This window comes from Durio zibethinus, chromosome 10, assembly GCF_047325235.1.
Source record: "Durio zibethinus cultivar Kanyao isolate XHJ-2024 chromosome 10, ASM4732523v1, whole genome shotgun sequence".
NCBI classification, from domain to species: domain Eukaryota; kingdom Viridiplantae; phylum Streptophyta; class Magnoliopsida; order Malvales; family Malvaceae; genus Durio; species Durio zibethinus.
In genome coordinates, this window is record NC_143171.1 from 15,868,830 (window position 1) to 15,940,918 (window position 72,089).

A 72,089-nucleotide genomic window follows, 5' to 3' on the forward strand; every position below is an offset into this window, starting at 1 on the left:
GAGAACATTGATTAACCATAAAAAGGCTTATCAATAATCATGACAAAGATCTTGAATTGCATCACTTCACTTTTTAATAATCGAAATTCTTCACCAAATTTATTTTCTTTTATTCAGTAGTCTCAATGAATCAACAATCCCAATTTATCAATCACATCATCATGAATGATATTTTCAAAATCGAATCTTGAATTATTGTCATGACTGTCTAAACATTCATTATTTGGAATCAAAGAATGGATATGGGAAAAAGATGTGCGAAAGGATATAAAGGTGACTCACACAAAAAAAAATGTGATGAAAATGCAGCAAATCATCACTTTTATTAAAATGATGAAAAATAAAATAAAATTCTAGTATATAAAAGCAATCATTATTCTAAAGAAATCATACGATGATAAACAGTTCCAATCAGCCTTTTCAAAATTATACCCTTTGATGATCAAGCAAAGGGCTTTTATGGACACTTAACTCCATTGATTTGTTGAAACTTACCAAGCCTGTTCGGATTAAACTTTGCACCTTGTGCTTAAAAGTAGGGTAAATTTCTATAGAGTGATCCACATTCCCATTATGGTAATCATATATGGCGTTAACATTGTGCCATTTAGGATAGTGTGGCTTCAATAACTCTAAAAGAACTAGAGACACTAGGTCACTCTTGACCAATTCAGGGAATAGCTTAGTATAAGTTATGGGGATAAGATTAATGTGAGTTTTCTCTTGATTGCCTTTGGATCTTCCCAAACCATTCACTCAACTGCTAGGCCTTGAAATTGGTTTACTGAAAAAACTATACCTATATGCCAGTGCTTGAAAAATTGATTGATAAGGGCTTGGATACATGTTATTCATGGTTAGGTAATAAGGTTGGTAAAGGAGTTGTGCAATATTATCGATCACCGAGTAGTAAGTAGGATGAGCCTATGGTAGATATTGAGCATAACTTCTGAATTGTTGCCCTTTAAAACTCTTCACTTAGGTTACAACTTTTTTCTTCTTAGGCATCCCACCTTTTTTGGCATTACTGACTTCTTCTTCCTCAAACTTGTGACTCTTGATAGCATTTTCAATAATCTCTCATGAGATCATCATATCAGCAAAGTTTCTTATTGCATTTCTTACTAGCTTATCATAATATAGGCCTCTTAATGTGTAATAAACATCACTATAGCATTTTTTAGTTAGTGGCAGTTGAACCTGAGTTACTATATCTCTCTAACGATATGCGTACTCTCAAAAAGTATCTATCAACTTCTTTTTCATGTTTTACAAAGATAGCCTGCCCAGAGTAATGTCCATGACATGCTTATATTAAATAAACCAAGATTTGGTTAAGTCCTTCCATGTATGAATCTGATTTTAATCTAACTGGACATACCATATTACTACTAATCCGATCAAACTGTATTGAAAATAGTGTATCAAAAGCTTGTCAATGTGAGTATGGCTTGCCATCTTATGATAAAACATCGTACTGTGAGTAGAATGACACTTAGTTCCCTTAAACTTTTCAAAGTCGAGAACCTTGAATTTTATAGGTATGACCAAATCTAGCACCAAACTAAGCTCATTTGCATCCATATTCCCAAAGATGTCATTCCCTTCGATGACTCTTAATCTTTCTTCCAACAAATCGTATTTATTTTTCATCTCACCATTCACCACTGGCACAGACATGCCACATAGTTTCTCTTGTTCAATTGGATCATCTAAATTTGGTACAATGATAGGATCAATAGGACCTGATCCTGGATTGACATTTACATTTACCTAAGGTTGATTAACAGATGGTCTAGTACAAGTTAAAAGCTAGGATTAACTAACAAAAGGTCCAACAAAAATGAAAGGCTGTGTAACTAGTGGCTATGCATGAATTCTTTGAGTAGTATGAACTTGAGCTAGAATAAATCCTGAAGACTATGTTGATTCCTATAAATTAATCCCATCTCTGAACCCTTGTGTGCTAGCAACTTCTTTCCTTTTTAGGGAGCTACTTAATGGTGGCTTTAACTCAGACATCTATGCCTCGATATTGAGTTATATTTCCATTACTCTCTCTTTTATCTCTTCTTATACCTTTTCAACCCCCGTAAACCTAGCTGAATTCTTTTTTTCCATAACTCGAGAATTACAGCATGAGACTACTTGATTAGACTTTTTTGGCTTCACTATCACTGAACGTCGTTTATTAATCATAAATTAAAACACATGGTATAATCATTGTTGTCACTATTATCATTATTGTTATTATTATTAATTATTATAATTTTTTTTACATATATGCAATAAATGTAATGAAATGCAAAAGAGGTTTTGTCTTGGATCAATCTAAGCAAAGAAATATCCATTAACCATAGAAATATTTATACATCAACCAATCATTCTTGCATTAAAATCATAAAAACATCTAATTTGAGCATATTGCTTCGTAGCTTCACTTAAGAAATTTAACAATTGTTGATTGTAATGCTAAGTCAGTATGAGCTCATACTCAAGTTCTTCAGCACTCCCCACATCTCGCTAGATTTTTACACCGTCTTGTAGATTTGTGAAGTCAAGTGCTCTATGTACTACTGTTTTCCTCAGTTTTTCGCTCTTCACACTTACCGAGCATCCACTTCCATGTTGTAAGTATGAGCCCAATAATCTTCTTTCTCTTACTGTTCGATCAAAATCTTATCTATGTGATTCTGATTATTGACCAATTGAATTTTCAAGCTCATTATCTCTTGTTCCAAAGCTTTTTTTCTCCTTTTGCAAATTAAAATTACTATTTTGTTCTTCTTTTCATCCAGCCCTTAGCTTTTCATTTTCCTCCTGGCACTTGGCTACCTTTGTAGAGACTCTAAAAAGCTTATCTTTCTATACTTGTTATTCTTTGATGAATGCAAAGATTACTTCCTTATTTTCTTAGGCTCTACTCTTCCAATATTCCACCATTTTCTTTATTTCTTCCACCTCCTTCTTAAATCCCCTTGAAGGTCTGCTATTCATTCTCAATCTCTTATTTTTTTTATGAAGATCTTGTAAATCTCCTTTCAATACTTTTCGTTCCTTAGTCAACTTCTGTAATGCTTCTTCTTTCATCATTAAATCATACTTTAACTAGTTAACCTGATCTAACATTACCAATTTCTTGTTTTTCATCCTTTTTCTTTCAATCTTAAACTTTCACTGAGCAATCTTAAGAGCAAACAATATCAGCTCTGAAGTGGGATTAGGCATATGATCTAAAATATTTTTTGGCAAGGGCCTAACTTCATTGACTCCCTCCATACTTCATGCAAGGTATCTTTCTATAATATTATCTACATATCTGACAGGGTTCATTCGATTAATTTACTTCTATGCCTTGATGACCTCTTAAACCTTTTTCATATAACCAAGTGCCTTATAGTCAAACTCGAGTGAACAAAACCCATGAGTCATAGGGATGAACTAATGAGAATCCTATTGCCTATGAACCATGAGATATGCATAACTCACTACCCCCTATATCCCTAACAATGGTACCCATAACTTGTCTCCATAACTGTACAAAATAGCTGTGGGAAACATCCACAATGCTCTCTATTTTACCTTATCACTAGCAAGTTTTAGAAAAAATGATATCCATTGACCTTTTGTCCAATCCCTCCACCATTTTTTGGTGACAAACTCTTTGATAGGGATAAAATGAATGAAGAAAGGCCAAAACAATATCTTCTCATTTCCCCAAAAATGACTTTTGAGCCAAACAAAAAGTAACTGAGCATATCTTATAAATCGTACCTTACCTCTTTTTTTTTATAAAAATTAAGAGATCTAATGGTTTCTGTTAAAACAAAGTGGTGAAAAATTTATACCTTTATCCAACTGCTTGAAGAAATTAACCACAAGTGCCTCTACATATCCTAAGATCTTAGGGAATATCATCAAACCATATACAGCTAAGGCAAACAAATCCAATCCTCAATCATCATCGAGATGCTTCCTTACATGTTCTAATATAAAGACGGACATAATGGACTTAACCCCATTCTTTTCTTTCTTATGGTTGTCTATCTTCTTGACCCCTATTTGCATAATCTTAGCCAATTTCTTTCTCTATTCGGTGGTCTTTTGTTCCTTCTAGTAGATCCTGTCTTGACTGACAGAATCTATTCAGAGAAAAGATGAATATTCTTCAATTGTAACGGTTAAGTCTTGTTGGTTGAATTGAAACACCAATAAGATAGATCTTACTATATCGCAGCCTTAACTATTGCCTCATCAATCTTCATGAACAGGAGCAATGGCACATCCTCATATTTCCTCAAAAAAGACCTTTTTTTTTCTACTTCCTATTGTTGCCATATGGTCTCCAATTTAACTGCATCATTTTGACACAAATCCCGTGTACCTACCATGGAAGTGTAGAAACATAATTGACCCATAAACAATCTCCTTCTTTATCTTGGGTGTTTTCCAATTGGTTTTTAACTTCCAAATAATTCTTAATGGAGGCTGATACTACTAATGGCTTTATGATTGCTTCTTTTACTATTGATTGACCCAAAATAAATATCCCTCTTAAAATATAGTATCTATATGATGTATGCAACAAAATTAAATGTTATATAAACAAAATAAATCAAAGATCCAAATAAGCAAATGATAACAATAACAAAATAATCGTATCATATAATAAAAATAATAAAATATATGCAATGTCCTAACCTTTAGTAATTTTCTAAAATTGATGGTATAGCTCTACCCTAGGTAGCTTTTTATGGTCATAATATGTCGAGTTGGGATTCATTTATCTAAAGGTTCTCAAACCAACCTTACATCATCACCCATTACAGACTAATAAGGCACGCCAATCATCACCCATTATAGGCTACAAATGAAAAGGGTTCGATCTAAGTGAAAATGTTTCGCTAGTAAATGTGGAGGTTATCACCTCACGAGAGCTTTGCTACTTCCCTTCCTCTTAATAAGGATAAACCGCGGGTCTCGAGCTCATGCATGTAAGTGCATATACAAAAGTGTGCAAAGTGGCATATTAATCAAAATAACAATAATAAATCATAAACACAAAATCAAAACAAAGTAATAACTAATATGCAATTTATTTTTTTATTAGCTTATGTATTTTTTTAAAGAAATTAAATTAAAGGGAATTAAATTAAATATAAAAAACCAATTAAATCAAAAAATTTTAATAACGCATAATTAAAATTTTTGGCTTGACTTTCAAAATGTCCCCAGTGGAGTCGCCAAGCTATCATAACGTATCAATCTAAAGATTCGATTGCTAAATATAAAAATTTAAAATGGTGTAAAATATGGAAATTCATCACCAATCTTTTTTAAGGTGTTATTAACTACTTAAAAATTTATCTTTTTGATAAAACAATAATTTTATTAAAAAGATAGTTTTAGTCTACGAAAATATAATTAAGTTCAGAAGTTGGTTACACGTGGGAAAGGATCAACACTCCTAGAACTCCTATATAATTGGTACCAATTAATTATGCGCTATCCTTGGTTTTGAAAAAAAAAATGATTTCATTTTTAGATTAAATAATAATTCACTCTATTTTTAAGAAATAAGATTAGTTTAAAGAAAACTTTATTTATGAGTACTATGAAAATTTTAGATTAAAAAATACCTTCAAATTCTCTAACATAAAGTCATAATTCAAAAATAGTCTTTTCATCGAAAATTTATCGCAACATTCTTTTTAAAAATAATAAAATAGTAAATGATATTTATTGATAACTCTCAAACATCTAGGCAGAGTACCAACAATTATATTTCACGGAATGCTATTTTAATTTTATTTACTCAAAACTAAAAATTTAAAAAAAAAAAATTTTATGCAAAAAAATGGTAAAATAATATAATTAATGTTACACATCAACATACATATATATGAATTATGAATGTACACATTATTCTAGAAATGAGATATATGCAGATGATGGTAAAATATGAATTTAAAGATCATGCTCTCAAATATAAAGAGACCACATGAACTTTCTAACATTTAAGCAAACTTTGGGTGCAAGTATGTATATTTAAAATCTCATTTTATTGACCATTATTATTAATTCTTAAATTTATTTTTTTAAGTTAATGAAATATATGAAAATTCTTAATAAAATAACATTTTCTAAATATCCCATCATCCAGGCACCATTTGGGAATAGATTATTTTATAAAAAGATTCTCATATAAATCCTTAAAAATTTTGGTATTTTGGATAGATTAAGATTTCGAACTTGACCCAAAGTTTGGGGCTTCACCTAGGATTTTGGGGGTTTGTTTAAGATTTAAGGTTTTACCTAGGGTTTTACAAATTTGAGAACTTCTCTAAATCTCCAACATCTAGGTAAACTTTCAGAGCAAACTTATTTTTATAATTTTTTCAAAAAATGTATTTTTTTATATTTTTTTATATTTTCTTTTTTCTTAAAAATTATTGCTATTATTTTAATGTTATTATTATTTATTTATTTCTCTTTTGTTTAATAGCCAACAACAGGTCATTAATGGGTTTTAAGGAATGGGCCTTTTGTTGGCCCTTAAATCAGGCAATTTAGGATATTCTTCAAGCCCACGCAACAAGCCTCCCTCTGGGGCCTTATCCTCAAGCATTTAAAAGTGGCCATAAATTGAACTCAAAAAATGAAGATCGGGCCCAATTGCAAAAGTAAGTTCGAATTACGAAAAAAAGTATCACAGACAAAATTAAATGTCTATAAATATACATGACAATGCAAGCAAAAAGAATATTAAGAGAGATGTTGTGATAGGTTACAAAAAAAAAAGAAAAATATTTTATGTATATTGGATAGTTTATTTAATAAGGAGAAGGGCAATATCATTGACGCCACATAAAATTAGCCCAAATGGTTAAAACCTTTGACTTACTTAATGACTTACATTACAATATATAATCCTATGAGAGATGATACTTGAATACTTATTACTCTATTACTTGATTGATCTGTGCACTTGCAATTATTGTGAAAATAGGTTATCATATACATTATGCTTCACTATTTTTACTATCAAATATAAATTACTCTCAATTTAAAATATTATTCTTAATTTTATTTTAATAAATTAATCATTCAAAAGTTATAAGCATTCCATCATTAATTTTCATACCTATCTTATACAAGTAAGAGTTTCTGCCCGTATATTTAACTGCTCTAACTTGTTACCCTTACACTAAGACGCTTCCCTCCAATTCTTTTAGCCCAAAAATGCTACCATTGTTATTCTTTTACGATAAAGAAATGTAATCTCCTCTAGGTTTTCTCTCTTATATTTTTCTGCCTAAGGTTTTCTAGTAGGAATTTTGTCTTGCTACGGTAAGTTTTTGTTCTCTTTGTTTAGTGTATTTTGTTTTTTCACGCATATGACGGATAATCTTGAGGAGATTGTTGGCAGATCGGAGGTTTACTGCGTCAATCAACTCCATGTGCTTGAACTTCAGTATTAAAAGGTTCGACTTAGATGTGTGAGTCTATGATAGACTTCGTGTGCTTGAACTTCGGTATTAAAAAGTTCGACTTAAATTGAACAAAGGGATTCGCAAATAAAAGTGCCAATGCTACAACCAGCCCATAAATTTTTAAAGCTTCCATAAAAGCCAAACTAAGCAATAAAGTACCTCATATTTTTCCCTCTGCCTCGGGTTGTCTCATGATACCTTCTATAGCTTGGCCCTCAGTAGTACCTTGACAACTTCAGGTCCAATAGAAGCAAGCCTGATAGCCAACCCAGCAACAATAATGGAAGCAGCAGAAACCAGTGGATTCATGATAAGTTTCTCACACCAAAATAAAGAAATAGTTAATGATACAATCATCCAATGAATTTTGACTTAATTATATTATTCCATCGCTAAGATTCAGCCTACCCAAGTAACTAAGAACTCCGAATGGAAGTGAGAATATTATTGAACCGTCAGAACTATTTCGATATCTTTTTTTTAGTTCCTATCCACTGGATTTTTGTGAATCCGCGCATACTTTGTTCTTCCATTTCTTTTTTCTAACCATTATTTGCTTTGAATTCTTCATTTTGTCTTTTTTTAATCTCTTTATTCATTAAATTCGGCGAGTTTAAGTCCCAGTGGTATTGCTGGAGGGAGATTGTTGGTAGATCAAAGGTTGGCTGCATCCATCAACTCCACGTGCTTGAACTTCGATATTAAAAGGTTCGACTTAGATGCGCGAGTCTATGATGGACTCCATGTGCTTGAACTTCGGTATTAAAAGGTTCAACTTAAATGCTCGAGTCTATAATAATATGCAGAAGCAGAATACCCAAGTGAGTGATGTGTTGAGTCAACTTGGAGTGCAAGCTTGAGGGAACACCTAGAGTTTAAGTTTTTGAGCTCAAGTGATGTCTAACATGTATGTATGGGGTCTTTGGTATGCTCCCATGAGTTCCAAATATGGTTTATCTCCCAAGGACATCCTAAGCAGTTCATGAACTAACCAGGTTGGTTAGGGAGAACAAACTGCAAATACTTTTCCTTTTGGAAACTAAAAAAAAAAAGTAACGAGATTGATTAGCTAAGGTCCAAGTTAGGTTATGATGGTTCAATAGCAGTAGACACTAAAGGTAGGAAGGGCAGACTGGCTCTTATGGGTGCATAATATGGATGTCACGTTGCTTTCTTTACCAACGTCCCTTATTGATGTCAAAATCAAGGGGACAATGACATGGAGGAATAGAGGTTCACTGGGTTTTATAGAAGACCTGAAACATATAGAAGGGTGGAATATTGGGATCTATTAAAAATGCTCAGGGATAGAAGCTTTTCACCATGGCTATGTGTAAGAGATTTCAATGAGTTACTAGCAGAAGATGAGAAACAAGGAGGAAGACAAAGACCTATGTGCTAGATGGATAACTTTAGAGGGGTTGTTGTTATCTGTGGTTTCCTTAAGATTCCTGTAGTAGGATCAAAGTTTACTTAGACTAGAAGGGTGGATTCGGAGGTAATTCTTAAAAGGTTGGATCGTGGTTTATGTAACATTCAATTCTTAACCATGTTTCCTTCACTGTTGGAGAGACATCTATTGTCAACAACCTCAGACCACTCGCCATTACTCTTTCTTTCAGATCAGTCTAATAGGAACATTGGGAGAGGTAAGTGGACATTCCGTTTTGAGAACATGTGGGTTGACCGTGCCGAGTATGAAGAGATTATTGATAAAGAGTGGTAACAAGGACATCCAACAAGCATAGCTGAATTGCGTGAGATGGTGAACGGGTATGGGAAGAGGTTACATACTTGGAGTCAAAGATGTTTTGGTCATTTGAAGATTCAGATAAAACCAAAAAAAAAGACATGGAACATCTATGTCAGGACACAATCAGATTTGAACAACACCATAAGGAATTAACTAATCTTCTACGCCAAGAGTAGGTCATGTGGCGCCAACGATCAAAAGAGCTGTGACTCAGAGACGAAGACAGAATACAAAATATTTCCACAGGGTGGCATCGAGAAGGAGGACCGATACTATTACTAGAATCCAGGATGAGTCTGAGAACAAGCATGAAGAAAAGGACGAGGTTGAATCAATATTTTTGCACTACTTTGAGACCTTGTTCTGATCAACAAGAGAGGAGTACGATCCCTTGATAGCTTTTGTGATGTGGTTGTTGTTAGGGTCACGAACGAGATGAATAGTGACTTGGATGTGATTTTCTCGAAAACTGAGGAAAAAGAAGCATTGAACCAGATGAATCCAGGCAAGGCATCTGGTCCAAATGGGATGACTGCAATGTTCTTTCAAAAATATTGGCATATCTTGGGGAAGGATATCCCAAGTATTATCCTGGAAGGCCTGAACTTGGTATTGATACCTAAGGTCAAAGCCCCATCTACTGTCAAGGACTACAAACCTATCAGCTTGTGTAATGTGGTTTACAAAATAATTTTAAAAGTGCTTGCCAATAGGTTGAATAAGGTCCTTCCGAAGATCATTAGCGAGAATCAAAGTGCTTTTGTGCCAGTTCGAACCATTTTTTTTACAATGCCATGGTTGCCTAGGTAACCATACACTATATAAGGAACAAACGAAAAGGGCGAGGCACTCATATGGCAATAAAACTAGACATGAGAAAGGCTTATGATAGGGTTGAGCGGCAATACCTAGAGGAAATAATGAGGATGGGTTTCTCTAAAAGATGGATTACTTTGATTATGACGTGTGTAATTACAGTTACATATTCAGTTTTGATTAACGATCAACAATGTGCTAGGATTTTTCCATCACGGGGACTTAGATAAGGAGATCCTATTTCGTCATACCTATTTTTCCGATGTGTTGAAGGGCTTTCTAGCCATTTATATAAAGTTGAAAGTGAAGAAAGATTGAGAGGTGTTGCGATTCGGACAACTGGACCTTGAGTATCCCATCTTCTATTTGCAGATGATAGCTTATTATTCATAGAAGCGATAAAACAAGAAGGTGAGAATTTGTTACTGATCCTACAGTGTTATGAAGCTGCCTCCGGACAAAGAGTCAATATGGATAAATTGGAGATCTTCTTCAGTGCTAATAGAAGGTCTGAGAGGAAAAGCAAGCTAATGGATATCCTTGGTATTCATAAGATCATGAATAATAGTTCTTACTTAAGGCTTCTAATGTCTTTTGGAAAATCTAAAAATTCCATACTTAGACCTATTAAAAACTGAGTCTGGGCAAAGGTACAAGGGTGGCGAGGAAAGCTTTTATCATAAGCGGGGAGAGCTGTCCCGATTCAAGTTGTTGCTCAAGCAATACCATCATACTTAATGTCCTGTTTTAAGCTACCAAGAAGCTTGCTTTATCAACCAAATGTCCTCCTTAATAGCAGGATTCTAGTGGGGAGATGCAGAAGGAAAAAGAAGAATACATTGGTGTAAATGGGAATCAATGTGCTGTTCTAAGTTGGATAGGGGATTAGGATTTACAGACTTTGAGGCTTTCAACTTGGCACTGTTGGCAAAACAAAGGTGAAGACTCCTACATAATGAGAATTATTTGTGCTTTAAAGTTTTGAAAGCCAGGTATTTCCCGGAGGATCTTTTCTAAAAGCTAAAAGAGGTTCGGCTTCTTTTTACCTATGGAGTAGTTTATTGGCTGGTAGGGAAGTTTTATTAAAAGGGTCGAGATGGAAATAGGAAAAGGGAAAATGAAGGATATTTGGCAGGATAGATAGGTGGATAAACCTCGAGACTATCAAGTTGATCATCCTATAGGACAACATCCAACACCTATGAAGGTGGCCATCTTAATAGACCAAGGAACAAAGTCGTGGAGGACCGAGATAATTGATGAGTTATTTCAAGTAGGGGATGCAACGAGAATTTTAAACATACCAATAAGCAAGTATGGTGATTGAGATATTCTTATTTGGAATGATTCTTTGCTTGGGAATTTTACAGTTAAATCAGCTTATTATAAAGCCAGGGAGGTGATAGGCAGAGGCACCCAATTTGGAGGATTATTTGGTCTGCTAAAGTTCCCCAAAAGGTGAAGATTATGTTGGAGATTAATGTATGATTTCTTGCCAACAAATGAGAGATTAAATAGGAGAGGATTGCCGCTGGAGCATCTTTTGCTCAGTATGTGGTAAACATAAGGAGTTTTGGTACCATGTTTTTGTTGAATGCTATATGAGCAGGAAGATTTGGGGAGTGGTGAGCCCACTGGTTAGTGCTAAACCTTAAAACAACCTTCTGGAAGAGTTTTAGCTTATTTTCCTTACCATGACATCACAGACAGATTCATTGGAGTTTTGTATGTACATTGTCTGGCTGATTTGGATGAACAGGAACAACTGCCTTCATCAAGGGAAATGCTTAATGGTTAAGAATCTAGTGGGGACAGCTCGTCGCATGTTGAGGGAGAGACTGGCATTAGAGATCTAGCATGATTCGACAACAACAAATTCCTAGCATATCTACTAGCAACCCCCAAAGCAGGAAATGCTTAAACTCAATGTGGATGCTTCCTTTGAAGCTTCAAATAGGATTCTCAGAGATTCTAACAGAAATGTTGTTTTCTCAGCAGTAACTAGAATGGCCAGAATCCAAAGTCCATTATTTGCAGAGGTAAGAGCAATTTTATGGGATTTACAAATTGCATTCGATGAGGTGGTAGGGAGAATAATAATTGAAAGCGATTGCTTGATAGCTATAAAGGAGATTGTTCAGGCAGGGGAATCGTATCGTGCAAGAGGAAATGTGATTTAGGACATAAGGGTTGTAGCATCATGCTTTCCAATCTGTTCTTTCAAGCATACAAATAGGAAAGCTAATTGTCATGCACGTAACCTAGCAAAAGTTTCAGTTCAGGCTAGGGAACAGAGGTTATGGATGAACTCTTTTCCACCATCATTTTGTAATCTGGATTTTAGTTAAACCATTAATGAAATACCATTGGTTATCTTCAAAAAAATATAATAACAATAATAAAGAAATGTACCTATTTATTCTTTCTTTGATAAATATTTTACAATCCATTTCTTTGGTTCTTAATTTATTTATGCATTACATGTTTATATTTTTTAAACTATATACGTATAACACCGTGATATCCTTTAATTTGTTTGAATATGTAGTGTTGGCTATTTTTTGTTCCCTAGGATACATCAATATTTTTTAAAAATTTTTTAATTTCTTTTTTACAATCAATGATGGTAAACACTCCAATTCGCGAAGAAATTTTTTTTTAAATTAATTGAATTTCAAATTTTAATTGTGCAATTGATTCTTAATACAAAAAATGAACTTTGAACTCAAAGAGTAAACACTCAAAAAATTTTAATTTCAATTTTAATTTTAATTCTAATCTTGAATTTAATTTTCATTTTGATTTTAATTTGGATTTGGATTTTTTAATTTTAATTTTTTGGTTTAATCTTCTTTTGGCCAAAATTCGTCACAAGTCAAAAAAAAAAAATTAAAAAAAAAAAAAGGGAAGTCGTGGGATTTTGTAAAAGGGGGAAATCTTGGATTTGATTCTGGTTGAACCTCAGATTTTGGAATTTATTAATTGATCATGCATGGAAATACTTGGTTCCAAATTAATGGAAAAATGAAAAATCTAGAAGAATAAAATCTTGGAGATCTTTGTAGATCTGGTGAGATTAATGTTTGCTCAAATTAAATCACGATTTAATGCCTATATTAAGACTTGAAATTTGCAATCAGAGGGAGCCCAGACAACAGAAAATCAAGCCCAATCAGAGGACATTGACACAAGAATCAAGCATCAACCACAATCAAAAATAAGAATTACTAGAAGGAATTTGCATTAAGAATTAACAGAAACAATTACAAACAGAGTCAGCACCAAATGGCCCACACCAGTAGCATTTCAACAGGGCAAAGATCAAAGCGTTAATAAGCCATAATCAAGGAATTCACCAGGGATAAAATCAAGGTGGTAGAGAGCAATCAGCATTGAAACAGAGTTAGCACACACAACTTCAATCAAACACTGATTAGACAAAGCAGAACACAACCGAGGGCCTTATTCATCAAAGAGCAATTCACAAGACAGAAAGTCTGAATTACCTATCAAAAACAACCAAACAAGAACACTCAACGCAATCAACCCAAAAACACCATCAACCTCAAACCCACAGAACCTGAAAGTCATCAATTAGAAATCACCAAACCCATACCTAGAACCGAACCCATCCACAAACCAAGCAGTCATCAAACAACAAACACATCAAGCAATCACAACAGCAAAATCGAGAACACATCAGCAAGGGTTTTTCTGTGGGTTTCGGTTTGAGTCTTTTTTGGGAGTTTCTAGGTTTTAAATCAACGATAGAAAAGGGAGGAAGAAGGTCTACGGAGGTCGTGTGAATATGAGCTCATCGAGTTTTAGGCTGCATAATGGTCGATCAATTTCGGGGATTTTGATTCTGAGGCTATTGGAAGAAATTTAAAGTAGATACCGTACAGCAAATGGGGAAAAGCTGGGTTTCGGTCACCTTCCTGAAATTTTTTTTTGGGGCATGTGTTAGATTAGAGAGTGGAGGAAACCCTTTGAAGAATATTCTAGGAAGTTTTCTAAGCAGTTTAGTGGTGGATTTGGAGACCAATCATTAAGGGATATTGGGTTTTTGTTGGGTTTTGGGCAAGGAAGGAAAGAAAAAGAGGAGAATCAAGCGACGGTGTGTTTTCGAGTCTCCAGCGTACAGCGAACGGTGGTGGTCTCCGGTGCCAGCGACGACGGCGCAAAGTGGCAGCAAGCTGCCTGGACATTGGATTGGGTGTTCCAAGTTAAAAGCTTTGAAGAAACTAAGAAAGTTTGAGAAGTAAGAGACAGAGCTTAAGAAGAAAAGGAGAACAAAAGAAAATTTTCTGGGTTGAAAGTCAAAATGCTGCCGTTTTGGTAGCTAAAGAAGGAAGTTGATCCAGAACCAAGACCCGCACGAGTATTCACTTCCAGCTCGTCCCGTCTTTTAATTCCAGGTTGTTATTATTATTATTATTATTATTATTATTATTATTATTATCTGTTTATTCTTTTAATTATTCTCCTTATATTAATTTAATTTGAAAGGGATAAAGAAAAAACTTTGATAGATTTTTTATGATTTGCTTGTTTTTTAGGATTTATTGTAGGATAATTTTTGCATTATATTGTTATATGATTATTTATTAATTGCATGATATTTATTAATTGCATGATTATTTATTAATTATACATTTATTTACATATTTGCATGACTAATAATATATTTGCATGACTAATAATATATTTTGCATGATATAAATATATTTAATTTTTGCATGATTATTAATATATGTTGCATGATATTTACATGATATTTTTGTATGATATTGTATATTGTTGCATGATTTATTGCATAATATTTTTTTATATATTTATTGCATGATATCTTTGCATAATTTTTGGCATGATTTTTATCCTGGCATGATATTTATGATATTTGTATGATTACATAATTTGATTTTTTATAAAATTTTTGTATGAACACATTATATAAATAAATAAAAAGAACTAGAATTGATTTGAATAATTAAAAATCATCTTTGATTTAGGCTTAAGCAAGATAATACATAATTAACTTATTACCAATTATGGGTCTAATGGGATGCTATTATTTTTCCTGCACGTAATCGACTCGCAAACCTTAATTTTGTTAATGTAGACCAGATCCTATTCTTTTTAGGGATACTTAGTTTATACTTATGATAAGTTTAAAAGAGATAGATTCACAATAATTGCCAATCACACCTAAATAAAAAAGATTCATGGCAACTCCATGATTTTTTATATCTAATTGGTAGGTTCTCGAACCTAAACACTATGATAATTTGACAACTCCACTGGGGACATTAAAAAGTCAAGTCATTAGTTAATTATTTGTTATCTTAAGTTTTACTTTGATGGTTTTTATTATGTAATTATTTATAAATTTCTTGTAGATTAACTTATTTGTTTATTTTTTGTTTTGAAGATTTAATTTTATGTGCACCAATTTATTTGATTATGTGACATGTCCTTTTACACATACCACTCTTGTATTCATAAATAAGTTATAGACCCAAGCTTTGTCCTTTTAGGATGGAGTAAAGTACTTTTGCTTTATGGGGTGTTAACCTCAAATATAACTAGCGAAATACTTTCACTTAGATTGAACATTTTCTGATGGTAGCCTATAATGGGTGATGATTAAAATGTCTTACTAGTCTATAATGAATGATGACGTAAAGAACAATTTGGGAGCCTTTAAACTGTCAAACCTCTAAACCTAACATGTAAATAAACCTTAAAGATAAAATCTAAGTTAGAGCCTTGTCCTGCTCTTTGCTAGAAAATCCTAAATAGGACACATAATAGGACATTTATTCTACTTGTAAATTCATATATTGTTCTTTATATATATTATGTGTATACTAACCCTTTATATTGTTTCTTATATATATTATGTTTATTAACCCTTTTTTTTTCTATATGTGCATGCATTTACATTATTAAATCCTTCTTATTGCATTCATGCATATATGCATTCATTCATGCATTATTCCATTTCACTTTTTCATATATTAAAAGATGTGATTGCCTAATTGTAAATTAAAGAGTAAATTTTTTTTAGTTTTTACATAGTTATGAATATGAATTTTTGTTTTTAATATATATTGCATATATACATCCATGTAAATATCGTTGTATGTACATTATTCTATTTGTTTGAGAGCAATTTTTATCTTTTTAATTTTGTACATAGTTTTGAATATGAATTCTCGTTGTTACTATGCATTACGTACCTGTATTTACATATACATTTTATCCATGTAAATATCTTTGTATATACATTATTTCATTTATTTGAAGGCAATCTTTACCTTTTCAGTTTTGTGCATAGTTTTTAATATATGTTTTTACTATGTATTGCATGCATGTATTTTTATATACATTTTTATTAATGTAAACATCTTTGTATGTAAATTATTTCTTTTGTTTAAGAGAACCATTGTCTTTTTTAGTTTTGTACATAGTTTTGAATATGAATTCTTGTTTTTACTATGCATTGCATACACATATTTGCATATACATTTTTATCTATGTAAATATTTTTGCATGTACATTGTTTCATTTGTTTGGTAGAATATTTGCCGTTTTCAATTTTGTACATAATTTTGAATATGAACTCTTATTTTTACCATGTATTGCATACATGTGTTTGCATCTATATAAATATTTTTGTATATACATTATTTCATTTTTTTGGTCAGTTTTGGTACATAAAATTGGAATATGAATTCTTATTTTTCATTATGTTTTGCATACAAGTATTTGTATATTTTTTTCATCCTTTTGAATTTAAGTTTGTTTCACAATAAAAACCCACATGATTTCTTTCTATAATTTAAAAATATTCTTTGTAAAGAAAAAAAAATTTGTACAAACAATCTTAAGAGAATTGGTGATTACTATAAAAAATGAACATACCTAGTTGTTTCACTTACCGCTTCATACCCCAATTTAATTGAGCATCACACCATTCAACGCTTAACTTCTTAAGTCCCATGATCTTGATTTTCACTTAACAAAGAGACATATCCAAGTTAATGATCTTCATTAAGGCTATGAGTAATGAAATTTGAAAAACCTTGTTTGAAAAATTCTTGGTAAGCCAATACATGAGTCACTTTCTTAAAGATTTTAGATTTTGGTAATTTGATAACTCTCAAAATTATTCCAAGCACATCATTACCCATATTTCTTCACAAAGCTTAACCTTTCCAATTTCTTCCTTAGGGCATAATTATTGAAAAAGTCATATCTCCTTAATATCTATGTTCGATATCTTGATTTATGCAATATTCCTTTTCTCTTTCTTTCATTGCCCTAATTTTTTCTTTGCCAACATCTTAGGACAAATTTACCAAAAAGCTAAATTATCTAGTTTTTCCAATATCCTTTCCTCTTGATGGTATCGATCTCATCTCTTGGTATAGATCATGAAAATGAAGATTGTTATATTGAGACTTCATTTTATGTAGTACGATGATACATTGAGCTTGAATTATTAAAAAAAAAAAGAGAGAGAGAGAAAGAGCAAAAGAAAAAATGAAAAGAAAAAAAATTGATTATAACATTTGTATATGAGATATTCAAATGATTTCAAAGTCAAAAAGAAAAAAATCTTCTTGAGAATTACTTTTCAATGGAGGTATTTATATTTGATATGATAAATGATCATCTTTTATTCCTTTCACAAAAAAAAAAAATTCATTTACTACCACTTCTGAGCCTATTGAACTCTTTTTTAAGAAACTTCAATCAAAGATCATCCTCCACATTGAGGGTAAGTATGAAAAGGGATTTATTGAAAAAGCATTAAATCCAAAGTTAAGGACAATGAAAGAATGCCTACAGTCAAAAGGCAAGTTTCAAAAATTTAGGTAATTTGTCAAGATGTGAAAAAATAAAAAAATATATATAGAAATAAAGAAATAAACGAAAAATAAAAGAAAAGAAAATGATGAAAATGCATGTTTTGAGAAGTGAAAACAACAAATGTCCTTGAGAAGAGATATGATCCTTGGTTTGATTACCCTTAAACTCATATTTTAGGCCTATTTAACCTTTTGTTTAGAACCCTGGACCCCAGCTCACAGTACATCCTTTGAAAAGCACATTTTGATCAAGTGTGGATATTTAAATTGAAGAACTTTTCTTTAGGAAATCACCATTATTTTTTTATTTTGGATGAATTTCAAGTTTTCAAATGCATGATAGAATAGTCCAAAAAGAAAATAAAAAAGAAAAAAGAGAAGAGAAAACAAAGAAAAATATTGAATGAAGTTTTATAGTAAAAACCCAAAAGGATAATATAGCGCAAGATTGAAAAATTTTAAAAGCAACTCAAGCAATTTCATTAGTGGAAGGGATTTTAGAAGAACCAATGAATAATTAAGACTTTTAAGAAATCCAAGAATATGAATCCCAATTTGAAAATGTGCTTTGAAATTTGAGACTTTTTTTCTTAAAAAATTTGAGCATTTCTTCCTTTCCAAAAATTTTGAACCTATCATGATTAGTCTTGACATTTGTTAAAATGCCACATATTAAAGATTTAAGGAGTGCCAAAATGGATTGTGCTTTAAAACAAATCATTTTTCAATAATTTGAACTCTCATTTGTAAGCCTAGATGAAGAAACATTGATTTTTCCTTTCTCATTCAATGACAAAGTCTTTCTTAATAATTGAAATCCTAATGTGCCAAACCATTTCATCCATTTGGAAAGATTAAAAAGTCATTCACCCAATTCATTATGGATAGTAATCACTAGCTTTCAAGAGATCTAAATATTACATATTGATACATTTTGGTCAAGGAAAATTGTTATGTAAGGTAATTTTTTTATTCTTTTGGGGTAATTCATGTTGTCTTTGAAAATTTTTAAATTTAGATTATTGCATATATGAATTTTGATGGATTGGAGGAAGTTGATGTCCAAATCAATATGACAACAGTTACCTTTTTTAGGCAACAAAAATGCTTTGTTTTGATAATTGCTTTTGCATAATTCAATAAATGTGCAAATCTCTGTTTTAATAATTGCATCTGTATAATTGTTTAGATATGTTTTTACATCATTTGGGGAATTTGTAAATTGCATAATTGATTAGATCATGCATTTTTCATTATTTGGTGAATATTTAAATCATTGTTTTGAATAGTACATTTGCATCATTGTTTGTACCATGCATTTGCATCATTTGGTGAGTATATAAATCATTGTTTGAATATTGTATTTGCATCACAATAAAAACCATGCATTTGCATCATTTGGTGTTAAAGTTTTTACATTTACAAATATTTGCATCATTTAATTAAGATTTTTTAATATGTTAAGAAAGATTATAAAAAAGAACATTTACATCTATTTTTATGGGATAGATATTTGCATTTACATTTGTTATGGAAAGCATTTACATTTTTTATTGGTGAGCTAAATATTTGCATCTCCATCTTGGTAGGATACATTGGCATTCGTATCATGACATTTGCATTTTTACAAACTTTGAGGTGAAGAAAAAAACAAAGAGATTTGACTTAAGCTCAAATTAAACTCATAACACCAATTGAGAATTTAAGCCTAATTATGTTAGCATGTGAAAAGGAAAATACGAGACTGTAGCTTGAGAACTTTATTACCACAATTAGAATTACGTGATATTGATTGACACCTGCATTACATACATTGTATTCATGATAGTTGTTTGATGGATAATAAATTGTGTTTCTAGATATTGAAATTAAAGGGTGAGGAATTTCCTGAGAAAATGTGGTTCATTAGATAAGAAAATTTTTTAAGATAAGGTTTTGACCTTTGGATGGAAATTTTGTTAAGATTTTAACTCGCAATTACATATATTTTATTGAAAAGATTTTAAAATTATTGAATCTCTATTTAGAAGAACCTTTTTCATTAAAAGATGAGAATATTTGATGCGAATCTTTGAGACAATAAATTTTAAGAGTTAACTTTTCAAATGTTTTGAAATGCAAATCATTTAATTTTAAATGTGAATCTCTAAAACTTTTCAAAAGCAAATCTTTAAATTTTGAATGAGAATGTATAAAATTTTCGAATGAGAATCTATGAATTTTGAAAAAAAATCTTTAAAAATTTTCAAATGAGAATATGAATCTTTAATATTTTCTAAGGCGAGCCTTTAATTCTTGAAATTTCAAATGTGAACTTTTGAAATTTTAGATGTGAATCTCAAAATTTTTGAATGTGAATTTTAAAATCTTAAACATTTGTGAATCTTAAAATCTTTGCATATCTTGAATCTTTATGAATTTTGAAATCTTTTCAAATCTTTAAGCTTTTGCGAATTTTGAGACCTTTGCGAATTTTGGAACCTTTGTAAACTTGGGAATCTTTACAAATCTTGAATATTTGACAAATCTTGAATCTTTTGCATTGTATTCACTAAATTCATTGCCTTGAATTGCATTCACTACATTCATTGCATTCATTGCATTAATTATGTATGTCTGACAAGAAGAAAAATTAAAGTTTAAGTTGTGAAATTGACTCTATGAATTTTTAAGTCTTTTCATTCATTGCATACATTCCATGCATATGCTTAAAATGTAGGAAGAAAAAACCAGATGTTAAGATGATTTTAAGAAGCGACATCAATGATGATTCAATTAAAATGAAAGAAATCGCTTTAAGGTAAGAATTTTTTTAAAGTTTTAATGACGCTATTAAGAAGAACTTTTTTTGAAAGTAAGAATAATCCATAAGACAATATCTTGAAAATCTTATATAACACTTTATTTTTCAAAAGTTTAAAACTTCGGTGAAGGAACAATTTATTTTTCAAAAGTTAAAGCCTTGATGAAAGAATAATTTAGTTTTTAAAAGTCAAAGCTTCGATGAAAAAGTACTTTATTTTTTAAAAGTTGAAACCTTGGTAAAGAAATACTTGGTGAAATAATACTTTATTTTATAAAAGTGAAAATCTTGATAGATGAGTACTTTATTTTTCAAAAATTAAAATTCGATAAAAGAGTATTTTTTTTTTCAAAAGTCAAAATCTCGATAAAAAAATATTTTATTTTTCAAATTTTCAAGTCTCAATTATAAATGAGCATTTGCTATCTCCTTTTGATTTTTCTTGACCTGAACAAGATATATGTTTTATCTTTGTACAATTTTTGTTTTATAAAAAATACATAATAAAAGATAATTGTAGATACATCATTTTGTTTGAAGATTTCTTTTAATTAATTTAACATCGTATTTTGATTGTCCAATTGAACCTTAATATAAAAGTTAAATTTTGATCCTAAAGATTAAAAGCCTAAAAAATTTTAATTTTAATTTCAATTTTGATTTTAATTTTAATTTTGATTTTAACTTTTAAATTGGATTTTGATATTTTAATTTTAATTTTTTGTTTTAATATTGTTTTGGACAAAATTCGTCAAAAGTTAAAAAAGTAAAAAAAAAAAAAAAAATGGAAAACGTGAGATTTGTGAAAGGGGGAAATCTTTGATTTGATTCTGGTTCAACCTTAGATTTTGGAATTTATTGACTGATCATGCATCGAAATACTTGGTTCCCAATTAATGGAAAAAATGGAAAATATAGAAGAATAAAATCTTGAAAATTTTTGTAGATCTGGTGAGATTAAAGTTTGTTCAAATTGAATCAGGATTTAATGCTTATATTAAGACTTAAATTTGCAATCAAAGAAAGGGCGGACAACAGAAAATCAAGAACAATCAGAGGCCATTGACACAAGAATCAAGCATCAACCACAAGCAAAAAAAAGAATTACTAGAAGGAATTTGCAGTACGAATTAACAGAAACAATTACAAACAGAGCCGGTACCACGCGACCCACACCAGCAGCAATTCAACAGGGCAAAGATCAAAGCCTTAATAAGCCACTATCAAGCAATTCACTAGGGAAGCAAGCAAGGAGGCAGAGAGCAATCGGCATTGAAACAGAGTTAGCACACACAACTTCAAGCAAACACTGATCAGAGAAAGCAGAATTCAGCCAAGGGCAATAATCATCAAAGAGCAATTCATAAGACGGAAAGTCCTGAATTACCCATCAGAAACCACCAAACAAGAACACTCAACCCAATCAACCCAGAAACACCATCAACCTCAAACCCACAGACCCCAAAAGTCATCAATTAGAAATCACCAGAACCATACCTAGAACCAAACCCATCCACAAATCAAGCAGTCATCACACAACAGAAACATCAAACAATCACAACAGCAAAATTGAGAACACATTAGCAAAGGTCTTTTTGGGGAGTTTCTAGGTTTTAAGTCAACAATAGAAAAGGGAGGAAGAAGGTCTGCAGAGGTCGAGTGACGGTAAGCTCGTCGAGTTCTGGGCTGCATAATGGCCAGCCAATTTTTGGGATTTTGATTCTGAGGCTAGTGGAAGAAATTTAAAGTATACACGGACAACAAAAGGGGGAAAGCTGGGTTTTGGTCACGTTCCTGAATTTTTTTGGGGTTTTGATTCAAACATGTGTTAAATTAGAGGAAGGACGAAACCCTCTAAAGAATTTTCTGGGCAATTTTCCAAGCAGTTTAGTGGTGCATTTGGAGACAAATCATTAAGGGATATTGGGTTTTTGTTGGGTTTCGGGCAAGGCAGGAAAGAAAAGGAGGAGAACCGGGAAGGGTGCGTTTTGGAGTCTCCAACGTACAGCGAACAATGGTGGTCCCTGGTGGCAGCGATGATGGCGCAAGGTGGCAGCAAGCTACCTGGACTTGGGATTGGGTGTTCACGGTTGAAAGCTTTGAAGAAACTAAGAAAGTTTGAGAAATAACAGAGAAAGCTGAAGAAGAAAAGGAGAACAAAAGAAAATTTTCTCGGTTGAAAGTCAAAATGCTACCGTTTTGGTAGCTAATGAGAGACGTTGATCCAGAACCAACACCCACGCAGGTATTCACCTCCAAACCTGACCCATCTTGCAATTCCAGGTTTTATTATTATTATTATTCTCTGTTTATTTTTTGTTAATTATTCGCCTTAGGTTAATTTAATTCGAAAAGAAAAAAGAAAAAACTTTGATAGGATTTTTTATGATTTACATTTTTTTAGGGTTTATTGTAGGATAATGCATGATATTATTACATGTTGTTTATTAATTGTTGACATTTATTAATTGCATGATTATTTATTAATTATATGTTTATTTATATATTTACATGATTAATAATATGTTTTGCATGATTATAAATATATTTAATATTTACATGATTATAAATATATTTAATATTTGAATGATTATTAATATATGTTGCATGATATTTTCATGATATTTTTGTATGATTTTTTATATTATTACATGGTTTTATTACATGTTTTTTATATATTTATTATATGATATCTTTGCATGATTTTTGGTATGATTTTTATATTAACATGATATTTAAGATATTTATATGATTGCATAATTTGATTTTTTATAGAATTTTTGTATGATTACATTGCGCAAACAAATAAAAATGATTGAAATTGATTTGCATAAAAAAATTATTTTTTATTAAAGCTTAAACGAGATAACACATAATTAACTTAGTAACAATTATGGACGTAATTGAGTGCTAATATCTTCATTGCACGTAATCGACTCTCGAACATTAATTTTGTTGATGTAAATCAAAATTTATTCTTTTTAAGAACATTTATTTTACATTTAAGATAACTTTAAAATAGATAGATTCATATAAATGATCAATCACATTTAGATAAAAAAGATTAATGAGGATTTAATGATTTTTTATATGTAATGAATAAATTCTTGCACATAAACGTTATGATAATTACCAAATAAATTTTTAATGTATTCACTATTTTTGTATTTTTATTTTGATTTCGTTCTCATGCCCTTTTGTCGTAGTGATAAGTTAAGTTATTCACCTACTTAGTAAAAAAAAAAAAGTGGCCATACATCGATACGTGAAAGTTCTATTCCTTTCTCCATATCTATTGATTTTTTTTTTTTTTAAGTTTAAAGAAGTTGATGTATTTATTTAACACAAATATTTCGAAATCGGTTCTGTCTCTGTTACAATTTGGATATATATTTTATAACTTTAGAAAAGATAATAAAAAGTATGGAAGAGCATGACCAAAATAGAAAAATAGATGACTCAATAATTTTATGATTAATTATTGATAATAATAGATACAACATTGGGTTAAACACTAATTCAAATGTACGAAGGGAAAAAGAAGAAGAAATTATAAGAACAATGACAGTTTTTTTTTTCATTTTATATATATTTTTATTTGTTCTTTGGAAGAAATATAATGACAGTTTGAAGAAAAAAATAGAAGAGTTTTTTTATTTGCAAGAAATATATAAAGGAAGATCAATGTAAACGATGAAGGAAAAACATAATAATATATACCTTAAAATTGTTACCAAGATGAAAAATAAAAAATAAAAAGAGACTTTTGATCATACAAATAGAGCAACGGATTATTTCATGTATTTAACCTAGCAAAAAGTTTGGATAAATAACAAAGCATAGCGAAAAGTTTATTATAAATTCAAGTTTTTAATTAAATTTTATTCTTGAATGTTCACATTAAAACTCTACTCTATTTACAATATTTTGTTTCATTTTGTTATTATGATTTTATCTTTATATAAATATTTTTTATTAAGATTAATTATCTTTCTCCTTAAATAAGTTACTTGAATTTTTGTTGCAACTTTTTTCTTGAGAGTTTATATCATTTTTTAAATAATTATATATCTCTACCGAATTTAAACATTTTAAAGAAGAGATTTTTGAAAATATTATAAATCGGTTTGTATTGTGTACACGAAAAAAGTAAAAAATTGTAAAGTATTAGTAAACGATATTTTGTTAATTTTATTTATGTCATAAACTAAATGTTTTTATTCAATTATATGTCCCTACCATAGCATAGGTTCAAAATTAATATTTATATATATTATTATATTATATTATATTATATTACAAGATACATGAATACATAATAAGGTTGTCACATGAACACCTATACAGACAGTTTTTTTATGATAAATAGGATTTTTTTCTGAAGAGTCGGATGGCTTATTTTAATTAAATATTGGATAATCCTTAATTTATTTTAAATATAAAAATTTTAAATTAATATTGTAAAACAAATTAACCTAGAGGTATGTTTTTTAAAATTAAAAATTTGAAATATAAATTCTACTTCATATTGAATAATTTTAATTGTTAAGAAATAATTTTGTTTAATCAATTATTTTATTATAAAATTTTCTCAAAATGTTGAAAAATTACAAAGAGAAAGTTTATTCAAATCTTTCAACAATCCACTACATATTTTTCTCTTATTTTGAATCAAATAAGAATTATCTTTTAAAAAATTTACGTAAAACATTGAAAATTTAATTAGTTTTTTCATATTAAATCTCTAAATAATAGAACTTTCAAAAGGATTATGTTCATCTAAATTCAAACTATCAAATTTATATTTCAAATATAAACACAAAAGTTTTATTTCATTTTTATCACTTATTATGTCCTTTTTAAATTTTAAAAAAATTTATTAATTTAAAAATTATCTATATAATCTTAATTGCCACCTAAGAGTTATTCTACAAATTTAAGACTATAAGATAGTATTTGGTATGGGGTTGTTAGCTTTTTAGGTAAAATATTGATCCAAGAGGAAGATGGATTGTATTTATTTATATTCTTCCTAAACAATAATTTCAAAATAATTGAATGAAAAATAAAATCAATATTAAAATATGAAGCAAATAACAATAAATTGATAATCTAAAAGCAAATATAAGTAATAATAATGAATGCAAAGTAAAGAGATAGAGATAGAGAAATCAAATATAAAAAAGATTTATAGAAGTTCAATCCTTCTCCTTAAGGCACCTACGTCCTCCCTCTAGGTTGTCTACACTAAAGCTTCAATCCACTAAACTTGAATTGAGAATACTACCTTATCTTTTTCTTCTTAAGGCTTAAGATAGAAACCTTTATCCTAATACAATCAAGATGATAACTCACTTCTTGCTTACACGATAACCCAAATGATTTTTGCAAATTAAAATACCTCTCAAGGTTTAGTATTTGCCTAATAAAGTATAAAAAAATGGTGAATGAAACACAGTAATATTTTGGATACAATAAATATAAAGAATATTGAATTTAAGCTCTAAAATAGATTTCTTTGAAATAATGAAAATATGACTTGTTTGATCTTGCTCTCTTGATTCATCAACCTTCTTGGTGTGTTGGAATACTCAATTTATAGAGGAATTGAGAAACTAGTTGTTGGAGAAGCTTAGGAAATGAAAACACATGATTTTCTTATTTGAAACTAGCCATTAGAGCTTGTTTGGGATGAAGGGATTGATTGGTTTTGATAGGGGATCAATTGGGTGCACTAGGAGATTGATTGGTTCTTAAGTTTCACTTAATTTTTGACCACTATAGCTGAGGGGATCGATCAGGTACCTTAAAGGATCAATCAAGTCAACAAGATTTTGCATACTAAGTGATTCTGGATGAATAGTGCCATTGGTTGTCTTTTATTTTTACTCTATTTACTAATTTGATCATATCTTGAATTATATGACTCCAAATCAAAAATCATTTGAAGATTTAGAAACTAAACTTAAAGGCCTTTCTATCCATATAAAATTTGTCACTTAATTCATTGTATACAAATTGTAGTCAATTTTCAAAACTAACTCTTATGCAGTTTTTAGATAACTGCATAGTATTTAATAAAAATTTAAAATCTTTTCTTAAAAAATTTGTATTTTGATTTGTTTAATCCATTAGAAAGTAGACTCAAAGAGCTTTCCAACCATTTAAAATTCAAATATTAAAAATGTTTGAATTAATACAAAAAAAATAAACTAAGTTCAATGTTGAAAAACTTTGTTCTTATAAAACAATTTTTCTAAGTTAATCTATTTCTTAAAACAATATTATCAAAATTGTATTGAGTCCAAGATGAATAAGTTTATTTTAAAAGCAACAATTGGACTTTCGTTTAAGTTCAAATAAATAACCTTGAAAGATAGATTTGGTTTGGAGAATATGAAAACAAAGAAAGGTTTATTTTACACTTTGAAAAACATATTATTTATCTAATACCAAAAATAATCATACTTAAGAACATGTAATAAATAAATCTTTTTCAAAATCTTAATCAAGCTAATTTAGCTTAATATTTTGTCATTTCAAAATAAGGATCAATTTAAGGCAAACAGAGGTGATCACCCAAAAAATCATGGTGATCTACACTTGTTAATTAGATCATTGTATTTAGTAAGCACTCATGTGGCAATGATCTTAGATTACCAAAAATGATTAGATCACCATCTTGGAAAATGATCTAATTTTCATACAAAAGGGTGGAAAAACTTCTACCACTGAGGTGAAATGATATGTAAAATTAATAATAGTCAATTTTACCCATTTAATATGTGAATTAAAAACTTACTGTATCTTAAAATTATAATTATTTAACATTATAAATTTTGATATTTTCAAACAGTCAAATTATGCTATTAATCCGTGTACTATATGTAAAGTTATTGTCCAATCATGATGGTTGGCTATTTACTCTGTTAAATTGATGACATGGCATGTTGACCACGTGATGTGTCATTGACTTGATGACATGGCATGTTGACCACGTGATGTGTCATTGACTTGATGACATGGATAAAAATGCTGGGTGATTTGGGCTTTTCTTATGACATGGATATTCCATGTGTCGATCTGCTTTACTTAATATCATTAAACAATTTTTAAAAACCCTAAATTTTTCTAACTTATTTTCTTTCTGTTTTTTACTTAAAATTCCCTAAACCCTTTTTAACAAAAAAAAAAATGCTCTTTCACTAAACCTTAAAATTTTCTCTAAAAATCAAAATCCATTTGACTAAAACATCTGAAGGTAGCAAAATTTCCTAAAGCTTCGAATGATTTGAAAAAACTTGATAATTTGTTTAAGCTTCAATCCAAAATCCCACTGTGCATATTTTTGACCTTAAAGAGTTGAAGAAAAAGAAACAACAGAATAAGTTGTGTAGAGAAGAAAAAGTAGGATAGAGTGAAGAAAAGTACCAAAAAAAAAAAGGTGAATATTCAAAGGCATTGAAAGGTGAGTATTATCTATATTTAGGGTTTTTTTTACATTATTATATTGGTTTTGTACTTGGAAAGCATGTGTTGTCCTCTCTATCATCCAGTGTGCTATTTTGTTTTGTCTACCACTACTGATGATAATTCGACCAAAGAACTTATGTGGAGAATAAGACACAGTACACATGTCTTTTTATTACTTACACTATTTAGATGATTTATTTTGGTCAAAAAAGCTTAAGCATATACATAATTATTTTCATAATGTTAAGGTCAAATTATGTTATTTATCCCCATACCATAAAGCATGTTATCATTTAAAAATGCATTATGCTATAAAAGTAAGGTCAAATTATTTTCAATATATGGGCAGAAAACACATTATCATATGATGGTGTCTATTTTTATTTGTGGTCAGACATAGTACAATATGTGGTCATAAGGTCAAGTTAATGTGTTCAATTGGTTTCATTTGTTGTCTATTTTTATTTGATAGTATGACATCTGATGGGTGTAAAGTAAGGTACCATCACAGAAGGAAATTTACAATAACCTGAAGAAGTGTTCAATATGCAAATGGGTTAGTAGTAGAATACGATAAAGATTGGGATCGTATTTGTTATTGGAATATATTAGGTACAACCAAGTTCCTAGGTTATGATTTGTCAAATTTGATGAGAGTTTATTATGTTAAGGATGGGAAGACATTAGATAATGGGTTAGGGTTGCTATGTGAAGATAGGAGTATACTAGAGATGGTTGACCAATTAAGGAAGAATCGGATTATGGATATATATGTAGAATAGTTAACCAAAAATATTAAGGATAAAGAGGTGCCATATGCACTAATTGAACCAATTAAAGTTGTTGAGGTTGGTGAATTAAGTAATGAAGTTATGGCTCTGACTAGTGGTGCAATTAATGATGGCATAAGTCATATACCTCCTAGACCTTTTACACCTAGGTTAGAGGATTTTCATAGTAACGTAGAAGTAGATAATGCTGGGATAAAAAATGTAATGTGATTAAACATCAAAAGGTGAATATAATTGATGAAGGGTTGATTTTGACTAAAGATGTAGAGGAACATGCAATGGATCATAAGCTAATTTTGACTAAAGATGCAAAAGAACAAGTAATGGATCAAAAGCTTATTTTATTGGAGATGCAAAGAAACATATAGTGGTCAAAGGACGATTGTTAATGGAGATGTAAAGGGCATACAGAGGTTGAAGGGAAACAAGTAGGGGATGAAAAACTAATTCTCAGTGGAGATACAAGGGAACATGCAGGAGTTGAGAAGCAACATGTAAAGGATGAAGGACAATTTGGTAGTAGAGATATAAGGGGACAAGTAAGGGATAAAGGACAAATTGGTAGCAAAGATACAAAGGGACAAGCAGTCGATGAAAGGATATATTGAGGGGATGAGGGGTTAGTGCTATTGAAGCTCTAAGGGATCAGGCATAAGATAAAGGGAAAGATACAGAAGATGACACTAAAGGGCATATGAATGAGAATAAAAGTGATTCAAGTGAATTTGAATAAGAAAGATTAGTTGATAAAAGGATTGATTTAGATTTAGATGATGAGTTTGGGGTTGCAATGGAGAAGTTGAATGAGTATATTAAATAGAAAAAAAGATATGCCTTAAAACGTCAAATGGTGAAAGGGATGATGATAATGATCTTATTAGTTTTCTTATTCAAAATAAAAGATGTAGTAGTCAATGTTCTAGGCCTAATCTAGATTCAGACAAGGTTAGATGGTATAAAAGTGAGTATTTAAATTCATCAGACCCTAGTAGTTTTAAAGACACTGATGGATCTTTAGATGATAATGCACTAAAAGTACAATCTAAAAATAGGCACTATAATCCAAAAACACCCTTCATTAATTTTATGCTTAGACTTAGTTTTGAAAATCTAAAGATTTTCAAAATTGAGTTGCCAGACTTTTTAGCAAGGGAAATGTTTGAGTTTAAGTACATGAAAAATGATAAAATTAGGGTTATATGTACTACCAATGGTTGCAAGTGGGCTATCTTATGCTTTGGTGCATCACTTACAAGACATTTGTGGTCAAAACATATGAAAGAGAGCACTCATGCCTACCTACCTTATAAAATAAAATGGTGACAACAGCTATGATTGCAAAAAAGTATGGTGAGAAGATTACTGCTATGCCTTTCATTAAGCTTAGACATTTAAGAGCACTGGTGAGAAAGAATTTAGGTGTCATTGTGTCATCGACTATGTACAAGGCAACAAAAGTGAGTTTATTAGAAAAATAAAAAAAAATAAAAAGAAATTTGAAGCCTTGAATGACTATAATGAAGAACTAAAAGCAAAAAATCCTCGAAGCACTGTATATGTAACAACCCATAGGGTAACACTTAAATCAAACCCAATCTTTGAAAAGATGTGTCTGTTTTAAAGCCTTGAAACAAGGTTTTTTATAGGGATGTAGACACATTATTGGACTAGATAGATATTTCTTGAAAGGGTTGGTCAAAAGACTTACTTGTGGCCATTGTGAGGGATGAGAATGATTAAATGTTCCTAATTACATAGGTTGTGGTGGAAAAAGAGAATACTGAAACTTGGTCTTGGTTTGTAGACCAATTATGTCAAGATTTGAATATTGATAATGGGTTTTGCTGGTCAATCATAAGTGATATGCAAAAGGTATATTTTTTATTTAAATATTTTAATGGTTTTATAAAATTTTTGTTTAAGATTCAAATTAATATATGTTTCGTTGTTCATATGCTAGGGTCTTGTAAGATCTATCAAAAAGTTACTTTCATTAGTTGAACAAAGATTGTCTACTAGGCATATCTATGCTAGATGAGGTAAGTAAAATAAAGGTAAAAACATACAAATGTAGTTTTAGATTTGTGCTATGCCCCCAAACCAGCTAGAGTTGAAAAAACAATTGGATATCATGGTAAGCATTGAAGAAAGGATAAAAGCAAATGATGATTTATTAGAAAAATTGCTTGTCTAAGATTAGAGTCAAACTTTTTTTTTTGAAATAATTAAGGCTGATATGATTGATAATAACATGTGTGAAACATTTAACGGGATCATATTAAAAGATAGGTGCAAGCCTATAATTAGCATGTTTGAGGACATTAGAATGTAAGTGATGAAGAGAATGGTTCAAAAAAGAGAGTATGTAAATAAATGGAAGGCTAATTATAGGCCTAAGATACTTGAAAAACTTGAAAAGTTTAGGAGACTTTGTGGTAAATGGGAAGTAAAATGGAATGGAGGTACTAGACATGAAGTTTTCTAGGATGATTTACAAAACTAGGTGAGGGAGAGTTATATTGTGATGTTGTAGTAGCATTCTTGTAATTGTAGAAAATGGGACATTTTTATAATTCCTTGTCAGCATGCAATGTCTACCATTATGTATCAAGGGTAAGATCTTATGCATTATTTATCTTTATGGTTCAACAAGAAAAACTATTTGGCTACCTACCATTTTATGTTGAATCCTATCAAAGGTTGATTATTTTGGCCAAAAAGTATAAAGGGCCCAATCATGCCACCAATGTTTAAAAGAATACCTGGGAGACCTGCTAAAAAAAGTGGAGGGAAGCACTTGAAGGAAAGAATAAGACCAAACTTTCAAGGGTTGGAAGACTTATGACTTGTAGTTTTGCCATAAAGAGAGCCATAACAAGCAAAGCTGTCCGAGGAGATCTGAATTTGTAAGATTTATAAGACTTATACTCATATTTTCTTTTAGACATTTTAAAATGTCATATAGTTGTTCAATTTAAATGTGATTTGAACTAATTAAGACATGTTACTTTAAATAAATAGGCACGTGGTGTTGAAACATTAAGACCTCGAAGTGGACAAAAAAAGAAAAAAAATATACCAAAAGACATGTCTACTAATGTTGCTAGTAGACTTCATTGCAAAGTATAAAACATGTCTATTGATATAGCTATTTGACTTCATTGCAAAGTATATGACTTTATAACCTTGTATGTTTTATGTTTCATTTAGGATAATGCTCAAGGATCAAGTGCAACATTTTCCAAGAAAACTTTTAATGATCAGAGATCTTTTACTTCTGTTACGCATAAGGTAAGTAGTTGTCTAATATGTTTAATTTTAGATGAATCTGTGTTTCATCTATATAGTTGTTGAGATATTGCACTTTGCCAATGAAAAGAAATGGTGACACCTAAACACAAGGAAGAAAAAATAAGAAACCATAGGCATGTGGAAAAAGGATAAGTTTATACCAAGACCTTAAAGTGGATTCTCAATACTAAATGTAAGTATTTACGTGGCACAATTCTATAATGAAACGTGTTTGGTGATAGATTGTTTTTAACATTACTTTTTATGTTTTGTTTTTAACATTACTTTCTTATGTTTAAATCAAAAAACCTAGAAGACTTGGTGAAATGATCATAAGCAGATAAGGCATAAGGCTTGAATCTTGCATTACTAGAAGTCAATTGCAAGTAACCCTTGCACCTAATTTTCTTTTCAAACTATATTGAATCAAGTGACAATGTCCAAATACTGATTTAACATATACTTCCTTTTTTACAATAAGCAAAAAGGAACAACATGGTAATGAGGAAAAAGAAGGCAATAACTGAGGATTCCACACCAACCTTAATACAACAAAATACATTAACAAAAAGGAAAGAAATAGCTTGACTTCAAAATTAGATGCTCTATGTAACGTTTTATCTTTTTCGTAGCTTTTGATGATTATGATTGGCTTTCGCAAATGAATAATGATCTATGATCTTTTTGTAAAGTTTAGGATGTTATTGTGGTTCAGGGAACTATTTTTTTTTTTTTTTTGTATATCCTAATCCTACCATACCATTGGAGTTTATATGATAGCGAAACAAAACCATACCAATAAGGTGAATATGATAGATTGCTTTTGTATAGCAACGCATATTGTTGGATTTGGAAACTGTACATTGTGCATTTGTGCTTAAAATGAAAAAACCTTATAGTTTTATGTATATTTTGTCAATTTTTTTTGTATGTGATATATATTACAGATGTGGTCAAATTGAACTTCAAATGACATAAACAAAATGAATCTTAAGGAACAAAGTTTTGACATTACTCAAAACTTATAAACCATGTACACAGACATTTACTACAACAAAAAAAAATCCATTTCATTAACATAGCAAGCATTTACTGAAGGGTTAGAAATTCAACTCTCATTATATCATCCCTACCATGTCTTATTGCGAAATACAATAAAATTAACCAAGTCACTATGAACACCAATTTGTATATCTTCTTCTCTCTTGATTGTGTTCTTGAATCCATAATAGAAGTCTTCAATTTTGTCTCTAGCACGTCAATCTCAACATTCAATGTAGCGATTTTATCACATAAGTCTTTGTTGATAATTCTAGAAGACATTTCTTTAAAACATCCATTTTACCTCTTAAGCTCAACTAAGATTCTTGTCAATGCTTTATTTTCTTCTTTCAGTATCAAATTCTCTTTTTCCTGATTCTTATTAACATCCATTAAGTTAATAATCACTTCTTTTGTATGTTTATCACCTATTGGTGGATCATGTTAAATAAAACACCAACATTTTTTAACCTACATAATTTATCACAAACAACAAAATGAACAATCAATTTCTACATAAAATTTTATAACATGCAAATAAATTTTTTAAGCCATTGCCCAATCTCATACCTTATAGTTGCTACATCTAAAAACTTTTTTTCAAGCTTATCATCACTTGTTGATGTAACTAAATGAGCTTTCATTCCACAATACCAGTATATTGGATCACCTTCATAATCATAGATGAACAGTACATAACATATTTTCTATATGAAACAAAGGGCATTTCTTTTTTTTCATTTGATTTTTAAAAAATTTCAACATTTTATCTAAATTAATTTGTTAGCAAATATATACATACAAAAAGCAATAGTATGCTGTTACAATTTGTTCAACAGACCTAAATCTTAAGCCCAGGTGTGTTCAACAATCAAAATGGCTAGTTGTCAAAATTAAGAGCCAATGAATTTTGATTAAAAGCCAAATCCTAAAACAAGAAGTTGTAAAAAAATTAGTAGCCAAGGGATTTTTCTATGCAACGGTGACTTATCAAAACTCTTACAACTCTTTGACTTTATTGCCCAGGACTAGTTGAACTTGATCTTGAAATCATAGCAACTATTTTGTATCTTCACCCTTATGGGTTTAGATCCTTGAAGTCAGGATGGATTTTGGAGAAACAAAAGGCACAATTTTAAGGATTCCATTTCGTGGAAGGGTTAGAAAGCAAAAAAGAAAAGGGTTAGAAAAATTTAGGGAATTTTGAAAGAGTTAGAAAAAGTAGAAATGAAAAGGTTAGGTTGGCATTTGGAAATTTCATATCATACAAAAAAGGCCTAATCACCTAGTATTTTTATCCATGTCATTAGGTCAATGACACATCCCGTGGTCAATTTGCTATATCATCAATTTAACAGAGTAAATAGCTAACCATCACAGATTGGACAATAATTTCAAATAGTGATAAGTATGGATATTTCCAATATTACAATTATTGTACAAGGATTAAATTCAAGTTTTTCGTATAGTACAAGGATTAATAGCATAATTAGACCTTTTTCACTAATATTCATTGTAATAAGTTCAAAATGATTTTTTTTTTACTTTTTTTAATATTTTATATATAAGATAATTTTTTATTTTTTATTATGAATTTAATAGATTAGTTTTATTGCCTAATTCAAACATCTTTTACATAATTTATATTATAAAAATCAATTTACCTATCAATAAAGATATTTATTAATTTAATAAATTTATTATATTTTATTATACAATAAATAAATATTACTAATATTTTACAAATTATTATCTTTAAACAACTTTAAATTATTAATTTATGTGACTATTATAATATGCATGATTATTTTTGGTCTTTTAAACAAAATAATGTTTGATTTTTAGTAAAACTAAACATAGTGATCTTTAATTTCTAAGAAGTTAATCATTGTTAATCAAACAAAATGATTTCAAATTATGAGTGTTAAAATCTCATTGGTAATAAGATCACATTGGTAATTATATTAGCATAATGATCTTGCAAAAGATACCTAATGCTACCTAAATGTTATGTGTTATATTAATTTTTTATTTTTTCAGTTTGCAACTAGTTTTCAAGGTTTTTTTTTTTTCAAGGTAAATTACTATTACAAATTTTTTTGGGGTTTGCAATTTTCATTTTTCAAAATATATTCTATTACAAAACTAGACAGATCAGAGATAGCGAAAAAGGGAATAAGTTTAGGGGAATCTTTTTCAGTTATAAGCCATGAGGCGAAGATTAATCACTAGAGTTCAAATATAGCAAGATTGAAAATATAATGAGGTGTTAAGAAAATATTTGGCCTAAATTGACTTGGTTTATCAAATGTTCATTATTTAAAGAAATCATATTTGATTCCCTAAATACTTTTTGAATTTTCTAATCTTTTGTGTTTTTAATAGACTTACCTTTTCCTTTCCCACCAAAATAAACATCCCATCATTAATTAAAGCTTGTATTAAACTTTGAACAAGAAATCATTGCATTTGTCACTAGAAATTGAGATAATTATCGATAATCCTTATAATAGACTAAAGTGTTGCTCAAAAGAAAGAATGGAAAGATAACAAAATATAACAATACAGGAAAGCAAAAATCAATTGAATGATAAAAAGGGTGAATAAAGAAAGAACTTGGAGGAAACTTTTAGACATGTTGGGGTCACAGAAAGCATTTAAAAAAAAAAAGAGAAAAAGAAAGGAAAGGAAAGTGGCAAATGAAAACAGAAGGAAAAAATATTGGGGGCCACCTTTAGAGTTTGAAATAGTTGAACTAATCTTGAACATTGAATTAACATGATCAAGAAATGCATGATATAAATCATTGATTACATTTTTACCATCCAGATCCATTATAGTAGTCACATGCATTGCTTACATTTTTTGATAAATCATGTTAAAGGTCTTTTGGGAGAAGATGTTAAATGGAATCAAAATTTTTTTAAAACAAGGTTTCATTAGCCCCTGGAAGAAAATTTGCCCTTGTTCATCCTTAGTTTCTTTCTCACAGTTTAATTCCCAATTGTCATTATTTTCCTTTTTGCTGTTTAGTTCCCAATTATCTTTATCTTTCAATTTACAGTTCAATCTTGATTGTCCTTTGTTTTTTGACTTGTGATTCCGCCCTAGTTATCTTTATTTTTTTACTCATGACTCAATCCTAGTCATTCTTATTTTTTACCTGCAGCTCAATCTTGATTATCCTTATTTTAAATTTGCGATTCAGTGCTAGTCATTATTATTTCTAGACTTATGATTCAATCTCGATCTTCTTTTATTTTTCAACTAGAGGCTTAGTCTTAGTCATTTTTATTTTCTGGCCTGTGACTCAGTCTTGATCATCTTTATTTTTGGACTTGCAGTTTAATCCTAATTATTATTTATTTTTGACTTGCGATTTAGTTATAGTCATCTTTTGTTTCTCGACTTACGATTTGATCCCACTTATATATATATTTTTTAATTTGCAGCTTAGTCTTGATTATTCTTGTTTTCTAACTTGTGTGACAATCCTAATCATTTTTCATAATTTACGGATTAGTTTAGATCACTTTAAACTTAGATATTAAAAAAAATGAAAAAAGGAAAAACTCTCTTTAGGAAGTGGCATTCGAACAAAATTATTATATATGTCTTGGCATTATTCTTAATCTTTAAAAATATGCAAAGAGGGGCAATTGTAAATACTTAATTTTGTTCGAGATATCTTATCACTTTGACTTGGGCTTGGTTTTGTAATTAGGCTTTGACCATAATTTTTTGGGCCCATTGCATGACTCATTTTTAAATGCTCTGGTATAAGGCCCAATGTGAGCCCCATAGTGAGACCCGTTACATAAGTCTAAATGAAACCCATTATGAGCCCATAACAAAAGGCCTAAACAAAACTTAACATGGGAGACCAATTTGACCCAAATGGCTAAGGCCCACAACCAAACAATAGAATCTAAGGTCCACAACCAAAAAAATAGAATCCAATATCAAAAAATAAAAAGGCCTACAACAAAAAAATATATAGTCCAAAATCAACAAAGGCCATTCGGCCTTATTAAAGTGGCTGTCTCACGTGATTAAAAAAGAGAAGGAAAATTGCATGAAGACATGGGAAGAATACGTGAAGAAGCTGTTACCAAAAAAAGTAAGGAAACTGCATGAGTTCATGGCCTAGGCAACATGAAGCTACACGTGGGAAAAAAACTGAAATGAAAAAGGGCATGGAGGCGTGGCTGGTAATGTGGGAGGCATAAGCAGAAACTAAAAGGAGAGCAGAAGAGAAAAAGGCAGCAAGCATGAACCAGAAAAGAAAGAACAAAACCAGAACTGAGCAGAACAAAAAAATGAAGGCAGCAGCAAAAAAAAGCAGAACAAAAGTAGAAAACAAAAACCAGAAAAAAGGTGGGTAGCAACAGAAAACAGGACTGAAAAAAAAGAAGCAAGCATTCGTGAAGTGAGCAAAAAAAAAAAAGATGCTAGCAGTAGCAAAAACAAGAGTAGAACGACAAACAGGAAAAACTGGCAGCAGCAAAAAAGAAAATAAGAAAGGAGCAGAAAAACAAAACCAGTAAAAACTAAGCATAAAAAAAATTATAGCAGAAAAAAGAGAAAAGGAACCAGTAGCAGAATACCAGAAGAAAGAACTGGCAGCAAAAAAAAGTAGTAGAAAAGGAAGAAGACGCTCGTGGAACCTAGGAAAATCAGTAGCAGCGAAAAAGAGAAGAGGAGAAGCCATTGTATAAAAGAAAACCAGAAGCAGACCAAAAAGCAAAAAACAAGCAAGAAAAAACTTGCAGAAAACAAAACCAGTAAGCCTTCACTCTTCCTTTCCTTCTAAATATATGTAATGTATGTAGCTAGGTTTGGTTCATTTTGGGTTCTTCCTCCTTAGGCTTTGGCATGTTGAAAAGTTTCCTTAGAGAGGTCTGTTTCATTTTTTTTTGTCCCTCTTCTTCTACTTATCAAGAGTTCCCCGGTATCGCAACTTAATTGTTGTTGCAAGATGATGCTATGTTCATGAAACGGAAACGTTTTTTAAAAAACAAAGCGGAATGCACCAGTTTCTGCCCCCCTTTGGAAGTTAGATTGCTAAAAAAGGAGAAGATTTTTTTTTCTTTTTCAAAAAATGACTGGAAAAGGGTTCTTTAAAGTTTGTTTTGTTTTGTTTAACTTTATTGCCCTCTGCTGGTTGTTTTTTTGCGCGAGAATGGAATGCCAAGTTTCCAAAGTGTTCAAAATCTATGGCTGTGTGAATTGGTTTGCATGAAAGTTGATTCCCACCTTAAATTGTCATTCTTTGTAAAAAACCGACAATCCTTGTTGTCCAAAAATATGATAAATGAAGCGAATGGCTTTCTAAAAGAACAAAATAATAAAAAATAATAAGATAAGCTAAATTTATAAACCAAAAAGGAAGAAGTGATTTTTGGCTTGTTGGTCCCATGCATATTTTCTACTTTTAACAAGGGTGGCTTAATTTAGGTCTTTGGCTTAATTTTGTTAGTTTGCTGCTGTTAATTTTTTGGCACCTTTAACTCCTATGATTAATTAGTCCATTTACAACTTAATTGTCAAATAATAAAAAGTAGTAAGTAAATAGTAATCAAGTAAAAATAATAAAAAAATTAAAATTTTTGAAATCCCTGCCTAGATGTTGGAATAAGTTAAAAATTGAGTTAAGAAAAATTAATTCCATCTAGATATTGAGGAATTACTAAAGAAGAAGAAGAAGAAGAAGAAGAAGAAGAAGGAGAAGAAGAAGAAAAAGAAGAAAACATATAAAAATATAAAAATATAAAGATTCATTTTTTAAAAAAATTATGAAAACAAACTTGCTTTGAAAATTTGCAACAAGAAGAAGAAGAAGAAGAAGAAGAAAATTTTAATGGAAAAAGAAGAAAAACATATAAAATATAAAATATAAAGATTTATCTTTTAGAGAAATTATGAAAAATGAACTTACTCTAAAAATCTACCTAGATGTTAGAGATTTTTAAAAAAATTCATAAAAATGAAACCCTAAACCCTAGGCAAAATCCAAAACCTTAATATGAAACCCTAAAAATGAAACCCTAAAATGAAATCTTAAAAAGAAAATCCTAAAACTAAAACCCCAAAGTCATAGTGGAAACCCTAAATAAAACCTTGAAACCTTAAATATACCCAAAACCTCAAAACAATTTTAAATTTTTAAAGATTTGTATAAAATTTTTTTGTGAAATAATTTGTTCCCAAATGCTACCTAGAAGTTGAGGTATTTAGGAAATTTTATTTTATTAAGATTTTTCATAGAATTCCATAATCAAAACAATAATAAGATTAAATAAAAAATAATAAGATTAGATAAAAATAATAAAATAAAAAATAAAAATGAGATCTTAAATATAAATAATCACACCTAAACTCTACTTAGAAGTTGGGGAGTTCTAGTGGTCCTTTTTTATTTAAGAACCCGATTCTAAATTTGCATCCCATCATCACATAAGACACACATTTGCATATATCCATTTTTAAATCATTGTTTATACTCATTATGCATATATATTTTAATTATTGATGTTTATTGTTAATTATAGCATCATTCATTTTTACATAAAAGGTTTTTTGAAAAATTAATTTAAAAAAATAAAATTAATAAAATTAAAATAAGATTATAAGAAAATTAATTTTTGATACTTTGCCTAAATGTTGGAGAGTTGTCAACAATTATTATTTGCAAAAAATATTATTTTATTTTTAAAAGGGATGTTGTGGTGAATCTTAGACAAAAAGGATTATCTTTGAATTCTACCTATATATTAGAAAATTATAAGGTATTCCAATAATCTAAAGATTTTCACAATATTTCTAAATAAAGATTTTTAATTGATTTTATTTCTTAAAAATGAAGGAAATTATTATTAAATCTTAAATTAAAAAAATTATTTTTATCTAAAACTATAGATAGCACATGATTACTTGGTACCAATTTTTATAGGCACCGTCGGGGTGCTAATCTTTCCCTATGAATAACCAACTCTCAGACTCAACCTATTTTCATGAACCAAAATTATCTTTTTAATAAACTTTAAACATGTTTTATTGTTTTATTAAAAGATAAAAATTTTAGGTGGCCAATCACACTCTAAAAAAATATTGGTGGTAACTTCTTTTTTTTATTTCAAAATTTTTACATCTAGCGACTAAGTCTCTAGACCACTACGTTATGACAATATGCAACTCAATTATTATTATTATTGTTGAAAGAGAACTTAAATCCTTATCTTATATCCAGAATAAGTTATTTAAGGAAACTTTTTCTGCATCAAAAGTTTGATAAATGCATATTTACAATCACCATTCTTTTTTATAAGCTCATTTAAGCATACTTTTAAGATATAAACAGAGACATTCATTTATAGATAATTCAAATTAATAGAAGTTTTCATTTAAGCATACTTTTAAGATATAAACAGAGACATTCATTTATAGATAATTCAAATTAATAGAAGTTTTCATTCATTCCAAAAATTTTAAGTTCTATACATCATGAACCTTTCTAAAACTAGAACTATAAAAGTGCTGAACTTACTCATATTGCCTCTTTGGCTCATCTAAGGAATCCAAAACTATGACTGCTAGTAGGAACTAATCCTTGCCTTAAAGACTCTTTCTTTTCCATCATCACTTTGGCATATTTGACTGACTTTCGAATTTGAATACTAAGGTGGTCAATATGCATTTATCTCTTGATTGCACATTTGTTTTCATTTGACCTCATTTTCTTACCATTCTTTATGTAGAAAGGTGATACGGTCTTTGTTTTCTTACAACTATAGTTCCAAGACTTTAATCATTATACCGAGTGCATCATTTTCCCCTTTAGTATCCAAATATCTCTTCTTTTTATTTCTTAATTCCTCATTCAGTTCTTCATTATCTTTTTAACTCTTACTTAACTCCCTTTTATTTACAGTGAGGGTTTTGTACGAATCTTTCTTTTCTTGTATTGTCACAGTAATCTTGTCCTCGTTATTATGAGCCTTCATATCTAGAATCGTACCTCTTCCTTGAGCTACTTTACCTTTTCTTGGTATTTACATTTCTTTCTTTTATCCTTTAGTTGAGACCTTAGTCGTTGGTTTTTTAAGTGTAGTTCCTTAAGATCACTCCAAGCTAAGTCCCTCTCTTTAGTTATTTTTTCTAGCTTATCCCTTGTTGTGCCTTCCTCATACTTCAATTAACATATATCTTCTTACAATTTCTAATTTTCTTTGTTTAGTTTCTCCATGTCTTCTTCAAACTCCAACCTAGCAATTTTTAATTCTAATGGTGATGGCTTGGCCTATGGATCAACTGGCTAGACAATGGTAGCACCAAATCATTAACTTCTTAGCCCCAAACTAGATATCTCAGGGTCACATCATCTTTATATTTACCCAATTTTGATCGGAATGTCTACCCCAAAGCCGTTGTAATATTACACATTCTAGCTATACAACCTTTTATACCATAGTAAACTTTATCTGATCTAGCTTTTAAATTATTGAAACCAACTACTGAGACCCAAATAGTCTTATAACCATCAACGATGCATACCTAGTGTCTCTCTAAATACCAAGTAGTGAAACCCAAGGCTAATCTTCATAACTATACAAGATCAGACAAAAAGCATCTACTATGCTTTCTAAGTCACCTTATCCCTTTTTAAGCTTAAAAAAAATACCATCCACTACTCTTTAGAATAACTTTTAAACCATATTTTTGCATTAAACTCGGCCAAAGGCACTAAGGGCTTTGTATAAAGAAATAGTAAAATTTAGTTGAAGCCCCAAAAAGATTTTGAATCTATACATATAGCAATTGAACACAACCAATCATCCTTCCCTTTCCCTTCCATCATTAATGGTTCAATGATCTAATGGTTTTCACCAAGATAGTTGGTCAAGGGTTAATCTTTTACTCTAGCTGTATGAAAAAGTTAACCATGAAAGCTTTTATATACCTTAAAGCTTTTAAAAAGATCACCAAACCATAAATCACCAATGCAAACATATCTATAACCCGATCTTCAATAGAACTTTAAAGCATAACATCTCGTAAAAAAACCCACGATATCTCTTTGCTAGCCCCTTTCATCTTTTTTATCACCTGAACTTTAACCCCAATAATCTTTGCTAACTTTATTGCAGCCTACAACATCTAATAATTAGGTTTCACCATCAATAACAAAATAGTATCTCCATACTTAGCTATGAAAATGGTCTTCTTTTTTGGGTCCCATTGACTCCAAATACATTCCATATCCATAATATTATTTCTCGTTAAGTCTACATATACAATCTCCAAAAGACTCGCAACATACCTATCCACCAAACAGTCTCCCTTTATATGTTGTTTATTCTCAAACTGATCCTTAACCTCTTAAAATGATTTATTTACTGAGGATCTTAGTTGTGGTTTTTGGAATGCCATGAAAACTTCTATCAATGAATTATCTATAATGTATATCTTTTATACCTTATGCCAAGAATGATGTATGAAACAAACAAGGAAAAAAAAACACAAAAAACATAAAAAAATTAGTCAATAAAGAAAAAAAATGCAAAATACAAGGTAAAAGAAAATTTCACACACATTTTTATTAATCAATTTTTTAAGCCTTTTTTTATTTTTTTCCATTTCTTCCCCTTTTTCTCTTTCTTTTATTTTTTCTTTCCTCTTTTTTTTTTTTGTTTTACTTTCTTTTTTTCCACCTTTTTTATATTTTTCCTTTATTTATTTATTTTTGTTTGTAAAGAATTATAATTCTTAATGACTTTTTTTTTTATTAAAAGCAATAATTCAAATTATCAAACTAACAGAAAAGCAAATGAAAAAGGTAAGGAATGTTCCTTCATGTAACTTATTTAGGGTCAATTTCTATAGAGAGGATGGGCATGGCTTTACCTAAGGCTGGCTCCTTAAAACTCACTATATGCTGGGTTACAAATTGACGCATCTAAAAGTTCTCAAATTGTTTCTCACATTATCATTCATCATAAACTAATGAAGCATCCTAATCTTCTCCAATTACAGGCTATGAGCAAAAAAAGTTTAATCCGAGTTGAAGTGTTTCATTAGTCATTATGAAGGTTTATATCTCTCAAAAGTATAGCTACTTTACTTTCTCCTAAATAGGGTTAAAGCCCTGGTATAAAGTTTATGCATGTAATGCAAATGTGAATGTGTACGAAGGAACAAGCAAACCTTTCACACTTTTCTAAAATACCCTTATCCTAGATATCCCACAATTATTAAAAACATAATAAATAACGACAATTTAAAATAAATAACATAATTAAAATATGCATGAAATGTAAAACACACGCACCTCTTTTTTTTCTTGAATTTTTTGGAGATAAGGAAATTAAAATCAAAACTTTTTTTAAATTTTTAAAACTTTTTCACTTTTTAAGAAAACAAGAAAATTAAAATCAAGGAATTAAGATTAAATATTAATTAAGACCATTAAACCAAAATTTAGGATAACATGCAATCAACCTTTGGCTCAACTTTCTAAAAATTACGTCTCCAGTAGAGTCATCAAGCTATCACGATGTATGAGCCTGAGAAACCTGATCACAAAACATAGGGGGAATTTGGAAAATGAGGTGCTAAAAAGCATTTTTTTTATTAAAAAAATAAAAAGAAAGAGTTGCCACTACTCTTTTTTAGGGTGTGATTAGCCACCTAAAATTTTGTGTCCTTTTAATATAACATTTAAAATATTTAAAAGTTTTATAAAAAGAACAAATTGAGGTTTGAAAAAATTAGATTTTGTTAGAGATGTTTATGCGAGGAGAGGGATTAGCATCCCTACAGTGCCCATTAAAGATAATACTAATTAACTGCATGTTATGTTTAAAGTTTGATAAAAATAGTCCTATTCTAATGTTTAAGATTAATTCATTTTTTTATATTTAAAAAAACAAATTTTTTTGTTTTGAAAGGCAAAGCATTTTCTTATTTTCTTTTTCTTGAAAAGCAAAACATTTTGTTTTTGGATCAAAATGAAAATTTCTCAAGTATCAATGTATCTTTTTCATTCTCCTATATTTAGGTATAGCTTTAAAAATATTTTTAACTTAGAGATTTTTAATCTATCCCATAAAACTAAGATAATTCTTCACATAAATGATAACCATCAAGAGTTTTCCTATGTTTAGGTCAAATCTCAAAAGTTATTTTTACTTAAGATGTCATCTTATTTAAAAACATCTTTCTTTCAAAACTCATTTTTGAAAATATATGCATGGTATGTATGATTGATGTATAACAATTTAGTATGAATAATAAAATATGAATGCATGGTAATTTAAAAATGCATGCAACAATAAAGTAAAATGAAATGCAAATGTATGAATTGGATTAAGGGTTGATTTTAGCATTTAAGGATTGGTTCAAGTTTTAGGGTTTATGGTAGGTTTAGGGTCTGGGAAATGATTTTGGGATTTGGTTTAAGATTTGGGTTAGTTTGGGGTCTAGGTTAGGGTTCAAGGTTTAGGGTTTGGTTCAAGGTTTAGGGTTTTATTTAGGGTTTAAGGTTTACGGTTTACAGTTTATGGTTTACGGTTTATGGTTTAAGGTTTAAGATTAGGGTTTAAGGTTTAAGGTTTAGGGTTTATGTTTTGGGTTTTGGGTTTAAAGTTATGGTTAGGGTTTAGGGGTAAGGTTTTAAGTTTAGGGTGAGGTTTAGGGTTTTATGGGTAGTTTAGGCTTTCATGGAAAATCCATGTGACAAGAATAAATAACAAAGATACCATTGGTAAATATATAAATATTGATGCATGAAAAATACATGACTATGGAACAAATTTATTATAAATCTAAGCATTTCTAAAACTATATTACAAATAAAATGTGCATGTAAAAAATGATGAAAATTGATCAAACATTGAGATTTTTTAAAAAAATTTCCAAGGCATGTTTCAGCATTTTTTTTTCCTTGAAAATCATACTAATAAATATTAAAATCACAAAACAAAAGTCCACTAAACTAACATTTATTCATGAAAAATTTAATCAAGCACATTGAAAAATTGAAGAACCATGCAAGAACACAAACATTTAAAGAAGAATTAGGCAATATTTGCCTATGATGCAAAGAAGGAAGGTTCGACCAAAGTATAGAAAAGCTTGGTTGAAAATTCTCATGCTTTCTCCCAATCATTTTTTTCATTGTACTTAGCTCAATCATGCATTAAACATCAAAATAATCATTTTATGAAGGCATCTACATCATGAGAGAAATTTTATCAAATAAGAGTTTGGATTGGAACTAGAAAGACCAAGCAAAAAAAAAAAGTAATCTACCTTTGTTAGCCTTTGGAAGGTTCGACCTAGCTCTAATTTTTCATGGCCGAACCTTTTCTTAGCCATTTTTAGCTGTTTTCTTACTTCTAATAACGTTGATGAGTGATTTGAAAAGTTTTTTTTCCTTATATTTAGAGCATAAATGTTAGCTAGCTTGATGGTTTTTATGTGTTGTTTGGTAATACATAGTTGGATGAAATTTTGACCAAGCTTAGATTTAAAGAGAAAAAGAACTATGAATTTCTAAAAAAAAAAAATTAAAGGCTAAATGCTATAAAAATAAGATGAATGTTATAAAATGTTTATGAAAATGCAAAGGAAAAAATGATAGAAGAATTTTACCTTCTCCAACCTCATCAAAAATTTTTCCCCACTTTTTTTTGCATCCTAATTTTCGGCTCTTTCAACTGTGAATTCCCATCTCTTTTCATGAGAAATTATATCTTTCTTTCTATGCATGCAAGCCTTTGGATTAAAATTTTATCTAATGATCATTTTTTTCTCTATTGTTTTCTTTGCAATGAGAAACTTTCACAATTGGATTCAGCTCTCTAAGATCATTTCATGGTAAAAATGTTCATAGCCAAAGGTTACATTTAAGACCAATTTACCTTTTATTAAAACATTTTCAGTATTTAAGCAAATTTATTGAACAAATATGATCCATTTTTCATTTTATAATATTAAAGTACCAAAAATCCTAAAATAATATGAAATTATGAGCAAGAAGTTTTCAAAGTAAACCACCTCAATAGGGTCAAATTACAAAAATAACCTTAAAAGGGTATTTTAGTAATTTTAATCTTTTGAGGTGCAATCAAGATTTTTAATGCACTAAAAATCATGAAATATTATAAAATCATAATCTGATTTTCACGAAAAACTGACTATGAAAAGGTCAAATTATGAAAATATCCCTTAAGGGTAGTTTGGTAATTTCATAACTTTCGAGGTGCGACCAAGGTTTTTAATGCACTAAAAATCATAAAATAATATTAAATCATGTTTTGAAAATTTTCACAAAAATCCGACCTCAGAAAGGTCAAATTATAAAAATACCCTTTAAGGTTATTTTAGTAATTTCACACATTCTAAGGTGCGATCAAGGTTTTTAATGCAAAAATAGTCATCAAATAATATAAAATTATGATTTGAAAGTTTTCACAAAAATCCTACTTCAAGAAAGTCAAATTACGAAAATTTTCTTAAAGGGCATTTCGATAATTTTGGCTTTTCGAAAGCACGATCAAGGTTTTTAATGCAATAAAATCACAAAAACCATTTGTAAGCCATATTGGTCTCATTTGGTTGTGATTTACAAAGATTGACCCAAGTTTAATCCAATTTAACTGATTTTGACCAAATTTGACTCCATTTGACAAGGTTTTAACTAAGTTTGACTTTAGGGTGTTTGGTTCAAATTGATCCCAATTTTGATTTTAGGAACATGTCAAAATTAAGAAAATATCATATTTGAATTGGTTCAAATTTTAATAGCTTCATAATTGATTGGATTTTGCTTGGACAAATTTTTTTTTATCTCCACCATTTTTGCCTTCCTATTGATGAATTAATGAAATGTGAAGGATTATATTTGTCACCAAATTGGAATGACAATGAATAAATAAATGATTAATATGAAAGATCATTGCATTATTTTGAAAAGATAATTGAAAGTGATTGAGGCAGATCAAAAATAAAATGAGAATGATGAAAAAAGTCTAAAAGAATATTGATCGTTGTGGCATATAAATGAAAGAAGAAACATTCCAAATATTATGATAAAATAATGAGTGAAAGGACATTGTGGGTCATAAACCGATTAATACACAAAATAGCTAGTTCTAAAGAAGCTGAAAAAGAATAAAATGGAAAGCTGAAAAGGAAAAAAAACATAAAAAGGAGTTTTAAAAACCTTTTTACCACAATTAGATATGCATAACATTGATTTTTACATTACATTCATGACATTCATTGCATTCAATGTTGATTTTTGATTCTGAAATTGAAATATTGTGACTTTTTTCATGAAAAGGAATTTTGGACTTGAAAATTCTCATTTGAAGAAAGATATTCAAATTTTAAGCTTCGATTGAAGAAAATTTTGATGGAAAAATGATTGAGATTTTGATCCTCAATTGAGGAAAATTATTCAAAGTTACGATTTCAATCTTGGTTAAGGAAAATTTTTTTAGATAAGAATTTAACCTTCAGATTGGAAAATTTTTGTTCAGATGAAATTTTGATTCTTGATTGAAAAATTCTTTTAGTCAAGCTATGGATTAAGAAAATATTTTGTGAAGATTAAAAAAAAAAGTTTCAATGCCTTTAGTAAGGAGAAGCCATTGCAATTAAGATTTTTAAAATTTTTTGAATGTGAATCTTAAAATTTTTTTTTCGATTGTTAATCTTCAAAATTTTGGATAGGAATCTCTAAATTTTTGAGTTTTTTATATAAACCTCTAAAAAGTTTTAATTAGAATTTTTGAATTTTGGATGTGAAATTCTAAAATCTTTTAAATATAAATCTTTGAATTTTGGATGCAAAATTTTGAAATTTTATTTGTGAATCTTTAAGTTATTTGCGAATTATTACAATTTTGAAATTATTTTCGAATCTTCACAATTGCAAAATTTAAAATTTTCATGTGTGAATCTTCAAAACTATTTGCGAATCTTTATAATTACAAATCTTTGATTTCTTGCGAATTTTTTATTTCTTACAAATCTTTAAATTCTTACAAAATCTTTTCAATTCTTGCAAAACTTTAAATTCTTGTGAATCTTTTAACTTTTGCAAATCTTTGAACTCTTGTGAATCTTTGAATCTTGCAAAATTTTTACGAATTTTTAATTCTTGCAAATCCTCATTTTTGCAAATTTTTGAATTTTTATGAATATTCACTCTTGTGAATCTTTGAATGTCCCTATTCTTCGAATTCCTTTAAATATTTTGTGAATCTTGAAATTTTCAATTGTGAATCGTTAAATTTCAAAGTACAAATCTATGAAATTTTCAAATAGTGAATTTTTAATTTTAGCATATCTTTGAATTTCAACATGTTTTCTAATTGTGAATCTTTGAAATTTTCTTTTTTCAAATTATGAATCTTTGAAGTCTCAATATTTATTTGTTGTTAGACAAGTGATATCCAGACAAGAATAGATATCTTTTGTCTTTGTATAATTTTTATTTTATAGTAAATGTGCAAATTGACGCAACTATAGGCATCATATTTAGTTTGTGGCATTGGAACATTATTAGGCCTCAAATTTGTTATTGAACTTTAATTTATGAAATTGGATTTTGCCCAAATTAAAGGGCCTAAAAAAGTTTTTTTCATTTTATTTTTATTTTTTATTTATGTTATTTGGTTAAAATCAAACAATAAAATAAGTAAAAAATAATCAAAAATAAAAAAAGAAAAAAATGAGATTTCTCTCATGATTAGGTAATTTTTCAAAAACTTGAGGACATTAAATTGTGCTTGAATTAGGAAAGACCTTGGCACAATCTTCTAGAAAAGGAAAGAAAATTTTAAAAGAATTAAAATAAGATATTTGATAAATTCACTTGCATTGAGATTTTCCTATTAATTTGGGATTAGAATCCCTAAATGATGATGAGTAATCAAGCATAAAAGGGGAATAAAGAGGCAATTACACAATCCACAAACAAAAAGCATTAATCAAGCAATTACATATCAATTTAGCAAAACAGAAAATTTCTAGTGAGAAAAGTTTTGGGTTTTCGGTTTCTAGGTTTTGAAAAATGTTGTTTCAATTTTTTGAGGTGTTTCTAAAATTTACTTTTAGGAGTTCTAGTAAAATGTTGTTTAGGAAATCGTTTTGGAATTTTTGGTGTTTGTAGGATTTTTTTGGGAATTTCTAAAATTTTTTAGATTTTTTTTAAATTGATTTGAATTTATGAGTTTTTGGGAGATTTTGAATTTTCCAATTGAGGTTTTAAATAAAAGGCAGAGCAAAAAAGCTAGAAAGTGAAGGAAAATGAGAAATTTGAAAAAAAAAGTAAGAGATTGTTGGCCTTTATACACATTCGAAATGGTACCATTTTGAAAGAGTTTGATCCTTACTTTGACTTGATACAACCCGCATATCGACCCTTTCCTCAACCCAACCCAATTGCAAGCTTTTTCATTTTTTTAATAATTTTTTGTTTTATTTTATTTGCTTTTGATTGTTTAAATTTTCTATTATATATTTTTTAAAATTTGATTTAGTTTTGTTTATTAAAAAAAATAAAAGAAAAAGAAACTTGGAATTTTTTAGTATTTGTAGGGTTTTATTGCATGATTTTTATTGTATAATTCTATTATGATATTTTTTGCATGATTTTATTATGGGGTGTGTGTGTGTGTGTGTATATATTACACACATATATATATTTCACGTGATTTATTTTTTCATGATTTTATTATGATATTTTTGTATATATTTTTTTATGATATTTTATGTTATGCTGATAATATTTTTGAATGAAATCATTTTGTAAATAAATAAAAAAGAGTTGAAATTTGATTTTTATAAAATATTTAATAAATTCAATGACGAAACTTTTTCAGTAAATAACAAGTTTATCTTTAATACTTTTAATGTGAGAAAAAAATTTTGGTGAAAGTTTAAATTTTTTTTAATATTTAAATATCAAAATTAATAAAAAAATATATTTAATTAAGGCTTAGATAAAATAATATGTAATTAATTTGCTATTAATTTTGGATATTGTGAGAGGTAAAAATCTTCTTTACATATAATCAATCCTCAAACCTAATTTTGAAAATATAAATCAGAATTTATTCTTTTTATAAATCTTTAATTTAAGTCTTGAATAATATTAAAAAAATATATATTCATATAAGTAATTAATTACATTTGAATAAAAAATATTGATAATAACTTTATTATTTTTGTATCTAACATACAAATTCTCAAACTTAACTTTATAACAATCATTCTTAAATATTATAATTTTAGTAATGAATGAAACCCATATTTTCTTAAAAAAAAAAACCCCTTTGCCTCGTCGAATACATGCACCTCACTGGTCTTTTATCAAAACACGTATCTCTCCGGATTAAACGTTGAATGGACCTGATATCAGAAATGAGAAAAAAAAATACTTGATAAAGACATCATTACCCGCACGTTTCGAAATTTTCCAACACAAATGGAAAAAAAGATGATAAGCCAAAAAAAAAAAATCCCTTAAAAAAAACGCAGAAACTATCAATAACTACTATTATCTGAAATATTCCACGATAAACCTTGTGAACCTTGAATATAAACATATATATATATATTATAAAAAGAAATACTTCATGGTAATTTCTTCAGAAAAAAAAAATCCTTCTAGAATTAAGAATTCGGTGGTTATGGGCCAAGACAGAGTCTGAGACGTCAATTTTGACAATCAAGGAACTGGACCATCGCGGTTTGTTCTTTAACCAAAATGCTTCAAAGGTGTGATACTTATTTCTTTTAGTAGGATTTTGACAGAAATGTTTCAAATATGAAATTTATAAAAGGTATAATATTTAAATAAATTCTTGAATTTCAGTAAAAAAAATAAAATAAGTTTTTGAATTTTATTATATGAAATTAAAATTAAGAATTCTTCTTTAATTATAACGAAAACTTGGCGTTAAAAAAAGATTGCATATATTTCATTGAAATCTTTTTGATTGACTCATATCACTTACAAAAAACGGTTGTTAAGATTGTTTTTATTGAGGCAAATCATAAATTCTTTAAAATTTTACTTTAATAATTGTGATATTTGAGCTTTACTTATTTATTTATTTTTAAATTTAATAAGTTAATTATAATAATATAAAAATTAATAATATTTGATTTCATGTAACAAAATATTAAAAAATCTTTTTTTCTTTTTTTAACTAGTATAAATTTTGAGAAACAAATGGCGCCGCCATCAACTCCAAATCTGAACACACACATACACACGCAAAGCACAGCTTTCACGGCGGAAGTCATAAGCTGATAAGCACCGGCACGTGAGTAAAAATGGGTTCGATTCCTAATCTTATTTATCTCTCATAGTCACATCACATCTGCATAATTTCCAACATATTGAAATACGGAACAAAATGCTACTGTGTTGGGTCAACATTGAACAATCCGTCCCATGAATTATTAATTACAGATTCCAATATATTTTTGAGGTAGCTATGTAAGAACTACATTAGTCAAGGGTAAATTAAGGGACACAAATCCTCGTCATGCGCAACCTTAATTCTGGATACGGAGGATTGCGATTGAGTGATATGTAGGAAAGGCATCAGCTTTGGTGCATGAACTATGAATGAGAACGTTTCACGTCAAGTTTTATAGATAAGATACATCTTTTACTTATTTTTTTGGTTTACGGAATTTGGTATTCTCGCTCTTTAGAGCGTTTGATTCTGACAGTCATTTAGATAGTAATTTTTTTATCTTTATTTTTTTTATGGATTACTTTATATTATTATTATTATTATTATTTAGCTTCTATCGTTATCCCGGTGTCATTCACAGCTTATGGGATTGTAGGTTTATGCTATTTTTTTTTTTTTTTTTTAAAGTGTTGTCGATGATGAAAGATGTTCATCAATATATCGCACACCTGACAACTGACAAATCATTCGCTTTTACTATGAATGTAGTACTAATATTAAATAGTATTAAAAATCTTTTAATTATCTTATTTTTTAACATAAATTTTTATATTTTAATTTATATTTAAATAAATTCTTATTTCAAACAATAACTTTTTTTTTTTTAACAACTCGATGGGCAAACCACTTATAAACTTAAGACTCTAAGTCTTACTACTCCTACTAGATCAAGTTGCATTAGTCTAATAACATTCCTTGGACGGACATAAGTAGATAATGCTAATCAACTTGACTCAAAGCTCAGCTCGCCATATAATTTGTACAAAAATTTCTCTGTAATAATGTGTTGGATTCTACTTAAACCCAACCTTTACTGAATAATTATTGATAATACTGAATAATATGGTAATAATGTGTTGGATTCTACTTAAACCCAACCTTTACTGAATAATTATTGATAATACTGAATAATATGATAAAGGTCTTTGGCATAAAAAGCGCATGTCACCTTATTTACCGCCAACAAAAAGTTCGATTCAATAATCACTCTTTTAAAACTTTTCTTTCAAACTAATTTTAGTCCCATTCGAATTGCATACAATTCGGTCTTAAGCGTCGAACCATATCCAATTTTTCTAGCAAATCCAAACAACCAATAACCATTATCATCTCTTGCAATACCTCCTATATATACGCAACTCACTTGGATTAATATATAAGTAACGCCATCCACATTAATCTTGATAAATTCACCCCAAGGAAGTTTCCGAGCAATAAACGAGACCCGCTTGGCTGAAGTAGCACCTTTGATGTCTCTATAATTAATAAAATTTCTTGCCTTATCTTTAACAATATTAACCGCATAACCAGGCCATAAGAAACCCTCTTCAAAAATACATTTATTTCTTCATTTCCAAAAATACCAGCAACCAAAAATTAATGAAAGTGGCAAAGGAATTTCTTCCACCATGACATTATTCTTGGCAAGATTAAACATAACCAAATCTTTTAGGGATAGAATTAAACTGATCCAAGGTAGGCCCATGACTCCTTAAATCACCTGCATACATGCAATGTCTAAACAGGTGCAATGATGATTCAACTTGGTTCTCGCATCTTGGACAAAAAGATGAATTTGAAATTCCTCTAGTTATACACAATTCCTTTGAAAGGATCCTGTTATGTTGAACTAACCACACAAAAGAACTTATCCTATGCGGTACACCAAGTTTCCACAACTTTAACCAATTAACATTGGTATGAAGATCACCTATTAGTTGGTTATAAGCTGATGATACAAAAAACATACCATTCGAGGCCTCAGACCAAAACAACTGATCTTCTCTATCATGGGACAAGTTAAATTTAAGTAACTGATTTTTAACCTCCTCCTAAATACTCCCAATTCAATTCCAATCCCAATCTCCACTTGTACTCACAAAATCACTGACCCAACGAACTTCATCCGTACTTGACAAAACTCGGTTACATCTTAACTCGAAAGGCTGATCACTCAACCACTTGTCATTCTAAAAGGATGTTTAGTTGCCACTAAAAACAAAGTTTCTCGAACCCCTACACAACCAATTTCTTACTCAAGAGAATACTTCGCCAAGTATAAGAAGTGCTAGGTTTTTTAAAGGCTTGGAAAATATGAAAACCTTTTTTTAAATATTTAGCCCTCAAAACCCTAGCCCATAAACCATTTTCCCCGTTAGCTAACAGCCATTCTAACTTGGCTAATAGAGCCTTATTTATATCTAAGGTTTTCTGAAACCCCTGGGCCTACAAATTTTGCCCCATTTAACCAATGCAACTTTACAAGCATTCTCAGTGCCTCCCTACAGAAACCTCCGATTCAAAGCATTAAGGAGTTTAGCCACCTATATTCTATAATTAGCAATTATACTGGTGATTGATTAGACTAACACCGCTTTGCCAGCCAAGGACAACTGCTTTGCCTTCTATGAGCTTAGCCTATTTTCAACTTCAAAACAAGGCTTCTAAAAGTGTGTTTTAGAAGGAGAATGAACTTGAACACCAAGATAAGTCCCCAACTCCGAATAGTGTTCCACATTCATTATTTTGCCAAGCTCAACTATACCTGATTTCTGACCATTTGCCGAAGTCAAAAACTTGGATTTCTCAAAATTCACTTTCTGACTAGAAATAAAGCAAAAATGATTCAAGCAATCCACTATGACAGAGCATTGTTTAGTCGAAGTCTAACCAAAATGAACCAAATCATCTGCAAAAAGAAAAAAAAAATGTGAAAGTTGAGGACCGCTATTAGACAGACAAATTGGTTTCCAATTATTATTGTCGATTGCCTCATCTATAATATCCGATAATTTTTACAAGCATAGAACAAATAGATAAGGAGACAACAAATCACCCTACCACAATCCTCTAGTTGGCTTGAAATAACTAGTCAGTTCACTATTCCAAAGAATATACATTTTCGTAGAAGTCACACAGAACATTACTAGTGAGATAATGGAAGGTGGAAAGCCCAAATCCATTAACACCGAATGAAGAAAATCCCAACTGATAAGATTATATGCTTTTTCAAGATTAACTTTCATCATCATACTATCGGCTTTCCCTCTTTTCTTTTTGAATGAATGCATCACCTCCTATACAATTACGTACCATATTATTCGAGCTACTTCGACCGGAAATGAAACTGCAATGAGCAGGAGAAACAATATCCTTTAAATAAAGACAATCTGGTCACAATGATTTTCAATATGAGCTTCACCAAGACATTACATAAACTTTTCTGGCGAAACTGAGATACTTTTTCTAGGTGTTCAATCTTAGGGATAGGGACCAAAAAGACTCGGTTACATACATTATCAAAACTCCCTGTTAAGAAAGCCTGGCTAATAAAATTACATAACGAAACATGCACCACATCCCAGTTTGCCTGACAAAATCCTGCTTGGAAGCCATTCGGACATGGAGCCTTAAAAGCAAACGTTGAAAATAGAGCTCGTTGTATCTCCTCAACTTGTGGAACTTTTGCCAAAATATCCACCTGTGATGCAGACAATCGAACCCGAGCTCTTAGACAAAAATCCTCCCCAAAAGCACCAAAAGAATCAGCAGAATAACTTTTAAGAAAAACCCCATAACCATTCTCTTCAAAGTTGCTTGATCCGAACACCAAATCCCATCGTCATCCGTCAAAGACAGGATGCAATTGCTGTTTCTTCGAATTACAGTTGTGTGGAAAAATTGTGTTGCGATCCACAAGATTAACCCACTGCAATCTGGATTTTTGAAACCAATGAAATTCCTCTTGTTGCAAAATCTAGGTATACTCTCTTTGAAGCTCCTCTTCAAGTCTAAAAAGAAAGGGATTCAGCCCCAAGTCCTATTTCTTCTGAATACCCGACAACCTAGCTAACAACGATCTTTTTTGTGAAAACTATTACCGAAGGTATCTGAAATACAATCTTTAATAACACCTATAAAGTAATCCAAATTCTCCTTGAGTGCTCCTTCTTCCTTCCAATTATCCTTGATCAAACTCAGAATAGAATCATGTGTTAACCATGCTGCTTCAAAGCGAAACGGCCTGGCAAACTTATTGATCTCCATTACCCTATGCAAATATAAAAGCATTGGACAATGATCACTTTATACCATTGGTAGATTTCTTAGAAAAGCGTCAGGAAATTCATGCCTCCACATTGCATTGCACAAAGTCCGTCAAGCCGCCTCCTAATCACCTCTCATTCAACCTGACAAATTAGAACCAAGTGAATAAATTTCTAACGGCTCTCAAATTAGAAGTTAAAAAGCTTATTTAAGTACAAATTAAAAATTAAAAATTTATTTAAATATATATCAAATTTTAAAAATTTATTTATATATAAATTAAAGATTAAGTACTTACTGAATGTACAAAAGTTTATCTAAATTAAAAAGATTTTTTTGGTTATTTTAATTTACTAAATATGATGGTTACAAACATTGAATAAGAATTATTTAATGGTTAGTTTTAAAAAATATATATTTAATACATTATTTTTATTAAATTAAAAATAATACATTAATTATATAAATTTTTGAATAACATGACCTTAATTAATGTCATTAAGTACCAAGTATTTTCAAAATATAATTATGGTCGTGTATATGTACTAAAATATATATATTATGTCAGGGTTATAGAGTAGTGATAGGGAGGCGGACGGAATCTGATTCGAAAATCAAAACGCACAATGCGAGGGGGGATGGCCGGCCCCAATTAGCGTGGGAGAAAGGGACGAGAGAAAGTTTCAGTCAAACATAGGCAAGCAGTGTCAAACTTTGAGAAGCAAAAACAAAAACAAATGCAAAAGGTTTACCCGGGTCTCACGCCTCTCTCTCTAAATACCAATTTCCAATACATACATAGCCAGCCACTCACAGTCCCCCCCCCCCCCCCCACCTTTCATGTTATTACATCGATTATTCTCCCGGCAAAGCAAAAAAGAAAGAAAAACAAATCGCCCCTTTCGGTGTTTACTGCGTCTTTTTCTGCAGTCACCTTGTGAATCAGGGAAAAAGGTTATGATATATATGTAAGCTAAAAATGGGCATCAAGCTTTTGAATTTACATACAATTCCATGGTGCTTTCACTTGTTGAGCAACCACATCTCGTGCTTCCACCTCCAGCCTGAGCCTCCTCTGGGTGACATCAAGCTCATCAAATCTGACGGGCTTGTCAACATCTATGGCCGTCCCATCAATGTTTCTGAGCTCATGACAGAGTTCCCTAACCACATGGTTTGCCGTTCTGATTCGTTTTACATAGGCCAGAAGATCCCAGCTCTCTCCGAGGACGAGCAGCTCCAGCTTGGCCACAAGTACTTTCTACTTCCTAGACAATTTTTCCAGTCAGTTTTATCCTTCGTTACCATTGCCTCCTTTGCCAACGCTTCATCTCTGCAATCTTCTCGGGAATCAAAAAATGCGCTTTTAAAGAAAGCCGCCGCTTGCGAACCTTTCCATATTGACAAGAGTTCATCCGGGTGTTTAAGAATACGCGTGTCTGATGAATTTATATGGCAATTGATGGAAGAAGGAAGAATGAAAGATCATACTGAAGAGAGTTGGAGTAGGGTATGCACCACCCTTGCATTGCAGAAGCAGTATGCGCAGCTTGTGGGTTCATACCATTGGAAACCCAAGCTGGAGACCATTAAGGAGATGGAGAAGAGAAGGAAGAAATCACATTCACAATTGAACAAATCACATCAACACAACGTTGATGTAATTACTTGTGCTAAACCTTCAAAACCCAAGATTAGGATTAAACCATCAAGAAAATGATGATAACCCTTTTATTGTTTTATAAGATTCCTTTTGCAAAAGAAATTACAGAGTTTTTATTTTTCCCTAATGTCTAATTAGAAACAGAAAGTAAAAAGGTAATAAATCTGATACAATCAGATGTGATCAATGACCATCTTCGATCTGCCATCTGAATTGATTTTCTTTTTCTTTTAGTTTATAATTTTTAAAAACTTTTTTATGTTGGAAATATAATAAGGTAAATAACGCAATGGGAATGTATATGTAATGAAATATTAGTGTTTTGAATGCTGATTTCAGATTCGTATTTGGGTTGGCAGCGTTGAACTCTTAGCCTGTAGACGAATAAGAGAAGCTGGCAAGTTTGCCTACTTTGTTTGGCCAATTATGCACATGCCCTGTAAAATGACAAATCAGCAGTCAAACCAAGTCATTTTTTTTCTTTTATTTTTTTATTAGTAATAAAAGAAAAATCCAAGTCAGCTTTCAATTTGCTTTTCCTACCATTGCCAAATGCCAATTCTATTTTCATAGCTGATGCTTAACGTGCGCCGTCGCCATCTCTGTCGACTGTCGTCTCTCTATTATGATTTTTTTCTTATTTACTAATAATAATAAAAAAATTTTGAGTGTGCACTTTTACAGCAATGTAAAACTAATTTAGTTTTATACTATTATATATATTTTTATATAATATATATTTTGTTAATTCAATTATTTTATTTTATATTTTTTTGTAAAAAAATCATAATATGAAAATAAGATAAATGGTTGTAAATATTAAAATTTGAATACAAAATTATTAGATTTGATTTTTTGAAAATAATTATATGAACCAATTAATATAAAATCAGATTTATTATATTTTATGTTTTATTCTTGTAAATCATGCATATTAAAATTCAAATTAACTAAAAATATTTAACTATTTATTTTTTAATAATAAATTTCAGTTATTAATTTATATTAAATAAATATTATTTTTTATTGATATGATAAAAATTTTGAATTAACTTAAAATTTTATGTGCATCATAGATACTAATAAATTATTAAATCTAACGATTAATTTGTGAAAATATTAATTGAAATTATAAAACAATGTAAAATAAATTAATTTTATAACAGTATAATTTATCCCCTTATTAGTGGATCAAGGTTTTTTCTTATTTTTGGTTAAAAGTTATAAAAAAAAACCCTTGAATTATAATTAAAAAATCATTCAAGTTTTTTTTTTTTATTGCAATTAATCAACCTCTCAAACATTTATTTACATTCAATTAAGTCTTTATTTGGATAAAATATTTAACACTATTAAATTTTTTATCAATTAATATAAAATTTTATATAACATTAATAAAATTGATTAAAGTTTGACTCTTCACGCATTTAATATATATATATGAAAATTAAATAAATAACTTTTTTTTATTTTTTTCTTTCTCTAAGATCGCTTTGAGGATTCAATTGATTTTAATTTGAGGATTGATCAATCAAAATTTATTATTTGATTAGATTTCGTCCATTTAATAATTCAATAAAGTCGAAATAAAATATTAAGGACTGAATTGGTTATAATAAATTGTTAATAACTTAAATAATTATTAAATTATTTTAATGGCAATTTTGACCTTTTAGCCTTTATTTTATATAAGATAGTAATAGATCATTTTTTTTTTTTAAAGAAACTTTCATTGATTAAGCAGATCAAGTTAAATTATGAATAAAAAGAAAGTTTAATTTATCTAAACGAAGTTAGATTTGACATAAGGTTAAATACTCATTTGACTCATGTATTATATACTTTTTATCAATTTGATATTTAACGAAATAAAATTATTAATTTAGTACTCTAGTTTTCATTCCATCATCTATTTCAATATTTTAAACTATTACTGTACTAATCAACTTGCTAATGTGGTATAAATATTTAATAAAATGTTAACACATGTCAAAAAAGTTTAGTCAACCTAACATCATTGATGACCACTTTAGCATTAAAAGAAATTTTCAAAAAAATTTCAAAAAAATTCTAAAAATTAAAAAAATCTTTGAAATGTTTAAAATCTAAAATATTTTAAAAATTATAATAAAATAAAAATAAATTTCTTTTTAAAAATTATTAAAAAAATTTAAAAAAATTATGAAAAATTAAAAATCTAAAAATTTTCTTAAAATTCAAAAAAAAAAATTAAAAAGCCTTTAAAAAATCTGATAATTAAAAAAAATCTAAGTTTTTTAGAAAATATGAAAATTTTAAAAAATTATGAAAAATTTAAATATTATGAACAATTAAATAATTTCAAAAAATCTGCAATATTTTAAAATATATATAATTTAAAAAATTTTTTGAAAAATTAAAAAATTTCAAAAAAAATTCAAAAAGATTAAAAAAATCTGAAAAATCCAACAATAATAAATAAACATTTCTATTTTTTTTTCCAATTCTTCATAAACTTTTAATTTTTATAATTTTTTTTAAAAATGATTCAATTTTTTGAATATTTTAAAATTTTAAAAAACTTTTTAAAATTTTTAGATTTTTTTTAAATTTTCATATTTTTTAAATTTTTTATTTTTAAGAAAATTTATTTTTATTAAAACTTTCATTTTTATATTGTTGTTGAATTTTTCTATAAAATTTCTGAATTTTTTGGATTTTGTATTAAATTTTTAAGATTTTTTATTTTTTTAAAATTTTCTATAATCTTATTGGATTTTTATAAAATTTTTAGATTTTTTTTAAAATTTTTCATAAATTATATTTTTTCATATTAACATGATAATTAATGATATAACATCGATTGAATTTTTTACACATGTCTATATCTTTTGAACGTTCATGCAACATTAACAAATTGACTAATGAAATTAATCCAAACATCAAAATGAATGACAAAATAAAAGTTGAAATACCAATCTAATAATTATTTTTCTTTTTAAGTATCGAACAAGAAAAAGTACAGGAAGCAAACAAGCATTCATCCCTTTGACATACGATTCCACCTCACTGGTTCCCTCTAGGCCTATACGAAGACATTGGGTGACAGTTTAATGTTGCTAACTCCCATAACAAGGTTCCAACTTCCAAGCATTGAGCTCCCAAAGCAGAACCGCGTCGAGTTAAACAGCGTGTTTTGAACGAGGTCAAGTATTGCCAACTCCTGCCGCCACATTTTGACAGCAAGCAAAAGTGCAATAGCCGTCTAATGGGCGACAATGATATTCTCCATCCAAACATTACCTTCCATTCAAACAGAAATCTCCGCCCAAAAGCAATGAGAATCCATATAAGAAATTTCTACGCAAGTTAACAGCACAATTAAAGAATGAGAAAACAATGTCAGTTACAAAACTGAGGATAAGAGGAATGGATCAAAAAACAGCTCCATCCCAGTTCCTCCACATCCTTCTTCGCCCAAATTCCATTATCCATCATCCCACATATTCCATCAAAATGTAAGGAAGCACTCAACTTAAAATTCCTGCTCTGCAGTGTTACTTTCAACTCAAGTCACAAACTTATTACGGCACCTAATTTTAGTTAGATGGAACTGTGCTCTCCAATATCAAACTCGAATTAAATTAATCTTCTTTCCATTTGTTCGCATACTTGAGGAAAGCATTAGCAGGATTTTCCCTAGGGGGTGCACGTACACGAGTTGATCTCCGAAGCACAGCCTCTTCCAAGGCAATCTTGTGAGCCAAATCCTTTGATCTTTTTTGGAGTTCCAAGCTGCAAAAGTAAAATCAGAGAGCTCTCCATTAGATTTTTTGGGGAAGGGGGGGGGGGGGGGGGGGGGGTCAAGGATTAATTTTCATCAAAGAATTAAAGCAGTGTAAGGAATGTGAGAATTAGTAGCTAAATTTAGACTTGCACCCACTATATATTTTAGAAACTACTACAAGTACTACTAGGTCTGAGCATCCAAAGGAGTTATTAAAAAAAAACCAAAAGTTTTAAGGCCCTCATCATTAATATAAAAAGAAATTGAACAAATAGTTTTTGAGGGGAAGAAAAAGATACTAAAATATTCTAAAATAGGGTAAATTTATGGAAGGAGTTTCCAGTTCTACAAGGAAAACCTAGATGCCGTTCTCACCATATCTTGCCATAGAATTTTTCCAGCTGTTTTCGAAGAGCTCTCTCTCTCTCACCCTTACAATTCAATGATCCTATCAATGCATCAACCTGTCCATCAAATATTGGTTAAAACATTAGTGAAGCATTCAAAAGAAATTGCATAAATAGAACCCATTCAAATATGATACCTCTTCCTTGGTGCTATAATAGCCCCACTGCTTTGCATCAGAACTCTCAACAAATATCCTCCCATCTCGCTTAAACCACCAATATCTGTTATAGTCCCTGTCCTTACCCAAGGGATTCGTACGTATGCTTCGTTTCTCCATCTCTCGTTCAAAGTATTCCCTCTGTGATATATAAATAATGTTAATGAAAGAAGAATAAAGTAAAACATACACAAATCACATCAAATAAAGAGTAAGGAGATGGATTGAACCCTTTGTTCCCTCTTTTCTTTACTCTTCTTATCCTCTGCTTCCCTTTTTTCACCAGTTAGCTGTTTCTGTGCTTCCCTATCAGTTGAATTAGTTCTATTTTCTGATTTGGCTTTTGAATCCACATTTTGCTTCTCCTCTGTTTTCTCTGGACAGTCTAATTGCCTCCTGCCAAGGTTAAAAAGAAAACTTTTTCTTCAAACTAAACATAACTTAGTGGTGTACCCAACCATTTTGCTCAATGCTAGTCCCCTCTTCTCCCAAAATCATACAAAATTATACTTGATCAAGAGGGAAAAAAGGATAAACTTATAATCCATTCGAGTGATGCTTTTGCTTTTTATAAAAAAAATGAATTGAAAACAAAGGCAAATAGCAAAACATCTACTAAACGGAGCCTTATTAATATATCTAATGCATGTTAAGAAATGAGCAAACCACACCTATTATAAAACACATTGCTTTGTCTAGATGAAATAACATCTTCCACCATCTCTCCGTTCTCTATCATGGGATTTTCGTTTTCTGTTATATGTGGATTGCTTCCTGTGCTCTCCATACTATTTTCCTTCACTAATCCATCAGCACCAGACTCACCTTTCAACTTTTCCTTCTCTTCTCGTTTCTTTCTAGCAAATTCCAAAGCTTCTCCTCTTCTTGTGGCACCAAGTGCCTGTCGCTGTTCAATATGCTCATCCAACTTCCCCCTAATAAGATCTGTTTCAAGGGCATGACTAACCAATTCTAGCAATACCCCTAATTTGGCATTAGTATCCAGACGGCCATAATTTCCCCTCTTTATAGTGGTCATAGAAGAGCATAATTCAGTAGTGTTGATCATTTCCAAGAAATCACAGATATACTCGGTCCAAGTGATGAGTGAAATCTGAAATAAGAGCAGTCAAAAGACAAACATCCAGCATTATGAAGATGGAGAATGAGCAGGGGAAGTTCCACATGGGAGGAAATAAAGAGAAGAAGGTTCATGTAGAGCAGTCAAAAGACAAACATCCAGCATTATGAAGATGGAGAATGAGCAGGGGAAGTTCCACATGGGAGGAAATAAAGAGAAGAAGGTTCATGTAGACATATGTATTAAATGCAAATTTCAACAAAAAGATTCTGACCTTCGGCTTCCGTTTTCTCTTCTGTAAAGTCAAAGAATATTCACCATCATCTTTTATGAGCAACCGAAGAAAAGCTGAATGTGTTTCCGCAATGAGAACCAAATTACTATCCTTGTGACAGATAGCATTTTCAAAATCTTCAAGAGAGAATGGCCATAAATGCAGCAGCCTACTAAATGAAGAACAAAAATCCCAAACCATCAAAAGATCCCCAACGCAATCCATTGGAACATTGAAATCCCTCGAAGGAGAAGGGCGATCAGTGAAAAGTGGATCATCTGGACCAGGCTGCACCAACAGGTCATCAATTGGATATTTGACTGGTTCTTCCTTGGGCAGATTATTTTCTGTAAATTAAAGTTAGAAGCAAGAATTAGAGTAAGTGAAAAATAAACACACTTGTACTCGCTTGCCTGCTGAAAAAGGGCATAACCTTGTTCTTGCCGACACAAACCTCCAGACCCCCCTTAACAAGGAAAACCCACCCACAACAAGAAGTAAAACCAAGAGGAAAAAAATGCACAGACAGAAAACTTGAAAACTGTAGGGCAATAATCTCAACTGAATACGATACATAGAAAAGATAAATGATGTTTAACTTGCACCAAGCTTTGAATTTTCATACTTTCACCTACCTTCCCTACTGTTTGTCACTGCATCAGACTTCCCCTTTTCTCCTTTCTTCCTTTTGGATTTCCCAGATTCTTCATTTACTTCCTGGATATCAAAAAATATGAGCCAAAACATAATATCATAAAATAAAAATCCTAAACCGAGCGCCATAAACATGTATAATTACCCCAACATTGTTTCTGTTTTCATTTTTCCTTTTCTTCACTCTGTTAACCAGCTGTCCATCTTGAAAGAAAAATCTGCTAGCCAACTCCTTTGGAGGGTCAGTAGAGATACCATGTTTCTGTGCCAGTTTTTCATGAAGCACCCAAGGAATACTTCGGCACGTGGACTCCCGAATAAAAGACTTCAAAATACTCCTGCTGAAGGGTGTTTTCTTCCATTCCAGATCTTCTCCTAGTAAAATTGCATTTTTTGTTGTTTTCTTATTTTTGCCAATCCATGCTACCTCGTACTGCATTTTGTCAACACCATTCTCCACAAGTTTTAACACTCTGCATGGATGCAGACCACCATCCCTCCTTCCATATAATTGAGCACCCACAAACAAATTTTTCTGCAATTTCTTAGCTATTACATCAGCAAGATCTCTCAATGATAGCATACCTGCCAAAAGGCACAGGCTATTACATAAAGTTGCACGTGTAGTGAAATGAAGATTAAGGGAAGACTGGAAACGAGAATGAATTAATAAACAGGAACTGAAAACACAAAAAAAAAATATACAAACAGAAGCACAAGTTCGGAGAGCTAAAGGAGAGAGTTTTGTAACCACTATGCATAGAGCTCCTTTTTTTTTTTCTTTTTCCCCTTTTATACAACAGCCAAACATTTTCCTGTTCTCCCTAACAATCTAAAGTTAAGGTCCCCCAATCATTCATGACAAAATCCACAATCATCTCATAAGCTCTGGATTACTGTTAGAACCATTCATTCACAAACATCCACCAGTCAGTTAATTTTTATTAGGGACACATACAAAATATCACACAATAATGGATGAACATCATGTATAGGGAAGATATCTATCGTGCATGAGAGATTATGTAATCCTAAAATCTGTTAAAATTCAATAAAGGCACAAAAATAAAAAATGAATCAAGAAAAATCCATTCCCATATATTCATTGCAGCATTTTCTCATTGACGAGAAGCTTGTAAAAGGCAAAAAGATATTTTGGTAGTCATATATGTCATCAATCTAGTTCTTCCAACTCCTAATATTCTAGTGCTCATTTTAAACTTCTAGAAATTGCTAGAATTTGACCGACCAAAGATGTCTTACATCTTATCACTGTTAGTTCAGCTACTGTTTTAAAAATTTTTATGCATCAGTTAAAAAGCAGTGCAGTGAATCAGATCCACCCCAACTGAAATGTATAGCAGCCCCAACAAGTTATCTCATACCTTTTATGAATGACAAGGATTGGCAACATAATCATTCCTTTTTATTTCTATTCCTCTCTTTTCTACCTTCTGGGACACAAGATGTACAATCCAAGCTATACTTCCATTAGAAAAAAAGTCAGTTTGATTGGTTCTTTTTGGTTTCTTTTTGTTTCAGAATTGAAGCATTCCAAAATGTAAGCACTTCAAAATCCCTCAAAAATTTCAAACCCCAACAACCCCAGAGATTATGCCCTTAGACCAAGAATAATGAAATATAAAGTCATGTAATCAACCCCAAGCACTTTGGAATTAAAGTCAATATAAGATACATTAGGTTGCACAAAGCATTAGACCCTAAGGACAATATCTCTTCTCTTTCTTCTTTCTCTCACTTGCTTTTATTATTTTCCAATTAATAACTTTTATCAACTTGATATTGAAAATCCTATTTTAAAAATCCCAAACTTTTTTATTTTCAACCTTTAACCCCTAATGCAAACAAATCTATACTAGCTATAAAATCCCTTATTGAGTTGGTGCAACAAGTCAACTAAATCAAGGGTAATTACAAAAAAAAAAAAAGAAATTATTATAACAAAATTCAAAGAAAGAATGTCTTTTTAATTAAAAAAAAAAGAACTTTTTTTTCTTTTCAAAACATTTTTTCCAACTCACATAGTCGGTGTACCCAATTCAATTATGAAAGGAGACATTTGTTAAATTTGCAAAATTTTGGTATGTAAGCAACAATATTGTAAATCTATTAATATTTGTCTATTTGCAAATAGAGAGCACAAAAAATGTTCCTATGCTAAGTCATGGTATATGTGAAACTCACAAAAGTTTTCAGTTTAAAGTGCTGGTATCATTGAAAGGAGAACATTTTCTACCATTTTGTTAGCCAGGAACTTTGAGCTAAAAGACGAAGCTTTAATCTAGTTTTTATGCAAAGTATGACAAATAAAGTTAAGCTCACAAAGCCACAACTCTGAATATTGTTTCTGAGAGTTTTAAAGGAAAATACAAGGCCCCACTAGCATTTAATCCAACTGTTAGTTTACATCAAATTCAGGTTCACAAAATCTCAAGCTCTCACCTAAGCTCAAATAATATCACTATTAAACACAAATTTATCAGCATAAAAAAGCTGCAATTCCACCACCATCAGCCCCCCACCCACTCACACATACACACTCTTGCCCAAGAAAAAAAAAGACACTTAAGACCCTTCACTCACTGCTAATACCCAGACAATCATGAATCTTTGAATAATCACCCCAAAAATAACAAAGCAAATTTATGTAGTTTCCAATTTCACTTCTAACCAGAACTTCATTTTTGAACTTCATTACCATAGTCATAGCTCTCTTCACAAAAACTTCTAACATCATTAGAGATACACAAATTGAGATCTCCAAGAACCTTAATCCAATTCTTAAACACCTATTGGTTGTTAGAAATCAATCTAATTTGTTTCCTCAGTTTGCAAATACCATACATATGAATGAACACACATAGAGAAACCAAATCTAAGACAAAAAGCAAGCAGATAAAGACTGGAATAATAAAACTAAATTATTATTTCAATGAATAAAGACAGAAATAAACGTATAAAGAAAAAGGGAACAAAAAAAAGAGTGAATACCTTAAATGCATTTTAAAACATGCAACCACATTTATCAATATCAATGTTTGAAATGGCAATTACAAAAGAACCGGCAACAAAATGCTATCAACGTCACTCTCCAAACATTAAAGTAGTCATAAATTCAAATAATTACAACCACTGTCTGCAATAATAGTAGCATAAAAGACACCCATAAAAGAGACAAAATTAAAGTCTAACTTTAGCACTCTACTATAATTTATCAACAAGCAAGGATTTATAAAGAGAGTTTACAATATAAGAAACAAGAAAATGTTACCCAACATTGAACTCATATACCTTTTATTATTTAGACAACTGACAAGAAACAACATAACCATAGACACATAAATATATCAAGAAATAAAAGTAACAATTCATCCTATCAGTACTTACTAATGGCTCAAACTTAAGAATCATAAACCATCTCAGAGCCTACATATTTAAAAAAGTCAAGGTTTGAAATGACTAGTAGGATATTAAAATGAGAAACATTCTAAAAACTAAATCTTATAAAAAATTTCCAGGCTTTACCCATATTACAATGAAATACATCAGTAAAAACTTCTCTATACAGTATCTCCAAACAAATCCACAGAAGGTGCATTCTGGTATGGATACAAAAATTGTTGCTACAAGGTTGCCAGTGAATTGCTGTGATCAATGGATGTCAAACCCATCTCCACCTGTGCACTAAGGGGCCCAGGACTTCAAGCAACCATGTGCTACAACTACAATCCAATTAAGGTGTAAAACACATAAAAGAAAGCTAAATGATTTGAGATTTAGATGTCACTCCAGAATATCTCTTATGTCCATGATAAATAAAATATCATCTTACTATAGATTATCCGCTGCCTTCAATGACCTCATAGTACAAACAAAAAAATGGAAGAAGAAAAGAAAAAGAATAAGAATAACCACTAAAGCTTCAGTCATCAAAGCAGATGATTGGTTCTTACTAAATTGGATAATACGCAATGCAGGTGCCACTAGCTCATGGGGTAGCTGTTGAACCTTCTTAATCGCATGTTTTTCCGACACCAAAGCCTCTTCATAAGTCAAGTTAGATTTTCCAGTAGACTTGCACACCCAAACTCTCTGACGATATAAATTTATCCGGTTCAGATACTCTCTGATCCATGTTAAGGAAAACAAACATGCAAAAACAACCCCATTTGGTATCTAACAAAACCAAAAATTTAGGGAAAAAAAAAAGAAGAGATTTGTTTCTTGCCATTAGAAAGAGAAAGCTTCCAGTCTTTACACAGAATAATATAATTAGAGCGGTGAGGAGATAAGGAATCTAATACAATTCATCTTGACAAACACAATAAAGCATGATATATATATTTTTCTCCTCAGCTGGGTAAGGCAGGAATATCCAAATACCTTAAACTAAGATTAGTTTTGCAAGAACCAGACAGAGGATAATATTAAACCCAAGAAAAAATAATGATGATAATTACTTTGAAATACTTCAACTTAGGATACTGATAATCTCGAAAAATCTCTTTGGTGAATCGAACTTGGTAGACAAGCTCATAGGGTTCCAAATCTTCCAGTGGCTCTGCTAAACCAAAAGGCTTCCTCTTGAAGAGAGGCATTTTCCAAACTACCCCCTCTACAAATGCACCAAGAACACATAATAAGAGATGTTTCTGTGACTGTTGCCAAAGTCAACTAAATAAGCATTAAGAAGCAAAAATAACAGTCAACTACATTTTTACTTTTCTCCATTATACAAAACAACTCTACCAAACAACCACACATGATTTCCAATTTTTCTCAAAAAAAACTAAAATGATGTGTATCAGAATCTTCTACAATAACTGACAAAAGAAAAAAATAAATAATCCTATGATTTTGAATTACAAGCAATGCGGTGTGATGATGGAAACCCAAAACGTGTACAAAAAAAAAATTAATCCATTTTTAATTGAAAACCCAAAACGTGGTTGAAATCTCAACTTTCATTCATATCTTTCTCTCAGAAATCAGAACCCAAACAGACCCATAAAAAACAACAATACCCCACAGTTAAAAGCCAGAAACCCTAAAATGTTCACCTTGGAAATTTCTTTTTAAAAAATTAAAAGTATGAAATGGGCACAAACACGAAGAATGAAATTACTTACCAAGCAATGTTATCAGATAAGAAAATGAGCATTAAAATAGATGAATCGCCAATCTAATCCAAAAATACATATCGAAGAAAAAACAACAAAATCACCCACGATACAACAAAAACTCAGGTTCCCGCCACAACAAAATAAATAAATAAATAGAAAAAACTTTTGCATGCGAAAATCAGTTGAAAATGCCAAAGAGAAATTTAAAGATTGAGAAATCTTACAGGAACGTATTTGTATTAAACAGTGCGGTCGCCCGCTTTGAGTTTCTTGTTTTCTTTTTTTTTTTTTTTTTTTTGGTTTAGTTTTAAATCTTAATTTCGAAAGGAAAGAGAAAGTTCTCACGTTTTCTGCCTTGCTAGACTCCTCTTCTGTTCCCCTCAGTCGTGGAAAAATAAATTTATTTGAGAGATGCGTGATTGTTAATTTTGCATTTGTATTTAGGTACCTCAAAAATAGCATAATTACAGTATGATCGGAGCCGTGGGGCCTAGAGGGGAAAAAAATTTTTGAAACTCAATTCGGAATTATAATGGTTAAATGAGTGAATTCAGTGTTTAGATTATTTTTTATTCAGTTCGATTCAAGTTAGAGAATTTTATGTTTTGATATGGTTCGATTAGATTTTTAGATCGAAAAGTAAAAATTTAAAAATATTTGAATTATATATTTTTATTAATTTTTAAATTTTATAAATAAAAATAATTATTTTATATTTAAATATATTTAAATATATTTAAAATAATTTAAAAATAATAGCAAAAAATAAAAATAATTAATTTAAAAAATTGATGAAAAGAATCAAATTGATAAAATTTGATTCTAATCAATTTAATTTTTTTAAAAAATAAATTTAACTTTGAATCAAATTTTAAAAATTCTTAATATTATGCATTAATCAAAATAATAAAACCGAATCCAATTTGTTATTATACCTAGTAAAGCTACAATGTTAAACCTACCTACTAATCTATAGTTGACAAATTTGGCTTAATCTTAAAATTAGTTCAAATCAAGCTATGATCAAATTCAAAGCTACTGAAATTGATTAGAGAAAGTCAAAGACATAAATTTAAAGAAATTCAAACTCAAAAAAAATCTAAAACTGACACAATTTAAACTCACAATATTTTGAATCTAAGATCAATCATATTTGAAACTCATAAAATATCAAATTTATAACTTTAAAAAAATTAAATTCTAATTATATGATTTTATTTTTTGAAAAATTAAAATTAATAAATGATAAACTTTTTCTTGAATAAAGTTTTAAATTTTTAAAAATGTTATTATTTATAATTATTATACAATTATATCAATAATGTATTATCAACAAACCGATACTATCGGCTAACCTATAAATTAATTTATATGACATTGAAGTTGGCATTTGAAGAATATGGGTTCGAATGAGTTTATATGCACAATATTTTTCAATTAGATAAATATAAAGACAGGTGGTTAAAGGTGGATTAAGAATTTAAAAAAAAATTGATGCTAAATCACTCTATTTGGTTATAAAAATAAAATTGATTTGAAATACATTAAATATAAATATCATTTTTAATATTATCGCTATTATATTTACAATAATGTCAATAAAAATAATATTGTTAATTTTAGTATTTTAGACATATAAAATATTAGTTTTACTTGAACATAAAAGCACTATCTTATAAATTAAAACAAATTGTTTATGTTAATTTGGTTGTTATAAATGAATATATCCAATAATACTATGTTAATATCAATCGATGTATATTTTTTTTTTAAATTCACCATTCTAATGAGAACATTTGGTCTATTAGTCTATACAATTAGATATAGTTGGCTAATTATACTAAAAGTCTTTATACTTTGTCAAAATTTTTGAATTTAATCTATTTGTTGTAATTTATATAAATTTAGTCATCATTCTCTTTTGATATGAAAATCTTAATCCAATTACTAATTCTTTCAAATTTTTACTATTAAAATATTGACATAACAATTGATGATGTGGCAATACAAGGATTAAATTTTAAATTTTGGTAGAGTAAAACAATTAAATTTTAAATTTGTATAGAGAAAATGGATTTTTAAAATTTATTTTGTTTTGATAGATTTAAGGTGGAAGAAAATAAAAATTGAGGTAAAATAAAGCAATGGCGAAGCATGAAGAGCTTCAAATTATGATTTATACTTCACTTGAATAACATAAAAATATATGTAAAAAGTTTTTAAATTTCTAAACTTTTTTTAAAAAATTAATATATAAATTTTTTTTTAAAAAGTAAAAATTTAAAAATATAGAAAATTTTTTAAAATTTCCAAAAATTAAGAAAATAAAACTAAATATTATGATTAAATAAAAATGATAAAATTTGAAAAAATACAAAAACTTTCAAAAAATGAAATTTTAAAAAAATTAAAATATTGAAAAAAATAAATTTAATATTTTAAAAATCTTAGAAAAATCTTAAAAAATTATTATTTTTTAAAATAAAATCTTATTTGAAATAAACAATAAATATGACTTGTTAAAGAAATTAAAATATTAAAAAAATCAAATTTAATATTTTAAAAATTTTGAAAATTTTTGAAATATTAATTTTTTCAAAAAATTAAAATATGATTTTTTTTAAATTCAAAAAATATTATTTTTATTAGTAATTGGACAATGTTATTAATTTTGATTTGTACGAGATTGTGATTTTTATGAATTATATTAAAGGAACTAAAGCTCATATTTTGTGAGAGTATATGGGCCATTTTCATAGTTTCATAACTAATTTCATCAATCTAAATTGTCATGTCAACAAAATCAATGTCATGTCAAGAAAGCTAATGTCATGCTAACAAAGTCAATGCCCATGTAATCAAGTTAATTGTTACGTAATATTTTTAACAGCAAAAATTAGATGGTGTTAATTATTGAACTAAGATTATCAAATCAAGATAATAGAAAGATTAAATTTATATGAATTACAATACAATGATTACATTTATATAAATTACAATACAATGATTAAATTTTAAATTTTGATAGAGTGTGAGAACCTATGACATAATTTTTTT

At 29.6% G+C, this 72,089-nt stretch overlaps 2 protein-coding genes, 1 long non-coding RNA gene and 1 pseudogene across 5 annotated transcripts; 3 read left to right on the forward strand and 1 right to left on the reverse strand.

Annotated features, from left to right (window-relative positions):
- Positions 1 to 13,062: 13,062 nt before the first annotated feature.
- Positions 13,063 to 23,210, forward strand: LOC149516484 (uncharacterized). The gene is made up of 2 exons (XR_016345784.1): positions 13,063 to 14,480; positions 21,725 to 23,210. It is a non-coding gene; the product is annotated as an uncharacterized LOC149516484 (long non-coding RNA).
- A 7,112-nt stretch (positions 23,211 to 30,322) lies between these two features.
- Positions 30,323 to 32,207, forward strand: LOC149516485 (uncharacterized; annotated as a pseudogene).
- A 24,494-nt stretch (positions 32,208 to 56,701) lies between these two features.
- Positions 56,702 to 57,675, forward strand: LOC111292362 (uncharacterized). Its single transcript, XM_022884698.2, has one exon. The coding sequence runs from the start codon at positions 56,865 to 56,867 to the stop codon at positions 57,603 to 57,605; it is 741 nt and encodes a 246-aa protein (XP_022740433.1). The 5' UTR covers positions 56,702 to 56,864; the 3' UTR covers positions 57,606 to 57,675.
- Positions 57,676 to 60,475: 2,800 nt separating this feature from the next.
- LOC111291916 (DDT domain-containing protein) lies at positions 60,476 to 69,405 on the reverse strand. Of its 3 annotated transcripts, none has more exons than XM_022884045.2 (11): positions 69,257 to 69,405; positions 68,395 to 68,524; positions 67,863 to 68,035; positions 64,034 to 64,473; positions 63,870 to 63,951; positions 63,235 to 63,581; positions 62,551 to 62,993; positions 62,110 to 62,275; positions 61,859 to 62,020; positions 61,690 to 61,778; positions 60,476 to 61,322 (listed from the first exon to the last, which is right to left on the reverse strand). In XM_022884045.2, exons 2-11 carry the CDS (start codon positions 68,505 to 68,507, stop codon positions 61,172 to 61,174), a joined length of 2,166 nt encoding a protein of 721 aa, XP_022739780.1. In that variant the 5' UTR covers positions 68,508 to 68,524; positions 69,257 to 69,405; the 3' UTR covers positions 60,476 to 61,171. The 3 variants fall into 3 exon arrangements, with proteins under 3 accessions (XP_022739780.1, XP_089622955.1, XP_022739782.1); XM_089766829.1 differs by lacking the exon at positions 69,257 to 69,405 and adding an exon at positions 69,039 to 69,243; XM_022884047.2 differs by lacking the exons at positions 67,863 to 68,035; positions 68,395 to 68,524 and having other exon boundaries at positions 69,257 to 69,404.
- Positions 69,406 to 72,089: the final 2,684 nt, after the last annotated feature.

Excerpts from the sequence above, each read along its gene's own strand:
- LOC111292362 (XM_022884698.2), top strand. The coding sequence starts at position 56,865 with ATGGGCATCAAGCTTTTGAATTTACATACAATTCCATGGTGCTTTCAC.
- LOC111291916 (XM_022884045.2), bottom strand. The coding sequence starts at position 68,507 with ATGCCTCTCTTCAAGAGGAAGCCTTTTGGTTTAGCAGAGCCACTGGAA. Across the intron at positions 63,582-63,869 it reads AGTGACAAACAGTAGGGAAG|AAAATAATCTGCCCAAGGAA; the intron begins GTAGGTGAAAGT and ends TTTAATTTACAG. Across the intron at positions 61,779-61,858 it reads ATTATAGCACCAAGGAAGAG|GTTGATGCATTGATAGGATC; the intron begins GTATCATATTTG and ends TTTGATGGACAG.